Source organism: Centroberyx affinis, unplaced genomic scaffold (genome assembly GCF_046629955.1).
Source record: "Centroberyx affinis isolate AG114_WGS23_722 - 3 ecotype Tasmania unplaced genomic scaffold, CSIRO-AGI_Caff_v1 ptg000668l_1, whole genome shotgun sequence".
Taxonomy (NCBI): domain Eukaryota; kingdom Metazoa; phylum Chordata; class Actinopteri; order Beryciformes; family Berycidae; genus Centroberyx; species Centroberyx affinis.
The window spans coordinates 1-54894 of record NW_027279292.1 but is presented as its reverse complement, the minus strand read 5'-3'; the positions used below and the strand labels follow the sequence as shown (position 1 = coordinate 54894).

Here is a 54894-nt window from a genome sequence, read left to right as displayed (position 1 = left end):
TTTCTTTTGTTCATTTACAGTGTAATCCCTTATTGTTTCTGTTTCTCAAAAATTTTATTGTAATGTAATATTTAAATAATACAAGTGATACCTGCTGTGGCATGAAAATTTAGGATTATGGAAAACCAGTTGGGAAAGCTATCATGCATAGTCTTCCTCTGAGCAAAGTATTATTTTAAAGCAACTTCTTCAGATTTGTGGACTGCAAATGTGTGGATGGTAAAGAAAGCTCTCAGGTGATAATTAGAGAAGGGAATCAGGAGCTGTGAATATCACCTTCAGGTCTGGAGTTTCTGAAAATTATCGCCTTCATCCTGCACTACAAACTACCTGAATACAAACTACAACATTAAATGTAATATTAAAATACAGTTGAACATGCATCTTGCTGAGGTGATTTTTAGGTTATTAATAATTAGACTTAACACTGTGCATCTAGCACTTAATTCACTTCACTGACAAATTGTTAACAGCTCTAAGACACCAACTGCAAACACATAGCCTTTCATCATCCCCGTTATTGCGTCTGTCATAGTGAAGCTGTTGATTTCCTTACTTGGCTCTCCAGCACCCCCACCCAGAGGCCATGTGAGGGCAAGCGCTCTTCCCTCCTCTGTAGCCCGTCCTGCAGCCCTGATGGCTAATGATCCCCCCTGCCTCCTGAACTGGGAGAGCTGAAGGTGAGTATCCCCCTCCAGCCCTCTCCCTCTGCCTCACCAAGACAGGCACTTGAAATAGATAAGGCACTGGATTGTTTTTTTTTTTGTTTTTTTTTTTGTATTTTCAAAAATGAATTAAACACCAAGCAATAAAATATAGACCATGTGGGGTCAAACCTGCTGCAACTCTCCAGGCTCCGGCTGATGTGATGAGGTGGAGGACAAGGGAAGAGTCTGACAGAGAGAGAGAAAGGGAGTGAGAGTATCAATAATGCAGAGTATATACAGCTAACTGTAAAAATGGAAAATACACTACGTGAGAGTAGGGTGAATTCTGGCCTAAGTTGCTTAAATATGGTATTGATTTGAGTTTCTTGACTGCTGAAACCAGCTTTAGTGTTTCAATACTCTCTGCTCTACTGTGTGTGCTACATCTATGCAGAAACACTAACACTAATTTATGTACTATTTAATGTATTCTTTTTCTTTCCACGTTTTAACATAAGCAGAAATCTGATTATATGAAAAATATTGTGAAATAATAATGCCCGCTGACATCTGCCATTGGTTTTAATGTTTTCATGCTTTGAGAAAAATGTGGAAGAAGCACAGTTCAAAATAGTTCTTCCTTTTGTTTTTATTTTTGTTTCTGTTTATTATGTTATAATATTATGTTATTATGTTTTTTGGGGGGGCCTGGGATGTGAGTTAAACACCTTGCCTCGTAATTCCAGTTTGTCATTTATTTTCCTCTCTTTTGCTTATTGGTGATGAACTAGGAAATGCTCCATAATGGAGTCCCATGGGAGATAAAGGGCCTCATTCTCCAACTATCCCCCCGCTCTCTCTCTCGCGCTCATCATCTCCTCTCTTCCTCCCGTCCTTTTCTTAATTTCATCCCTCTATCTTTACATTCTGGGCTTCCCCTTCACTCTTTCTCTGTCTTTCCTCACCCCTTACTATCATCCTCCCCTCATGTCTTTCGCTCTCTCGCGCTCTCCCTCTCCCACCACCCCTCCCTTGCATCTCTTGTATTGTAAACAGCTCACAAAAGCATGACAAGGTCTCTGCTCATGTTCCCCCTGCCTCCCTCTCTGTTCTCCCAGCTATTTGTTATTGTCTCTTCGCTATCGTGTGTTTGTCTCTATCACGCTTTCTTTATTCTGTTTTTTCCTCTGCGTCAGAAAAGCAAAAGTTAATTAAATATGGAACGAGATGGAGCAGCATCTCTTTAAACCATCATGTCATTAAAATGGCATCCCTGGGAGATCAGCTTAAAAGGAGTCGGAGAACAATGTCTTCTCAGTCAGATATTTATGGGCCTGGTTATGTAAACATGCTCCCTTTATTCTCTATGTATATTTCATGTAATTATCACTTTTTGTAGCGCTTCCCCCCTGAGACTTGTAGAGGCAAGAAGTTACTAGGGGAATGTCATTAGAAGAGACTATTGTTACGGCGCTGCTATGATACGGCACCGAGAAAAAGGCTACATTCCCGGTCTGGTGAAACCTTTTATCTATATTTGACTTTATCATATAAAAATCATCAATGTCTTGTTACAGTGTGTCTACAGCTGAGCCTCTGCCTAAAACTCATGGCCAATTCTCTGTACTTGACCATCTTTATTAAAGCTAAGGAACATATTCTGACAAGAGCATTGTGTTTTCTCATCTTTCCAGTCTGCATCAGATCTAGATGCCAGGAAATTCACAGACTCACAAAAAACACTAGATGCCTCTTGCTCAGCCTGCCCATGTATCCATCTTTTCAGGAAGCTGATGATCTGGAGTGAACTGGATTTCTTCAACAACAGAGGCCAGAGACTAGTGCTTGAAGCCCTGGGTGCCAGCTGACGGAAGCCGCTAATTAAGAGGGCTGGAGAGCCAGTGGGGTGCCTTATGAAACAGGGGCACCTGGGTTTCACTAGAGGAGGCCGGGTCTCCATCACAACTCATCTGTGTTGCAGAGGGAAGACAGTGGACTGCTCTAGCGCTATGCCACGTAGCACTCATTCACTCAAGCATAACGTCAAACACGGTTCACACAAAAGCCACCTCCCCCCCTCTCCCTCTCTCCCTCTCTCTCTCAGCTTGTTTTCCATTATGCAGGGAGATGTTATTGCATGGCATGATGAAATTGTATATGTCAAGGTGCATTTCATTCAAGCCAAATACACTTATACGCAGATGCAAAAAGATACGTTTGTGTACACTGCATACACACACGCGATGTGCACAATGCACACACAGATGCACGTGCACGCACAGCATGTGGGCTCCCACATGCATAACTTAATGCCCCTCTCCTTTCCATTGTTCGTTGAGTCTTCTTTGCTGTAGGGTCAAAATGTCTCGGAGTAATCTAACTAGCTCTGACTGCAGGGACAATATAAGGTCTGCCATGAGTTCTGTCCTTACTGCTCTACCCACCAGAGACAGATACAGCTCTCGACCACCGCTGAACCTGCCATAATGCTATCCAACCTGACCCCACAGATGCAGTAAACTTAAGTGAACCACAGTTTCGAAAGTCGACGGCAATAACCACTGCAGAATTGCTTTTAATCAACGTCTGAAATGAGGGTGACTTGAAGCGTCGCCCCATGCTGATTAAATGTAATTGTTTAATTGCCAAGTGCTGGGAACCCATCCTAAGAGGATTCCAATGGAATTATTTAATCTCCAGTCAGGAAGTACACTGCAGGAAAAAAGCACAGGGAAAACGGAAGAACGGAAAGGCAAAAATCAAGCAGAAATAGTCTTGTTTTTCTTTTTGAATATGTCCCTCATGAAATATTAACTGTGGTTTACATTTAGCCGGCTGAGAAAGTGAACAGCCCAGGCAGGGGAAAATGCACGCTAAGTGATGCTACAACTTAAAAAGAGGTCACACTTTTGACCTGTAGCTGCAGACCAGAGTGGTTTGGTCTTTCACTTTAGCATACCAGTTTTTCTCTCAGATGCCATGGGTGTGTATTGGTTTTCCCTTATAAAGTGTCCTGGTATTTGAACATGTCTAGGTTTGCTGTGTTATTCCTCATGCCAAAGACTACACTGGCTACATTTCACTAGTGTTGCCAAGCCTCTTATTGTGTGGACCGGAGGTGTTATCCGTTGGAATTTGAAAACAGAAGATTTTAGCATTAGGTCATTGTGGCTGAGTGCTGAAGGGAAACCTCTAAGAGTTTAACTATTGAAAGATTCTCATGGGGAAGTTATATAGGCCCTCTCCCCCCTCTGATCACTGGTTGAGCCTCTGCTAATGGGGGTCTATAAACTTAAGGGGCACAGGTGCACTCCATTTGAGGTCACAGCTTTCAGACACATTGCTTGTGGTCACAGACATCCAAACCCCCCATAAACACATTCACATACACAGACAGAATAGTTTTAGACATGCACACAGACACACACACATACACTTGTGTACATCAAATTATTAAGGTCTCACTGGTATTTCATCTATATTTTTCATAGTGCTGCTACCCCTCCTAGGCCAATTTAAGCTGGCGTGATTCCCAATACATTCAACAGCCAGTTGGCTTGGCTCACATGCCACGACATTTCAATCTATCAACAAAATCAATAGCAGTGCTCCTCCTAATATAACTGCACACGGAGCAGGCGTTCCTTACAGTGAGATGGCCCTTGCTGTTGCATTTAGATACACACGGAGTAAACACAGGCATGCCATTCTGCTGATAGATGCAGTTCTGCCCTCCCAAGGGAAATGTGCCTGCATCCCTCTGGTCAGAAGTGTGCTTCTGTCCCCCCACCAAGCCACGGGGGGAGAGGGGGTGGGAAGGGAGCAGAGGCCTGTTCCCTGCAGCTGTGCCCTTATTCCCAGCACCTGACCAGGGGCCCAGATGTGCACACGGGCAGCGGCAACAATTTGAGCAATGTAAGTCCCCTGTGGGACCCCAGGCACCTGCAAATGTAACCTCACTATCTAACATGATGGCGTAATTACAGGTCTAATAAGTCTGCATCTGGAAAGAACTCATTTAATCTATCAAAACAAACCTACCTAGGCAGTGGAACAATATCAAAATGGAATTGCACTCTCAGTATTTCCTCTGCACATCATACAAAAGGCATGAGTACCACTTGATCCAGAAGTGTTTTCCAAATCAGTGACCCAATTAGACATCAGGTAAACAATAACTACAGGGCAAATTGCTGCCATTTGCAGTGGAGAGCTGAATTAAATTTTGTGATATTATTTTTATTATTTACTGTGCATACAGGTCCTTAGCCAGTTAGGGAAATCCATTCATTTTTCTGAAAATGATTATGCTAAATTCTATTCACTTATAAAGAACACAATTATCGTATTTTTCTTTTAATACCTCTCTTCTGAGCCAAGAAAACAACTTGTAGGCCACTAGACAAATTTTTTCAGTTTCACAGACAGTTACAGAATATAACACACTTAAGGACAATAACAATGGCTAAAACATAGTACATAACTGTTTAAGTTTTTATGACAATTAAAAGTGACAAACTGTAACAGTGAAAAGACGCACTGTGAGTAAATCTACAGAAAGCACCATCCAATAGCAAGGCCTGCTGATGATTATGAGGCTATATTTATTCTATTATTACTCAAATCAGTCAGGGTCTTGGTGCAATATATATCTTGAATATGATCGATAATCCTAATACAAACAGCACAGGCAATATTTACTGCAAACCAAGGCCAATTTCGAGGAGTGACTTCACCCAATACTGCATTACAGCTTAATGCTCAAGCACTGTGAACACACAGAAAGCTATAAAGGTGAATGGTGACATCTAGTGGCAAGTAAACACACATACACCTGATTGATCACAAGTTTAAAAAAGAGAATTTGGCATTGTTTCTGAACAGGTTACTACTCTCTTACATAAAACCAATGACTTTCTCTAAAACGTGAATTAAAATAAAAAACAATACCACAGAAAGTAAGTATAGTTGCAAATTGATAGATAATTAATAGTTTAACATGAGTTGTAAAGGTAAAAATGAATGCTTCTTTATGTTTGCATTGTTTTTCAACATTACAGTAAACAAAACAGTTATTTCTTTCAAGTTACAATGGGACGATGAAATTGTCAAAAACTTACTTCATGTGTGAAGAAATTCAGTGCTTCAGTAGTCTATCTGTATACCACAACAATGTACCCAAAATAAAAAAAAAAAGCTCAGTTTTGTTTCTTTGATAACACACATTTCAGGACTTTACATTTATGCTTGTGACTACTAGGTGTTCATGAAACAGTAAAACTTTCTGACAGCAGAGGGTGATAGTGATCTGTTTTACTGTAGCTGTAGACCAGGATGTCAGTCTCCATCTTTTACTGTAACTGAACAAAGCCAAATTTTAAATGTCCCATATGTCTTACCAACATAATAGCTGCTTCACATAAAGTACTACACAACATGAGGAGTTAATGGATGTGTAGCCTGCATGGCACTTATTCAAGCCAAAGATGAATTCTGGTTAAGTTTACTTTTCTACAGTAGGCCTATATGTATCATAGCTAACTGATTGACAGCGTGCTACATGGGCCGAAGTGTGTGGCATTTAGTCAAGCAAAATTATGTATCTGGACCATGTTTCTACATACGGCCTGCCTGACAGGCCTAATTATTACAGTGTCTGCATGGTATTTATCCATAGTCCTGAAGAGATTGTTCTCTGACCTTTTTTTCCTCCCACCAGACACCTGGCACAGCTCTGGTGAACCTGTCCAGTTCATACAGTATGTGACCTACATAATATCTGTGAAGCTCCTATTGTTAAAAAAAAAACAACTCTACAATATTGATGATGTTATTTGGATTTTTTTTATCCCAATTATTTTTTTATATTATCATTTCTGGTTATGATGAATGTTTAGCACACACTTCAGATGTGGACACTTTAACTTGATTGAAATTAAATTACACAGTACCAACCTGATACATCCAAACAATCAAATGCACAATTTAAATATACTAATTATGGTCAATATGACAAACTGTAATGCACAGTCTAGCTCCAGCTGATGACTGTGGAACGTACGGATAAGATTATGAACAATTCCGTCCATAGTCTTTGCAAATTGTCTATCCCCGCCCACGGGCACCAGCTTGTCACTGGCCGGCATGAAGGTCAGCTGCGGGCGGAGTAGTATGCCGCTTGGGGCACAGAATCCTGCTAAAGGCCCTGCGGAAGCTACTGTGGCAAAGCGGGTACAGGAAGGGGTTAATAGCCGAGTTGAGCCACAGGAGCCAGAAGGTGACCTCGTACCAGTGGTGCTGGATGCACCGCCCTCTGCAGGCAGCGCGAATGATCATCAGTAGGGTGTATGGCGCCCAGCAGATGGCAAACACACACACTATGATGGCCAGGGACTTTGCAATTTTCTTATCCCTGGACAGACGGCTAGGCTGGGCAGCCCTGTTGGTTGAGGGATCTAGTTTGCCCAGACAGGGAGAGGAGGTCTGGGAGTGGATGGAGCCTCTTACAGCCAGTTTCATCCCCAACCCCCAGTTGTGGGAAAGGGGGATGCCTTCCCCCTGGGCAGAGGCTGGCTCGCTGAGTTGGAGGTGGGGTTGGGCCTCCCTGCTGTGGAGCCTCCTCCTGCGGATGCTGAGGTAAATGCTGAGGTTGAAGAAAGCCACGGAGATGAAAGGAGAGAAGAATTCCAGCATGGAGGCACTCAGCAGGAAATACCAAGTGTAATAGAACTCGGCAAAGCACTCATCCTTTGGCACACGACTGCTGCCCACCGCCAGCTCCCAGAATATGATGGCTGGGCCGTAAAGGACAAAGGCTAGCACCCAGACGGCAATCATCTTCATGATGGCTTGATGAGTCATACTCTGTCTGGCACGGTAACTTACCTGCAGAAAATAAAGATGTAAATCATGGTGTCTGTGGGGGAGTCTACCATTGTTATGTTATATAAATGTTTAGACAACTAAAAAACAATTATTCAGCAAACGTGGCCTATCTTTAGCCATGAAAGGTAGGCACTGTTCTTTGATTAACATTCTGTCTAATCTCAGTACATTCATCAGAGCAGGGCGGTGCAGTGAGAATGGAGGAGGATCTGTGTTCAAGCCCCCATTTTGACAAAAAGCATCCACCCTGCTGAATTGTCCTTGAGCAAGATACTGAAACCCTACCAGCTCGAAGGCACTGCTATAGCTGACCCTATGCTCTGAACTTTCTGTGGATGGGAGCAAGCAAAAGAGAATTTCCAAAAATACTATCAAATTATTAGCATTATAAACCATTTAAAAATATACAATATTCTTCTATTTACAGATATGTAATCATATGTTTGCAAAATCTCAAAAGTCTTTCATGGAGAGACAGAATTTATGAACCCACCGCGTCTCTGAAACCCTAACAGTGTGCTATTGAATGGGAAGTCAATGAGGTACCACTCATGACCACTTCTTCCCACTGATGACATCCCATGTTCCTGTCCACAACACTGTCCAGCAGGCAGCTTAGTTCAAAACCTACTCAGCGGTTCTGGATACAGTATATGTCTCTGTTATGAATGACAGAGGCTTAATGAGGTATCATGCAATAGAAAGGGATCAGTTGTCCTTATGAATCCAATCTGAATTTATATATTTCTTTATTAATACATACAGTGCAGTACATTCTATATAAAGTCACGGGTTGGTTAGGTTTCTCCTGATAAATGTGAGTTGATCATGTATGTCATTAGGAGACCTGGGTTGAGTCTTAGCGCATCCTTAAAATCAAACCTAATGCAATTATCTGAACCCTTCTCTTCTAATACTGTGTAGTTAGCATTTGTTAATGTGCTGTTGTCCCATTTTACTGCCAAATATATGCACCTAATCTGACTCAATCTTTTATTTTCAACTTTTGAGCTGCATCCTCAGACTGTTGCCCATGCTTTTTCTTTCAATGTTCAGAGAGAAATGCTTTTAGGAAAATGCTACTTGGCTGCCGGTGGCCTGTTTCTGCTATGATTGATCTCTCCAGGTTGGAGGGACCACGGCACGGAGGAGGATCTCTATGATCAAAGCTAGCTAATTAAAGAAGAGGCTCTCTCTCTCTCTCTCTGGTGTTATTTGTATTCATTGCTCTGATGTTAAGTGTTTGCTTGTGAAAGAAAACAGAACACTCTCTTTGTCTACTATGCCGAGACTCATCCCACCTTGGAGTTAACACACACATGTATAGGACACAGTGACCTGGCTTTTGCACAGACAAACACCAACAGATGGTTGAATGAGGCTAGCAGCTGCAGAGGTTGGAAATCTATGCTAACTTCTAGATGAGCACTAACACAGGCAGAAATGATAAAACTGATACTGTAGATTCTGTACAATTGTTAAGCAGTATCCCGATATTGCATGGTTTATTTATGGTTATCATAATTCAGGCCTATTGTTGGAATTATGTGATTCTGTTGAACTGGTAATTAAGAGTGAAACTGCATCATGGCTGCATTATTAAGATAAGGACAACAAAATACGCTGTTTAGTCATTAGGTTTTCTAGCCTATTAATTGTATTCCTGTTGGACCAGAACTTAGCTTGTTGCACTGTCTCGTAGCACCTTTGTCCTGTTGGACCAGAACTTAGCTCTATAGCACTTACTCTCGTTGTTCTCTCCTATCTAGAAACTTGCTTGTGTTGTATGCAAATCTCATGTGTAAGTCGCTTTGGATAAAAGCGTCTGCCAAATGTGAAATTGTAAATTGTAATTGTCCTTTTGCATTATATCTGGCTTTGGCATTTAAAATTAGGAAGGATATTAAAGCAGGTGGGAAACCAGCACTAGGCCCAGTCTGTCCTGAAGCTGAAATGTGACTTTTCTGTCTTCATCATGGGGGAAGGCTATAATTAGGGGTGGCACTGGGCCTGAATGGGTCAGGAATGATTAACCTCTGCAGATGGGCACATTTGGGACAATGAGATGGCACTGCCCCTACCAATGACCTGGGAGACTCACCCCTGAAAAACAAAGCAACAGACCACAAGCATTAACCAAGTGGTATAGCTACAAGGAAAAAGCCTCTTAAACTTTTGCCTTTGAAATCTAGCATTCAAATAAGCCAAAAATGTATTTTAGTCTACGTGGAGGGACTGAGAAGGGAAAATGATCCAGAGAAAGTTGAGGACGAACTCAAAAATGACTCAAGTCTACTTTCATTTGACCATGCTTTGATTTTCTTGGCATGTCACAGTCCTAATTCATTTTGATGGTGCATTCCAGATGAGAAGAAAAGGATGTCACACTCACCGCTCTGGTGACAGAGAGGAAGCGGTCGTAGCTGATGAGGACGATGTTGAAGACAGACGCAGAGCAGAGCAGGTAGTCCATGACCAGCCACAGCTTACACAGCCCCCGGCCCAGTGTCCACCTGCCTGTAAGGATGTAGGGGATGTAGACTGGGATGCAGAACGCCCCTAGGGAACCGGTTATTGGAAAGGGTTGAAGTGCCAATACATTTAAACTTGAGCACGTGCATTCAGGAAATCCATTTCTACACATCCAAATTCTACACTGAATTTTAAAAGAAAGAAGGAAGGAAGGATGAAGGAAGGAAGGAAGGAAGGAAGGAAGGAAGCACAGTGGCAGACAGTCATGAGTAAGAAGGGGGGGGACAGAAAGATAATAGGTAGATGAGATAGATAGATAGATAGATAGATAGATGACAGTACGTTATGAAAATATCATGACGGATGACAGAAATCTTAGACTTACCAACAAGAAAATCTGATATCGCCAAATTCAAGAAGTAGTAATTGCATTGTCTCCTCAAACTCTTGTCCACTTTGAAGGCCAACATGACCAATGCGTTGCCCAAAACTATCACAACAACCAAAGTCACCATCATCACCACCAAAATGACAAATATAGGTCCTGAAAATACGAAGTTGCTCTGGACTCTGGTTGAGTCGCTGTCAAAATAGTGCCCACTTGAGTTAGAATCAGTTTGATCTTCCGACATTGTCCTGATATGAGGTGGACGATGCCGTCGTTAAATCCTCAGTAGACCGATGCTGAAAAGGCAACAGGTGCCAAGCGAATGGACACCGCATCCAACAGCCCCATATATCATTTGAAAAGGTTCACTGTCCTATCCAGGCATTGAAAATGACCAACAATATCCAAGGATATCCAAGAGAGAGCGCACGACGCTGCTCGCCAAACGCAGCCAGGACATTTGATGAATTACGCTTTTACCAGCAGTGTTGGGAGGCAGGCTACTGCGTTACAGTATTGTGATTACTTCTCCCAAAGAGTTGTGCAACGAATTACTATTACAATTTCAGCTATGATATTACAGTTACCAATCGAAGAATAACTTTACTTATAACCCACTATAAGCTTGAAGATTATCCAAAAACTATTTCCCCATCTTCCCCTATATCGTCTCATGCTCGTCTGTCACGCTGAACTAGCTCAGATGATATGGAGTGATATTACTGACTCAATTTGAAAGCTTAAAGCAAAGTTTAAAGAGGTGGAAACCTAATTTTGAAAGCTTGAATCTAGCTTTTAACGACTGAAAAATGCCAGAAAAGTTTACTTTCTCTAGGTGGAAGTATTCACACTTCTTTGGAACATTTGCCAAATACTACCTGGTTTCCCTGTATTCATTTGCAGGAACTGGGTTATTATCTTTTAAAATAATAGGCTATAGGACACAAACCTGTTGCAACAGAAAAGTAATTTAGGTAGCATAATTAATTATTACTCTCAGGGAGTCATACGTAATGGCATTACTTATGAAATACTTTTTGAGTGTAAATAGTTAAAAGTAATGCATTACTTTTTTTTTAGTAAGGAGCCCACCACTGTTCACCAGGCAGGCATCATCTTGTTCAGTCTAAGCACACTACTGTGGTTCGCTTGGTGTAAAATTTGTCCATTAGCATAGCATACAGACTTCAATTTTGAAGGTGTTCTATTAAACCAAGGTGTTACTAGATGGCTGATTTTTTTTAAGCACAGCAATCATAGAAGCAGTATCAGTTTTTTAAACAACAAAAGGTAACATTTTAGTGAGTCCTCCAACAGTAAACTCATCATCCACTTCTATACTCTAACACGTACAGCAGCTATCACAGTGTATGCGGTGAACAGTTCAACCAAAGAATGGTAGAAATATATGTATGGTTTGTATGGTAGAAATATATTTTTTCCTATCCCATAAATCATCTGACAACCCCCCAAAAATATCTCATGACCCCCTAGGAGGTCCCGACTCCCAGGTTGAGAACCACTGATCTAAGCTGTCTCCAATCGGAATATCTTTATTCTGTATACTTGTTGGTCTAGTAGCAAGTTCTGTTGATTTGGAAAGAAATATGAGTTTTTGTGATTTAAGGAACATGAAGAAACCTGGATGAAAATGGATTTGTTTTTCTCATTTCGAGGTATCTCTGAGGAAGTGCCCTGCTGAAACCCATTCATCCAAACCTCAGATTTGATTCACAGTCACACACTTACTCAACACACCTTTAAGAAAGCACAGGCATACGTGCATGTGCGCGTGCGCGTGCGCACACACCAGATTTTGGTGCTGCCTGCAAACAGGCCTGCTGTGGGTGTGTAGAGGACATGATTCAGGACAGGAACAAGGCATGCTGAACACATGGCAAAGTCAAAGTGTGATAACTACTCTGACTCATAGCCTACTATACCAATGATACACTACTAATACAGTAACATAACTTATTTTCTAGCTAAACAAACAACAAAATAACAATACATATGATAGTTTACATTGATTTTAACTTTGGTGTCCTATTAATGCTTCCTTCTGACATATTGTCATTGTCGGTTGAAAACCTTGTAACATCATTTAACTTAAATCGAAGGATTACATGCTTGTCTATGGATCGAGAAAGTTCTATGAACCTTGGGCTTATGAAACCCTTTTCAAAAGCCAGTGGATAAACAGCATGGTCGTCAAGCTAAAAACAAGGCTGTTTTTCTTAGCTCCTGAAAAGGTGACATTGTAGACATACAAGGTTTTCACCCAACAACAGTGATATGCCAAACATTGTATTTGTTAGGTATTAGGTTTGAACCATGTTTGCATAAAACAAATCTCAAAAGAACAGCAAGGCAGCCATGGGGCATTTTTGATAACACTCTCTGCCTCTTCTTCCCACCCTGCTCGCTGAACAGCCAATACCCTCAATCTGACTGACATGAAATGGTTTGCAACTCAGTGGCAGCATGATGGACAAAATAGGGGTGAGTGGGGGGCTTTGGCGTAGTGGAAGTGCTTCTCCATGTTTCTGAAATTCTCTCATCAACAGGCCTGATTAACGATTTTACCACTCTCAATAAAATATTAAGTGATCTCACCTATGGCAGCTCAAAGTCCAGTGTGTGGGAATTTTTTTTTCATGTGTAGAGGTCCTCATGAGTTGTTTATGCCCTCCCAGTGGTATACTGTAGTAAGAAGCAGCCTGCCTCATTTGCATTCTGATACTACCCTGTCAGTCCCACAGCTGTGGTCCAGGAGAAATGAGAAACACACTACAGCACAGTAGAAAGGACTGAAGGAGCTCAGTTTGAATTACTGTTATTTTCACACAGATGGAAATACCACCATCTCTCAGAGTTAGTCACGTCACAACTGCAAGACAGAAAGCAGTGCCAAGACACACTGAACTTCCTCAAGGACTTCTCATGTAGGTTGACTCCCGCACAAGTTTCCTTAGCATTCTCTGTCACAATAACCTAAATATTATGTATATCTCTCCAAAATTAGCTTTCTAGAAATTTGGCCAGCGCTATTTTTACAGCTCCTGAATGAAGGACGCAATTTTCACTTCCCATATGGCAATTTTAAGAAAGGAGAAATGAGTTTTGTGTTCGTGGAAGCTGGGATTGCTTTCACTTCAACTAACAAAAATGGAGGCCAAAAGGAAAATAATCATGTACTTGGCACTGCATGTTGTATCATAAGTTTTGGGATTGCGGTTTTGACTCAGATACTTACTGGACTGAAAGTAAATTGACCATAACCCTCATAATTAGCTGGTCTCCCTCCCAAGAAAGACTGATAAATAATGAATAGCTGTCACGTATCTAGGCTGAACCCAAATGCAGAACACACAGACAGGAGGCAGAGAGTAAATTCAGGGACAAGTGGCCTGGGAGCAGAAGGATGGAGCCAGGGGACCTCGGGTGGATGACCCTGGGGCAGGACGGAGACCGAACAGGAAACTTCAGGCGGACGACCAGGAGGCAGAGCAGAGGCTGAGCAGGAAACCTCAGGCGGCGGGCTGGAGGCTGGACAGAGGCCGAGCAGGAAACCTCAGGCGGACGGCCTGCCTGTCCTCCAGCAGCTCTGGAGGACAGGCAGGAGGACGACCAGAGTGGCGGAGCAGCTCTGGAGGACAGCAATGTAGGCTGGGCCACTCAGGAGGTCGGCGACGGAGGCGGGACCGCTCAGGAGCCCGGCGACGGAGCTGGAGGTCAGGGAATGCAGCCGACACCAGAAGACTAGGCTGCGGGTCGGGGCAAGCTACAAGATCAGCTTCCAGCGTCAGGAGTACAGGACCGGAGTCCGGCAGCGGGAGTGCGGGACCAGAGGCCGGAGACAGGAATGCTGGACCGGAAGCCGGGGACAGGAAAGCAGGACCGGAAGCCGGAGACTGGAGTTCAGGATCGGAGGCCGGAGACAGGAAAGCAGGATCGGAGGCCGGAAACTGGAGTCCTGGATCGGAGACCGGAGACTGGAGTGCAGGACCGGAGCGCAGGACAAGAAACTGGCGGCTGGAGTGCAGGAACGGCACTCGTGTTACCCGAGTTGACCGGATACAGGAATGCCGGACCGGAGTCCTGCAACGGCTGTCTGAGACGGCCGACGGGGAATGGCAGGGCGTCGGCAGATGTGGCCGACGACTGGGGATCTGGCTGCAGAGCAGACTGCAGCAGAACAGGAACTGAAGTTTGCAACTCAGGAACAGAAGGCTTTTGCAGCACAGGAACAGAAGGCAGCCGCGGCGCAGGAACAGGAGACTGCCGCAGCTCGGCGACAGGGAGCTTCCGTGGCGCAGGAAGCTGAGATTGCTGCGGCCCAGCACGAACAGGAGAGTGCTGCGGCTCAGCACGAACAGGAGATTGCCGTGGTGCAGGAACAGGAGACCACCGCGGCTCGGCTACGGGGAGCTTCCGCAGCGCAGGAACGGGTGACTGCCGCAGCTCGGCGGCAGGGAGCTTCCGTGGCGCAGGAAGCTGAGATTGCTGCGGCCCAGCACGAACAAGAGAGCGCTGCGGCTCAGCCCGAACAGGAGACCACCGTGGCGCAGAACAGGAGACTGCCGCGGCCCGACAGAAACTGGGAGCTTCCGCGGCGCAGGAACCAGAAACCGCCGCAGCTCGGGAACAGGAACTGACTGGACCCCAGTAGTGGCGCTGGACTGCAGAGAGACCCAGTGGCGTCGGGAGCCACGGGGACCTTGCCGCCTCTTGGTGCCTCCATGGGTCCCCGTGAAAATGGCGAGTCGAGTCCCTACATAGGGTGACTGCTGGACATCAGGGTAGCTCGGCTGCTGCTGGGGCTTGGGCTGGTAGCTCGGCTGGTAGCTCGGCTGCTGCGGCCTAGGCTTGGGCTGGTAGCTAGGCTGCTGGCTGCTTGCCGGGCAGAGTATGCAAACAGGGTCATGGTTTCAAACCCAGTTGCAGAGGGAGGGGATTGTCTGCTGGGTTCATGTCAGGCCGGATCATACTGTCACGTATCTAGGCTGAACCCAAATGCAGAACACACAGACAGGAGGCAGAGAGTAAATGCAAGGACAGTTTATTAACGTGGCTGGAAGTGGTAAACCTGGAGCAGGTGAGGTGTGAAGCTGGGCCAAGGCAGGACAGGGAAAGTGCAGAGGAGAGTCAGGCTGAGCAGGTTCCAGACAGCGGGGATCCAAAGCGGGAGACAGACCTGGCAGGAAGACTGGAGGCGAAGACTGGAGTCTGGCTGAGGTCTAGGCATGGCAAGGTGTATGATCCGGTGGCGAGTGGATGGCAGACTGGGGTTTTTAAAGTGTGGACTGAAGGGAAGCAGGTGAGCAGACGGTGACGAGTGATGGGATTCAGGTGTGCAGGATAAGCTGAGCTGGGAGCCAGGAGAACAGGGAAGGGAGACCATGCCCACACACACACAAAGCATGGACAGGGAAAAAGACAGTCAGGAGAGCACTAGGAACACAGGAAAGGGGAAACACAAGGAAAACACAAGGGCTAGGCAGGGATCATGACAATAGCTTTCTCACCTGTAAACGGTCTTGAGCGATGCTGAATCTGAATTGCTCTTTTCTGTAATATTGTCCCTCTGAGGCCTAACTGTAAGTTCAGTATTCATGCACAGTAGTTTCTGACTGGACAAGACAGAGGATAGTAGATATCACATTAGTTGATAATGTCAATTATTCAAATATGCAACAAAAGCAAATAGAAACAATAGTTGCCTGTAAAGATTTACCCAACTGCTGTACTATTGCTCTGAGACAAATTGCTTGGAAAATCTTCCCTTCAGCTTTCAGAAGGTGCAGATAACAAATTGTAGCTGAATAGGAAAACAAATTTATATTCATAGCCATAAACCTCAACCCCCAATGTTGCTCTTATAGTTAGTGTTTTATATTTCGATTTAGGCACAGCCTTGAAAATAATCCACTCCCATGACCTATGGTAAAAATGTGTCATAAATAATGTAAACATCATGCAGGTATCTCAACTTGACATTAATATTAGGTTGTCTTACCATAGAATAACTGTGGTAAGGTGATCTTGATAGCGAGCTGAAAGGTACAATGAGAATATTTCAGTTTATTTTCAGTTTTTTTTTCCAACAGCCAAAGGTGCAAAGAATTTCATATAATAACGCTTCATGCTTTATCCATGCGTGTTACCTATGTAAAATATGTTAACCTACTGCATACACATGAAACGGAATGCAAAAGAAGTGGATTATCTAAGGAAGAAATAATTTTGGCAGGTGCATTGTGAGTGGATTTGGAACTATAAATGCAATGGCTCATTTGAATATGGAGGGCACTCTTGAAACAAACAGGGTACACTGAGGCTCTAGAGGTGGCAATTATACTGTACCCTGCTGTGGCTCTCCATTAGTCTGGTGCTCAAGTGTTTGTGTTTGAATGCTGGGTCAGAGTACTGATTCTGTCATAACAGTCTGTCCGACCATCATCAGAGCTAAAATTAACTGATAAACAGAGTCAAACAAGTAACATGCATTATGTTAGAGTGGGAGATTGTATTGAGAATACGTTATAATCTTAATGAAAAAAGAACATACAGTAATGGTTGTAAACACTGGAGTAGCTCAATCTTAATAAGACTAGCAAGACTGAGCAGCTATACTAAGGATGCCATTAGTTTTTGTGATTTTAAGTTAGACCAAGTTCAAATACTCAGTAATCAGTTAGGCACTATAAAAGCTAACATGTGCACATCCTGATTAGGCATTCTCCCAATAAACCCTAGAGGATGTTTAGTGGGAGTCCTGCCAAGAATTTATTCATAATATGTTGCAAATTTACAAATTGATAGTGCAAATGTGTTGCCATGGCAATTGAAAGTGGTTGATAGACGTCACTGACTCGGATCACTTGAAAAGGTATTGTTCAGCATGTAATTCTCATGGTAACGTTTATATTGTAGCCCTGTCAATAATCAAATGTGACTGACTCAAAGGAGTAGAATGGATTATTTCCTGAAAATCTAGCCAAGCTGACGAAATTGATCTGGTTCTATATTCTTTGTGATGTGTTCTATTTTGACGTAAATCTCATTCCCAACCTTCTCAAAATTCACTGCCGCCCACCTGTTGGGAACACTAGGCAGGGCAGGGTAAAAGGGCAAAACCTTAACTCTTATTGGGTTTTTTTCTAATCCCCACCCCAGTGGTAATTTTGCAACTCTCCTAAATGAAAAAGTAACAGTAGCGATATTATCTTCTGACTCAATTAACAACAGTATGAACAGAAATGTAATTCTTTTGGATTGATTAGTAATGAACCCTAATCTCAGTGTGGGGCTTGGCTCCGTCTAGTGTTGACTAATGCAAACAAAAGCGAACCGTCTTTGATGCCTCAGTCTCAAAAATACAATAAGCAGTTACACAGATGTCTTGGTGGCTTCAAACAATCAGAAGACACTCAATAAAACTGTGACCTGAAGATGATTCCTTAGTGCAAAAACTTAAATAGTATAATGAATACTACAAGTATTGAAGACAAACAGTGTGATGACCTGAATGACAGCCTGATGTATAAATGCTATTTGCCTTAAACACTTGTAGTTCCTTATTGTTATCAATGTTAACATATGGAGAGCCACCGCAGAGCACAGTATGATCACCACCTCCATGCACCCTCTTTGCACACCGTGTTGTAAATAAAATGTCCTCCATATTCAAATTGAATTTGTATTTCATAATCCAATAAAAATGTAACTATCAAAGTACTGCTTCCCTTTGTAGATAGCACACTTCCTTTGCTCTTGCACTTGAGTAACATATTTTTACATAGAAAAAACACTACAAGTGTTGATGCAGTGCAGAATTAATATGCTGGGCATGGACTATAATCTCCATTTAAACATAACAAAAATATACCCCATAACACCTATCCTATCACAGTTTACATAATAAATAATCTGAGCTCATGGTTGGATGGCATCACAGCCCCACAGCCTGTTTGGCAGAGGAAGGGTATTGGCATTTACCTTATGCTGCAGATCCACAAAAGCTAATTTAAATGCTACGGGCGTGCCTCTTCATGACAGCCGTTTGACTTGTTAAATTTTTCATTGAAAAGCTGCACTGAATTATGGCCCGCTGGTTAATCCATGTACCACTGTACCCCACCCTCAAATCAAAATGGATTTAATAACTCTGATATTAAATATTCATTTTGATTTTATTTGCAATATTAATATATTTTAATAATTCTGAAAGCATAAGAAAACTCTGAATGTTATAATACGATGCACTCCAGAACCCTTTGTAAATACTAGGCTGAAAGGAAAAAATAAACAACCGTCAACAGCAAGTTATGGCCTACATACTGTATGTATTTTGGAAATTTGATTCTGTCTTACAGAAAAGTCGTTCAGATCCAATATGTGATAACATATAGTCACGATTATTGGAATCTTTTGTTGCAAAGATAGAGAAGGTCTTCCTAAATTTGTTACCTGGAGATTTTAATTTAGATTGCATACATCTGCTTCCAGCATGACCCATATAGATTGAGATTCATGGTAATTTTCTAGTGAGATACTTTGGCTAGACTTTACTGCGGCCCCTTGCATTTGAATGGATTTCACCTCTAGTGTATAAATCACTTTTGGCTATTTTTGTTCTGGTGGACTGCATAGTTACAGTAACTATTGAAATGTTAAGGCACAGTATTGAGACTTGGAGGGAGTGAAATCCACATCATTTTTTACCATGCCTCCAGTGTGCCTAAAATGCTTATGGAATATGTTAAAGTGAGGTTGTTACCTACAGTTTCCTCCCTAAAGGTCAATAGAAAAATAACCAGAGGAAATCCTTTCCAAAACAGTATCATATTTATCTTGCAGCATCAAGGCAGTATTAAAGCGATGGTTTCAGGCTGATGTTCTTCCTACGAATCTCAATGCTTTACTGTCTCAGCACTTAACAATGTTATTCACAATACACCAGACAATTTAATAGAAAAAAAATAGAAAATGATGATTCCAGAAAGATCCATTGGGTTCATTCAAATGAAAGACAGTGCAGTTGAGGCAGTAAAGAGCATTTTAAAGAAACAAACCACGAGTCTGCTGAGGTAGATGACTTATATTTTAGATTATTAAATTTAATACGTTTTGTAACAAATGGCTGTGATCATTTTGGCAATTATTTTCACAATAAAAGTTATCATCTATAAAAAGCAAATGCCCTAGATGTCAGAAAATACACATTTTTAGAGCAAAGACAACAACTCATTACTTGTGTTATTTATTTCCTACTGCTTTCTTTTTTGTTTTGTTTTGTTTTTTTCAACTTCATCAAGTGTGCCAATAATTGCGGAGGACAGTGTAAATTACTTCAGTCATAAAATCTAAATTAAATACTGAGTACATACAGTACAAGGACAGGACGCAACATAACTGTCAACACAATGTCCTATAATGCTAAATGTATAAAATATAATGGCAGCACAATTCAATATACTGCTAATGCCACAACAGACTGTTTTTTTTACACAGTGCTGTCTGATAATTATCCTGAAGCTTCATGTCCAGAATTCAGTTTTAGCCAGGCTGAGGCATTCAGCAATCATGATGAATTTTCAAGAACTAAGATACTAGGAAGAAGCACTACAGTCTGTGAATCCTATACAGAACAGGCTTTTTACAGTGTGTTTTGCACAACACATGAGCATGCTGCATGTTGGGTTCAACGTGAGAAAAACAGATATGGAGAGACAGACAGACGCTATTGATCTGTGTGGGTCTGCAACACAGTATATGTATGCAGGTCTACTATGTGAAGCATCCGTGGAGCTCATACATCACATCACAGCACAAAATACAGAAAGTAGAATCTTAAGTGGGATTTGTTGTTGGGCAGGAAAAAAACAGGCGTTATCTTCAAAATAGTTTTATACAACTAAGCAAGCATCTTGTGGTATTAAGAGCAGAACAACTTTACAGACCTGGTTCCTCCAATCACCTAGCCCAACAGTAAAAGAAGCCTCTCCTATTCAGACTGCTCTATGAGAAGGGAATACATGTGGCACTTCTTCCCCTACCTTTCCCTCTTTCGCTGTCTCTCTCTGCCTGTCCCTAAAATGTCCCTGTTGGGGATTCTATCTCCTGGTTCCTTTTGAAGCAGTGGCCTCTCTTTGCCTCCATTATCTTGTAATTTGTGGGGGATTACGCTCTGGAGCACACACAGTCCACCCTGTCGCTTAAGAACTGTGACAGCTTACAATAATTGCCATGCTAATTAGCAGGAACTAGTGCAGTGTGCTTCTTTCCCTCGCCAGACCTGATTTGATGAATATGCTTTGATTAATGTCTGCAGCGGTGTTTCTATAACTTCCAAACCGTTGTAATTAACTATGACACTGATAATGATGACTGACTGATACATGTTAACAAATAAAATGCACTGCGCAGGCTACATATTCTGAATGACAAAGGAAACACCAACATCAAATCCTGCTACAGAGAAGGTTTCTTGAGGTTCTGGAGTGGCGTAGGGAGCATTTACTGGAATGAAATCAATACAATCATCCCCAGAGAGCGAAGCAAATTATGATCAGTATGAACATAATGACTTTGGAAGAACATCTTCATCTCATGATGCATTTCTCTCTTGATGGAAGCCGTTTTTCCCAGAGTGGCGATGCTTCTATCAACAACGCAAGAGTTGTTTGAAGAGGATGGCAATAATATCAACAGTATACCAATAACCAGATATGAACACTGATTTAGAGTTAATGGGAAACTCTGAAGTGGCATCTGGATAGCATATAGATCCATATGAGCACTGGCCTTGCCATCTAAAGAGGTGAGAGGACAGTGACAATATTAGCAAAAAAAAAAAAAAAATCATTAAAATCAAGGCCAAATATGTCTGTTTTCATTGAAGACTGCTCACTGCAAAAGAGTTTTACGTTTCTTAGCTTGAAATAGCTCTATATCAACCTTCCCTTTGATGAATGTTCCTGGACCAATACAGCCCATCTCTCTTTTCTCACAGGCTACTAAGTGACTTGGAAGTCGTGGGTTTCTCTGTCACTGCTCCTCCATTACAGGATGACCTCTCATCATCCTCTTTGGGAGAACTACACATATCTCAGGGGACCTAATTGCTTGTAGTACGCCGGCCCTTCAAAGCCACACGCAGGATGATGCTACGTGCCAGACAGAGAGATGACCTTCATTCTCCCAAAAAAAGGCTGCAACCACGCTATTCTGCACAGAATAATCGAGACCAAAACATGTCTAGGATGACTGACCTTTAAAACAGGAATGAGGTACAATTAAGGGTAGGGAGTTAAAATGTTCTGTTGTGAAAGGTGTGTTTGTGTGTGTTTTTGTGTGTGTTGGTGGTGGTACAACCCAGAAAAATACTAATTTCCAACCAAACAATGTCACTGTCAGTCCTGGCAGAAGCTTAGAAAATTCAAACAGTTGCTGCTCTAGCCTGTGCAGAGACAGCACTCAGCCGCTTGCAGCGAACACTTCTACACTATCTAGTGTACAAGAGAGGAATTGGGCTACAGTGAGTTAGGTCAGGGGTTCACAAACCTCTACTGGTGGAATAGACCAGTAGGGAAATCCAACTGGATAGTTGGCTCCACTACTACTTTTTTTTTTGTTTTGTTTTTCTACTGTAGAGAAACTGGACTGGACCAGGGAAATTAGAATCTAGTAGAATCCATTAGCTAGTAACCCATGATTACAGTGGAAACCAGAAAAATAGATAGGTGGACCCCTATTTCTCCTAAATTCTCCTAAGGAACCCCATCTGAGAGGATTTTTGTAGTTATCCATGGTTTAGCATAAATGTCTAAATAAATGTCTAAAACTATAAGTGGGGTGAAAACACTGATCGAAATGTTCATCCTCTATATATTCTGTATAATTACTAGGCCTATTCCTCATTTTACTGGGACTCCCTCCTCAGGGACTTCTGAGCGACCTAGCGATTTAAAATAATTAAATGCAGTATATGGTGAAGAAAGTATTGCCATATCTTGCAACAATTTCACAGTCGACAATTTATTAATCCAACTTATCCAAGTGATAATATGTCTCAGTGGCACATGAACAGGATCGGTCCAACCCAAGGAGGTCAACTGTGTTATTGAAGGGAGCAGCGGACTGGTCACATGATTATCCAGCGGCTGTCAGCTGATTGAAATGATCAAATTTCACGTGTGGAGTCTGACTGTTGTGCCATAACAACTCAACCAACACAACTTGTGAGTTTAAGTATTAGTTCAAAATGCCTACTGTAGTCCTATTAATTTGTGTTGGGGAGATTATTAGCCCATTCTAGTAAAATGCATTCGCCTTTGAGTGTGTCATTGGATAATTCACTTTGGTCTAAATGGTAATGTAACCTAATGTGTAATTTTGCTCCATGTGGCCTCGCGACTGCAGCGTTTCATTGTTCTCTGCTTTCCAAAGGCCCCCACTGCACTAAAGCAAAGCAAAGCAAAAAAAAAAGGTTTAAAATATAGTACAATTGACTTGCACGTACAAGGTAAAACACGAGATACATGATTTTGAATCTGCTGAAGAATTGTTTGCTTCTGTAATGTTAATATGATATTTAAATTTGGGGGTAAAACGGACGACTACTTTTAAGGATTATTTTCCATCCGCAAATTTTACTTGTCGAGCTGTGTAGTTTTTAAGACTTTTTAACGTCCATTTGACCTTTCATTAAAGGAGTTAAATGGCCGCACAGTAAGATAAGTGGTGATGGATCCAGGCAAACTTGAGGAGCAGCTGCTACTCCATGCAAAAGAAGGCAACTCTTCCCGTATTCAGAGGCTGCTGCAACATAGGATTTACCAAAGCAACTCTCTCAACATCAACTGCAGATGTAAGTGAAATTAACGAAATAACCAGTGCTATTACCTGGCTAGCATGACGTCCGCTAAAACGGGAGTGTTTTAGTTTCCCTGCTGTCACTGTAGCTAGGAGCAAAGCCAGTACAGGATGGACGCCCCTCCATCTGGCCTGTTATTTTGGACACAAGGATGTTGTGGAGGAATTACTCAAGGTGAGATGACAGAATTATACATCTGCATTTACTCTGTATTTAAGTGGTACATATGTTATGTGTTCTGTATGTTGTTTGCAGCCACTGAAATTCATGTTTTGTGAATGTATTTACAGGCTGGTGCAGATGTGAATTTGCAGAACAACATGGGTGACACGCCTCTGCATAAAGCGGCCTTCACTGGAAGAAAGGTGAAAAAATCCTGTTGTAAAATTTGCTTCCCCGTCAGCTTCTGTATTGTAATAAGAGGTGCTGTCTGCATTGTCAATTCTGATAAGCCTACTTCTCAACCAAACAGATCACGTTCTGAATCACAGTCACAGGCTTGTGAGAGATGCCAAAATGCATAAGTGATGGACAGCTTTTCTCCTTTCAGTAAACAATCACTTATTGACATTGGACTCTATAGGAGGTAGTTCTGTTGCTGCTGCGGTACGATGCCTGCGCCAACATAATCAATGGAACGGCCCAAATCCCCAAAGATGTCACGGAGGATGACGAAATCATTACCATGCTGGAGGGTATGAAATGATGTGGGGGGGCTAAAAAAAGAAATGACTGATGGCCTCTCATTACTGTAGGTGAGCTGCCCTGGTTCTCAAAACAGTGCTTGGTTTGTGCAGCTGCAGAGAGAAGAGAGGAGCGGCGGCAGGAGGAGAAGCTCCTGGAAGCAGCCAGAGAGGGAGACTTCTCCATCCTGTCTAAGCTGGTTAGCATCTGACCCTCTGTTGAACCTTGGGGCAAAATATAGACAGAGCCTTTCATTAAGATGGGAATATTCTCCATTGTGCACATACTGTACAGCATAACCTCAGCTCCCACTTTCCCCTATTTCCCTGCTTGCTGAACTCATTACTCAAGATGTCACCTATTAGTTCATTCATCTGAGGACACGCTCTCAATCAAAATGGTGTCATGTTAAGGAAGACAGTTTGGATGTTTGCAGATGTTTTTCCTGTAGATGTGAAACATCAGTAAATGTCAAGCTCTTCTGCCTCGCCAAGTTGTCGTCTATGGCTCGTTCAACTCTGATTTTAAAATGTTCAGCTCAGCAAAAACGAGGCTCCAGATATCCACTGCAGGGATTTGGTGGGGAATACGCCCTTACACTGTGCGGCCTACAGGGGGCAGAAGCAGTGCGTGCTGAAGCTGCTCAAGTCTGGAGCCAGTCCCAGTATCAAAAACATGAACGGTACACCCAGTGAACTTGTTTTCCAACTTTTATCACGTCATCCACCTTTTGATTATTATGTCTAATGCATTGTTGTCTACATTAGTGCAGATAATGTGTAGGATAATTGTTTGTTTTCAAAGCAGTTATATGAACTTGCACGTGGTACATACTGTGTTATGTCATTTTATTTTTCTGGTTAGCTGCTAGAGGTGCCTGATGATTTATTGTGTGGCTGGTTCTATTGCAGACCAGACAGCGTTTGACCTCGCCCGTAGTGATGAGCTGAGACAGATTCTGGCAGCCTATTGTGACAAGGTGAGGGGGGAGAGAGGAAAAAGTGCAGTTTAATACTGTTTATTCTTCCATTCCCTTTGGGTACATGTTTTTTTTCCCTTGATAGAACAACTTGGTTACAGGAATCGGTAGCATGATCTAGATTGAAGGACAATGAGTTTCATATGTGAGTTTGTTTTCACCCCTACAGGTGGAAGAAGTTGAGTGCACTTTGTTTTTCATTTTATCCTGAACTTTTTAAATTAAACTACACAGTTTTATCATCAAATGTTCAAATGGACTGATTTTCTGATTTTATTTGGTGCTTACTGTGCTGGGGGGGGGGATTCAGTATTTTCATACCTGAAACTGCACATTTCATTGTAATTTTTTGAGGGGGAAAAATGCTAAGTCAAGCATTGTGAAATCATGGAGGGACTGTGTGTAAAATGTTGGACAAGTCTGACAACTATTGTCTTCTTCCCCAAAGGATGTGAGCAATGGGGTGCGGAAGTTTGAAGGCCCTCTTTGGAAGGTACATGTGATATATATATATATTAATGTAATAGACTGGTTACAATATATTCAACTGACAGGTTTTTTACAAAGAAGTGTTGTTGGCTCCATCTTTCTCTGACAGAGCTCACGCTTTCTTGGATGGCGGTCCCACTGGGTAGTAATTGAGGATGGAAATCTATCCTGGTACCCCAGACAGTGAGATGTCTTTACTTAACTTACTTAAAGCAAAAAAGTGTAAATGCTTAGTATGAGGATACACACCTACATTACATACACACTGTATATACAGTGGTAGTCACTGTAGAAGTTCTCCTTCATGTATCCCCCTGCATTATTGCTGTACATAGCTCTTTCTTTAATTAGTAACTTGGTCTCTCAACCAACTAACTACCAGACCATTCCTTGTAACCTTCAACAGCTGAAATAAAAGCAAATCTCAGTTTCTCCAAATAATTTGTCTTGGAGATAGAGCCACAGTGCAGCTGTAGTTCAACAAGCATGAGATAAAAAGTGGAACTTAGACAATGGCTACATCCGCAGGTAGATTACTGCAGTGTCTTGTTTTGTACAGTATGTGCCTGGGGTCTGGTGTTATGTCAAAATGTCTGTCTGTATGCCTGCTTTTCCATCTGTTTTTCCAGAGCTGATGCGCTGGCTGGTGTCAGAAAGCAGGGCTGTAAGACTCTAACACAAGCCTACTGTTTGGTAGGTTGCAGACGTTGGCCTCGGTGAAGGCAATTGACCTTTTTACTACCATCCAAGGAGGTTCGGTCTCCAAATGTTGGGAGTTGTGATCACATTCTATAACATGATGGTTTTTGACATGTAGTGCAGTAGCCATAATGGCTGTCTATAAGTGATTTTGTCCGTGTACTTCCAGGTCAAACCATGGGATAATTGCTTCTTCACGCTCAGGTGCTTTGATGACACTGTTCATTATTTTAAGGTCTCCTCAAAGACGGATTCAGTGGCAACAAGAAAAGTGAGATGAGATTCACCTTATACCCGCTCCCCCTGTATAATTTGACTGATTTGTGTGGGTGTATCTGGGTGGGTGGACACAGATGTTCATGTGAGTGGTATCTGTTCATTTAGAGATGGCTGGATGCTTTGGAGGAGCATTCAGCCTATAGCACCCGCCACTGTACCCAGGAGCAGATTACGGATCATGAAGAGGGTGATGGGAGTATGGCAGTGGGGAACCTGACACAAGCCCTCCAGGTAAAACTGAGCTCCAGAGAAAAGTATAGTACAATGCAGCAATGGAGAAGCAATGGAATCACATTCAGTTCTCAAATTTCAGTTGTGTGTGATTTTTTTTCTATTTTATTTTAAGTAATTTCTGTGGTTTAATGGTCTGTTGAGCTGCTTTCCACTATACAAATGTCTGCCTTCACTCTACTCTTCCAGGCAGCTGATGCCTGTCAGCAGAAATTGGAGAGTGAAGTGTCTATTTTTCTATCTATGGTGAAGAATGAGGAGAATTATGGTGAGTCTTGGACTTTGTAATCCATTCACTCTCTTTTCACTTGTTTTCATTCATGATGAAAGTCATCATCCCTGTCCTAGGTAATTCACAATGTCCTAGAATTTTTGTTTTACCTTCTTTGGGTTGTTTTTTTTTTACTACTGCAAATCTTGTTAGTTGGAATTTTGTGGTAGTGTATATCTGCACTGACAACTGATTTTTGTCTTTTTCTTAGCATTGGCTGCCCCTCTTCTACTGAAAGCTAAGGAGACCAGTGAGCTCTCCAGTGAAACCTGTGCTGGCCTCCATCTCTGCCTTGGACTGCTGTCAAAACAAGAGGAGGTAGAGTAACATCTTCACACCTGTATCAGCATGCATTATAATCATCATCATACTGTTGTTCTTTTTTTTGGCTTTTTTTTTTTGCCTTTTATTAGATAAATGTAAGCAAAGAGAGACAGGAAAGATTGGGAGAGAGAGGGATCACATGCGACAAAGGTCCTCGGCCGCATTCAAATCCAAGACCTTGCGATTACATGTTAGGTGCCTTAGACCACTAATCCACCAGGGCGCCCAATCTTCATACTATTCTGCACACATAATTGCTTGCAGTTGCAGCCAAGGAGACTTTTTTAAGCTTTTGTCTGATATACGGTCATAACATAGAACCTTTCCACCCCTGCACTTAATAATCCTTTTAGAAGAAAGATTTATTTTCAGGTTAGTTGCAGCACACTGACATGCATGAGTGAGCATGTACTGTATAAATCTTCATCCCATTGATTCATACATGCTCACCCACGTGCTGTTTTCCTATTGGCTGATTATTTTATATTGAATGGTTATAAAATCCTCTAGTCCCTCCCCCTTACGATAGCTCCTTCTTACCGTACAACGGCTGTGGGGAAGCAGATGGGATGGAGCTTGCGTGTGTGTGTGGTGCAGAGGTGTGTGTGTGTGTGTGTGTGTGTATCCCTGTCCACCTGTCCTAGTGGCTGTGCTGTGCCCTTGGGGGAGGAGTAGAACAGTGTGGTCATCACTGGCATGTCTGTAGGAAGGACACAGGCAAGATCCGCTTTTATGCTTAGGTCTGCACTCAGCTTGCAGATCAGCGCAGACACACACACACACACACACACACACACACTCTTCTGCTCTAGGGAACGGCTGTGCATTGAGCAAGGCAACTCAAGCGCGTGCATATTCACAGGCTCAGCTGGAGATGCATGCGTTCAGTCTCACACATTAAAAATACACGCTCACAGGCATACTTCCACGAGCCAGCAGAGCATCCAAGCACAGGAGAAAGGAGAGAAGGTGACAGCACCCTCATCCAGCATCTGCACAGGTACAAATCAAACAGCTGTTCTTGTCTTCTATTCTCTGCTCTCTTCTCATCGCTTTTCATTGTCATTTGAACAACTGGCTGTGTTTGCAATGGGCTGGTCCCTGAAGGCGTTGCTTAAGGTTTTTGTACTTGAGAGTAGAGTGGATTTGCTCCAGTATTGTTATTTTGGTGTTGTCTGTTTAGAGTTGGTCTAAAGCATTAGCATGACGTGTTCATCAATATGCTGAGGTCATTCCTATAGTTTTAACAATCTTGATTTTAAGTGTGAAACTGAGCATGCATGAAGTGGTACTGATCCCTTCGATTCTTAATGTATAATTTTATATAGCTTTTAATGTAATGGATTTTGTCAAAGTAAGAGCATGGAGGTACTGAATACTGTACATAGATTATACTACATGTTTTGAGATGGTGATAATTGAAGTTTAGAAAACTTCTCATAATCTGTAGACATGGAATGTGTGTTTAACTTTTCTACAGCACAGCAGTTGTTCCTTTGCGTGGAACCTGAAATTAAGAATTGAAACAACATATATTGGTCACTCATACATATTTTTGTCTCATTACAAATTTATTTTAAAGTAAAAGTCTGTCAGTTGCTGAAATTCTGCCTAGTGATTGCGTGTTATGAAGCCAGAACCATCAGATTGAAAACTATAATTTGATTAAGGCAGGGATTAGGATGGTCTTCATCTGGAGATGCAACTAAAATCGTCAATGTAAAAACAATTTATGGCCTTGCTTACTACACAAAATACACTGAATTCAGAGTACATCTGATACAGTTTAACCCTGTTTTGGAAGTAAGCTTGACTTAATTGTGCCCAACAATGCCCAAATGCTGGGGGAATTCTTAGCCTGTGTACACAGTGATGCGTGCATTGCTTCAAACCACAATATCCAAGTATAGATTGGCAACAGCTGTTGTTCTGTCATGAGGAATAACCTAGCACTGACATCACCTAAGATGCACAGAAGATGTCATAAAAATGCACATGAAATTGGTTGCCGGCACACCAGGTCATATGATAAGAAGGAAATGTCTTAACAAGCATGATACATTCACCAGTTTGATCTGGAGCCACTACACTTTACTAACTGGATTATATTCTCTACAGTGCTGAGATTTGCTCCATAGACAGTATTAGCCCTAATCCTACCTTCCTATTGTCCTGGCAGATAGTAGCACAGATGCTTCTGCTTTGTTTCTGCTGCTTCAACATTTGTTTTCTACATTGCAAAACACAGTCGCGTGCTGTTGTAATTGTACTATGACGTTGGGGCAGATGTGTAATATGGAAGCATGACTCATAGCAGGGGAGGTTTTGCATCAGTTCTAGTCCTGGCCTTCAGCAGAGTAGATGTGGTGTGACCCACTTCATTAGCAGCTGAGCTGAAGTATGCTAGCGAGGATGCCACATCTATACTGTGCATGAGAGGAGAGTGTGATTGCTTGTTGATTGCATTGCCTTTGAAGTGGAGATGTCTGTCCTCCTATCTTTCCCTCTTCACAAAAACAGGATGGGGGTTTGAGATTACCATGGAGATTGAGCTGCAAATAGGCCATGTTGGGCAGAAACCTCCTTTGGGGGGGGGGGTGACAGTTGCGTAAATACTCTTTCAGTACACATGACACAGATTTGTATAAGCCTAACCTTTCTTGGTGTTTCTCAGCAGGCAGGCTCCCACACCTGTCAAGAGAAGAAATGGAGGCTTAGATCATGCAACCACTTAGTGGTGACATACAGATAAGCAGATCTGTCAGTTTGTATTGCTCTGAAGGCAGGAGAGTGGCTGCATAGCATGTTGGGGTTTTTTTTTCATTCATGTGTTTGTCTGCAGGACTATTAGACCGCAGATCGCCCTCCAAACCCTCGGGGATTAGAGAGCACACAGAAGGCCATATGACCCTTCCTCCAGCCTTCCCCACACAGGTCACTGAGTCACTGACTGAATGAACTGGGCAAAGGCTAAGTGCTCTCTTTGCTCCCTATGCTGACCCCCTTCTCTTATGGGGTCAACTCTGTGCAAGAGACCTGAGGAAGGGCCCATTCTACCTGATCTTTTGGGATTCTGACCTTTTAGCCAAGGGTGTGTTCTTACTATGTGTCAAGAAGGACATGGCATCCAAGATCTCTGGGTGTTTGGTTACTGCTTCCTTTTCCTGCACCAGTTGTCCCTTGAAAAGAAAGTATTTTATTGATGCTTAATGCTTTGTTTAATGCTTTGTTCATAGCCATTGTGCATTGATGTACAGTATGGTGTATAGTCAGCATTATAGCACAGTATAGAGCTAGAATAAGATTCATTTCCCCTTCAGCAGGGGAAGCAAATTGTACAACAAAGTAAAAGCTCAGCCCTTTGGGGTCTTGGCCAAGGAGAAGCATCTCTCCCAGGCTTCAGCAACAACTACAGCGCACACAGCCTCAGCAGGGCTTAAAATAGCGCTGTGTTTGTGCTCAGGCGAGAGGATGCAGTGAGAGCGAAAGAGCCGGCTGGGATAGTTACACAACAAAGTGTTCCGTTCCTGGATGGGCTCTCAAGCCAAGTGCCTAGGATAGGGAGTGTTGGCGCAGGCCCCTGCACTGTGAGCTCATTTACTTGACGCAGTACGTAAATAAGAGGCTCAGTTCGAGTGGACATGCATTTCAAGTTTATTAAATGGTTGAATATTGGCCAGTGTCTTAAAGTGTTTTTGCTGCTCTCCATGGGAAGCGCATTGCACAGGTTATATTTAGCCAAATTGGCAGCTAGTCACAGCACAAACAATTTTTGAGCACTAGGTTAATGCTGAAGCATAAACTGTGCTGTTGAGATGTTCTTTTCTTAGCATTAACTTGAATGTACAGTTGTGTTTCTGACAAGATTATTGAAGTGATTTTTGTAAAAAAAAAAAAAAATACTGTAAGGAGAAGCTGGATGATACAGTTGGTGGAGATAAAAGAATGTTGTATATTTGTTTTAGTCTCTTGATTATGAATTGAACATTCAACAAAACATTGAACAGAATTTGAACATCCAGTCATATCTCTACAAAAGATGAACCCTGAAATAACAGAATATATGACAAGTCTGGTGGTGGGGGTTGAACTTGGAGCGTGAAAGTCACAAGTTTGTCCTTGACTGCAGGTGCCAGACAGCTGTGGAGCCTTGTGTGAAAGAAGCTGCTTATGAGCTACTCTTAAGGCACAAAGAAATCTCTTATATATGGATATAGAGTGTGTGTATATAGTTTATTTTATAGTTTATATATAGTTTATTTTATAAACATACAAGGATAAAAGTCTATATACAATTATCAAGGACAACAATGCAAAGGAAGGTGTTGTAGAGGTGTTTTATGGATCCATGGAGCAGAGATGGGATCTGCATATTGATTCACATGAGTCATCCTCACCTTTCTGACCCTACCTACAATGAAGAGTTGGCCGAGTCCAGTCTGGGGCACAAAGGAAAGCATGTGTCTGTATTTGAATGATGCACATGTTGTTTCCCTCATCAAGGTTAGAGATTACATTTTGCATTAATAAACCAGGCTGGAACCCAAGACTTTGTTATGGGAAGCACTGTCTTCGGCTGGAAGACTTTTAAAATCCTAACCGATTTTGAAAACGCATTGCATCACACACATAAGGATAGATTTCACAGATTGTTTTGTCTCAATTTGCTCACACTAGACAATTGGGAAAGGATGGGGTATCACAAACATTACGATACAACTGAGATGATCCTGCCCACTCCTGAAACGTCAGGACATCGGCCCTCTAATCTCATGGGAAATTGCGCGATCCAACGTGAATCACAATATATTAATATGCACGTTAATGCAACGTGAATTATGTACTGCAAAATAAACAAAACAAAGAAACTGAATTGATGCTTTTGGTAAAGCTGTGGCTGAAGAGACTAAGTCAGTGTGGGACCTGAGCCTAGGCTTCATCAGAAAAAAGGTGATGTAGTTAGGCTTATAACTTAGAGTCATTGTAGGACAGGAGTTCCCAACTTATTATCCCTGCATTATTGTCAATTATCATATTTTTTTTATTTTTTATTTATTTTTTATTATAAACTTTTTAATACAACTCTTCTGCCTCACCTCACTGTTCACTCGGCTGTCAATTGCTATTGGCAGTCTCCACACACCACAAGACCCGTCGAGTCATAATCTCAAACATGTTTGATATGATCGGTTTGATCAGGGTGATTTAAAATTCAATAAACCCATCACTTACCATCGGTCCTGACCAAGCCTCAGATTGGGGATTCTCCGCCCGATTGTTGGGATGTCCAAACAGTTGGCCAGATTTTCCTTTTTAGTGTATTTCCAGCTTTACTGGATTCTTCTGTTTTTAATATTTTGTATTTCCATATTTTTTTTATGCCTGTGCAGGATTATCTGCACCATTCACTAGGTCAAATTGCTGTACCTGACAACTATATTTTATACTTATTCGGCTTATTGATTTCAGTTACCTTTTGTAGTAGTTTCAAAGAATGTCATGATTTTTGGCTGGACCGCAACAGCGGGGCCAGCCCTATAAACGCGAATGTCTGTCACTCACTGACTGACTCAAGTTACACCATTGGTCGGCCGTGGCACGTGACACACCCATACATGGTCCAGCCATATACTAGGTTTTGACCTAGTCTTGTTATGGAGTGTGGTTGGACATGTGGTCCTCTGGAAGTGATTTGTTACACTATCAGTGTTTCAGTGTGCAGACATCTACTGTATGGATCTGATTTGACTGACCATGCTCTCACCGTATGCATTATCTTCTGACATTTCTTCACAAAGCTACATAATAGCTTTGTCAAATGAGTGGTTTCACAAAACATCACTTAGGCCGTCACATGTATTTGTGAATTATGTTGCTATTTGAATGAAAGAGAGGAACACATTCGTGACTCTTGCAATAAAATCACATATTTCAGTGTATGACAGGAATGCAAAATTAAGGCATTACAGTAAGGGCATCAGTAAACCTTTGTCAGAGATTTACCCTTTTTGTTGTTGTTGAGCACGTAACGTCTCCATGGTGACCTGATCACTAAAGCATTGTCTCCATGATGTCATTGATTATGGCCACAAAACTGAAAGGGAAATCGGACAGTGAATTATGACCAACCTTGTGCACGCTGAGAGACTACTGTGCCTTTTTGAAAGAAACTGTGTCTGTGTATGTCTGTATACATGCACCCACACACACAAAGAGAGACTGATAGTCAGTACTTCGGGCAGGAAATAATCTTTACTTTAATTGAAGACATTGGCCTCGCTTTGCTATCTCAGATTTACAGCGTGATTTACAGGCTCCTGTTTCTGTCAGACTGAGCTGCCTTCCTCAAGGTGACTCAAGGCATTTTTTCACTCTGTGGAGACTCTGCTCCATTGCTTGTCTTCAATGTGGTTTTGTTGCTCCCTGAATCCCATTTGCTCTCCATTTATTAATATTTAGACAATTAAAATTTACATTTAACGATGAGATAAATGTATCAATGTTGTTCTTGGAGAGTTTTTATATATCAAGAAAAATGATTCCACTGTCTTGCATTCAGTGTCTTTTGTGGTAGCAATTGTGGTCTGTTGCCTGTCTTCTGGGTTTGGTAAGGGACCCACAACAGCAGTGTCAGACAATGGGGAACATTGATCCGGTCTGTCCCACAGCAGCCTGGCTCAGGTTGCCCTGAAGGGACACTCAATCCTGGGCTACGCAGCTCTTGGAGACTGGGGTATTTGGTTCCGACTGGAGGAAACCAGATCTGTGGGCATGGTTAGAACAATGACCTGCCATCAGAACCGGCTACCACAACAGGCACTCACACACACTGTGATAGCTACAAAGGCAGATCAATACCTCCATATAAATCTATCCATCAGTCAACCACTTATTAGTTTGCAACACTGTCTGTACTGCCCACATTAATCAGATAATCTGCTGAATGACTGTGGTGGGAGCATATTCCCCCTCATATACTGTACTTTGTCTCAAGAGGGGTGTGTGTGTCTGTGTGTGTCTCTGTCCAGGTGTGGAGCCTGAAGTTGGAACAGGAGGTTGAAAAGAACAAGGCTCTAACGGAGGCCCTGCAGACGTTGGCAACTGAGCACCACGAGCTCAAGCAGGTCCTGTGTAAAGGCAGGAGGTCCCCTACCCTCAGCACCCTCACTGAAGATGACTTCTATGACGCTGTGTCAGGTCAGCCCCTAGGCAGACAATTGGATGGCAGAGTCAAGTTTTCAGGAAGCAAACATCTCACTGGGGTGACATGAGACCAGTGCATCAGTTCAAATGCTTTGCTTTCTATTGTACTAGTTTGATGGTGTCTGTATTGTTGTAAAGGAAACTGATTTTTATATAGTATAGACCTTGGCCAGGCCTTAAAATCAGTCAAATCAGTAGGTGTGATATGCACACCTGTTTTTCTTTTTGGGTTTTTTTCTCAAGCATTAGCTTCTGTGTATCCTCTTGCTTGTCATTTTCTACTTTTACTTAACTAGCACTTCAGTGAACAATGCATTTAACTCCCTCAGTATCACTTGAACTGTGTTCACTCATCCCCCTTGCACAGCTTTCCCTGTTGATTGTGACAACACCTTTTTATATATTTGCATCAGAGCAAAAACCTCCAGCAACACATCTTGTTCTGGCATCATGCTGCTGCTTTGAGAATTTTTTGCTCCCACTATATATACTATAGCCACATTACTTGAAGACGCTTATTATTTGCTGTGTGGGTCTTGTGTGTACCTGATGACACCCAAAGCTCAGTCTGTTGGTCTGTCTAGTCTGGAGTACCCAGACACCATAGTCTGACATGGCTGATTACCCCCTATCATCAGCTGCTACATTGCTGAGATAGACTTTTGATGTAGTGCAGCCACAATGTTGCACCGTCAAATTGTCCCCTTCAATTATACCCAAGGTTAATGAGCTAGTGATGCAGTAGCCTGAAAAATCACTTGTGTTTTGCTTATGATACTAAAGAGCAATTCAAGTCAGTAGAGCCAATACAGTGGAATTTGACAGTAGTTACCATGTATTTGCATTAGCAATGTCTTCGTGCTAAAATGGATTCCACTCTTAATTTGCTTCTCTGTATACCCAAAAGTCTGGCCGCAGCGGTTGGTATGTCCAGTAGATTTGTGCATTATGGAGCGGTCTGTGGTTCTCAGGGATCATTGCATTATTCATAGACAGAGTTATCTACTGGTCAGAGACACACTGCCAATGTGACTCTAACTTGCTCTCAGCATATATATGAGGAAGTGTGTAAAACCCACTCACAAGTTTTTGTCTCATGTCGTCACTCATGTGTATGAACGTCATGTGTTGGGTCTGCTTGTGCCACCATCCTATACATGCATACAAGTGTCATGCCTTCAATTCTTTTTTTATGATCAACACTTTATTTGGTTTTTAAACAGACATAACAGCCTTAAACAATGGGCAATTGTAGAAACAGAGATAAGATCTTAAATCATACATTAAAAAAAATATATACATATATATATATACAAAAAAACAAAACATCAAAATAGGGGGGGGGGGGGGATTATAATGGCAGCATAGGGGTTCAGGGCCATAGCAATGTGAAGCATATTCGATGCGTTAGGAAAAACAAATAAATTGCAAATAAAAGGGCTGTTACCTGATTGTGAGAGGTTTCAAGGGCCTTTAATATCACTAAGGTATCTGTACCATTTCAGACTAAATCTATCTACCTGATTATTAATCCTGAAAGACAATTTCTCATAAACTGCTACAATTCCAAGCTGAGAGAACCATACATGTGCTGGAGGTAAATCAACAGATTTCCACTCTTTATCAATGACCTTCCTACCCAACATAATTGCTGTGTGAATCCAGTCCGCTAGAGGCGTAGGGAGGCTGCTTAGCGGTGATGGATCCCCTAGAACATATAGACTAGGTGTGTAAGGAATATCTTGGCCTATGATCTGCCTTATATTTTCATGAATAGCACACCATAAGGTCTGTACTTTGGGACATTCCCATAAGAAATGAATAAGTGTGCCGTGATCATCCCCATATCTCCAGCAAGTCAGGCTATCTCTAAGTTTAACTCTATGCAGTCTTGACAGTGTCCAATATACTCTATTAATTATTTTAAATTGTACTAATCTAGTTCTGAGTTCGAGTGACATTTTTTTTGAGTTGCGTAAAATTATTTTCCATTCCGTATCAGTAAAAGTCTGATTTAGGTCGACCTCCCAGATCTTTTTTAGGTTTGAGGCCTGTCCCTGGTGTGTTATTGGCATTGAATAGTATTTTGATGCTTCATGTCCTACTCCAGAAGTGGTTAATATTGCTTTAAGGAGGTCGTCATGCCTTCAATTCTAATTTCTGTGAACACATTATTTAATATAACTGTGCTGAAATTAAGCACTCATAACTCGAGAGTCGAATGTCTGGTCTTCCATCGTACAGTGTACACATACCACATACCACATAGACTGCCCTCCCCCTGTATGTCGCAATACCTGTATTGTCCCTGACATATTGTGCTGACTGGGGGAGGAGTAGTATCCAGCCCAGAGCAAACAATGTTGGAGGAAATGAAGCCTCCGTGTGGCCTCTCATTGGAACACAATCCTCAGGTGGGGCTTGGTTGGCAGCAGGGAGGGGGTAGGTTGGAGAGGGATATGAGGAGGAGTGCTTATTCGCCGACAGTATGCTATTGAAGCGTCAGAGCTGCAGGTTTCTGAGCTGGCCACTGTACTGTACGTGCGGGTGAGTGTTTGTGTCTGGCATGACCTGGCATCTGCCCCCTGTCATCCCACAGAGTCGGAGTCGGAGCTCTCTGTGAGCGGCTTCCTGTCTGTGGCCAGCCACTCCTGTGAAGAGGACGAGGGGAGAGACACCCCCCTTTTCAGCAGCCTCCGCCATCCCAGCACCCTCAGGGGGCCTACCGGAATGTCTGGGGAGGGTAACCATGGCAACCAACCAGCCCAATGCAATGGAGTCAAGCAGCACAGGTGGGACATGTTCCAGTTATGAAGTCATGCTTGTTTACCAGTTTAAATTTTTTCCCTTTTTTGCATCATTCATTTAAAGACAGGATTTTGATTGAGTGCTCTGCACACAGCCTATTCGTTATTGTTTACTATGCACAGGGCCTTTCTTTAAGATATTTATCACAAATGACAGTGGGATTCTGCAGTACGTGACTTTTAACTGTCATAGCTAATGTATTGCTGACTTACTTGCATAAATATCACGCAAATGACAGTCCACTTAGTAGACATGTCTGATGACAGGTTACAGACCTCTGTCAGCAAGAGCATGGGTGTATAAATGGCACAATGGATGTAATGGGATACCACCTCTCCACTCCTGTGTGTTTTTGTATTCGGGTGTTTTTGTTTGAGCATCCAATCCCCAGAGCATAGTCTCTCTTGTTTTTTGTGCCTGATATAACTCTCCAAGCTACCAGTGGGCTTGTGTTTGGTGCTTTGTCGTTGAAGATTGGACAATCTCTTTCATTTCCGTGGATGCTGATTCTGGCTTGCCCTCTCTTCCTTAATCCAACAAGTGATCCATGAATAATTTAGCATGTGCTGGCTTAGAGAGTGAGTTGGAGGAAAGGGGACTGGCTGACTAGCTCTGTGTGTGTAGGGGTGTGTGTGTGTGTGTTGAGATTGTGTGTGTATTAAAGATTTATGAGGTGTCTGTTTATATGGTATTACTCCTGTCATTCAGTGGGACTTCTGTCCCTGGTTGCCTGTAGATAGGCCTAACTGTAGTTGTTTGATGGAACAAGGAGACTGACATTGCTATTCATTCATTCACTATTCATACTATGTTAACAATTTTCTCACTCTTGCTGGACTACCTTTTCCATTAGGTCTTGCCATGGGTTCTGTTATGAAATGGTTCAAGATAAATAGTTAGAGAGAATATTACACAGAATTGAACTTTATCTTTGAATCATGCCCCCAAGAACATAGTAGAGAATCAATTTTTTTGATTTGATGATTTTCTAACTGAATGGGCCCCAACCATACACAATGATGGCTGAAATAAGTGAATGATGGTGCCAGAGTGAATGCTTCAGAGTATTCATTTGCATGTAGCATGTTTTGGTGTGTTAGGAGCTGACACAAGTACAGTCTGTCATGCATCAGTGCATCACTGGTCTGCTCATCCCACAGTTGGAGGGCTCAGATTTAGCCCCTTCTCTCTCTCTCTCTCTCTCTCTCTCTCTCTCTCTCTCTCTCTCTCTCTCTCTCTCTCTCTCTCTCTCTCTCTCTCTCTCTCTCTCTCTCTCTCTCTCTCTCTCTCTCTCTCTCTCTCTCTCTCTCTCTCTCTCTCTCTCTCTCTCTCTCTCTCTCTCTCTCTCTCTCTCTCTCTCTCTCTCTCTCACAAATAAAATCAATAAAAGCAAATCTCTCAAAACTATCATAATTATATAGCAGTTTTTTGGGCTGAATTTAATATACAGAGTGTAATGTAGGGAGTGCATCTTGTAACCAGCCTTGAATACTACCACACGCATACAGTCCTCCATCCATTCATGGGTATTGCATGAGGCTTGACCAGAGTAGCTGATAGCTCATTAGCTCACAGGTGTCAGGTAACTTTGTTTCCAAATGGTGGCTCAAGCCGTGGTATCTCCTCTGTAGCTTTTTAGATAGTACTCCCACAACATTCATCAAGCAGAATGCTATTTTTCTATGTGTAGCTTCCCCTAATATTCACAGGTAATGGGTTTGGTACTCTATGCTATATCCATGAAGCAAAGGAAAATTGAGAGGCGAAAACCATGTCACATGCTTCAGTGCAATCAGATTGTTTGCCTGCTAGAAACTGCACACTTCACACACAATGAAAAATCTATGTTTTCCCCTAATGTTTTATCTTTTAACTAACAGCAGTTACACTCATATTTTTTTGCATTTTTGAATGCACATGATAGGGAATGTATTTGTTATTGAATGCACATAATAGTGAATTTATTTGTTATTGAATGCACGTGATAGTGAATTTATTTGTTAATGTGTTCCTCTCTGATAGAGTTGACAATGTTTGTCTCTCTCTAATGCCTAACTACCATCCCACAGAACATCTCTACCGGCTCCCATGTTCTCCAGGAATGACGTCAGCATCTGGAGTATCCTGAAGAAATGCATTGGCATGGTGAGAACAGCCAGTCCACCTAAATACAACATCCCTTCTTTGTTAACTTTTGTCATCCTTGTATTCGCTGTGTTTGGAGGAAATAAATGCTGATTTGAGATTTTGTTCTCAAGCAGGTTTTGTTGAATAATGAGTAAACTTGGGTAAAAAGTTTCATAATTGTGATAAATTCGTTTTAGACTTCCTCATGAACCTGTGGTGGCGTTAAGCATTCAGTCATTAGTGTTGGTCTCCTGGGATTCTAAGGGATCCCAATTCTCACTCCAGCCCCTGCCTGGGTTTAATTACATTTTATAATCTCTATTCATCTTCTAATCCCCAATTAAATGGGGCTAATGGTTCACATATGCCAGATTCAATGGGCAGACAGATGCATTACAGGCAAGAGTTTTGTGTCTACTATAACTTGCACTGTTTCACACATTGAATAGACATAGTCGATACGCATGATCACAGAACTGCAAGTTATAGTTTTGTTATGGATCTAGAGCTGGACATCCTGGATCTAGTGCTGATCCAGGATGTCAGCCATCGTAAAACTAAAGCATTTTTGTATGCACTGGCTTTAGTAATATGTATACATCTGAGTGCTTATGCAGTGCTGGTTGTCCTTACGGTTTCTTTTGTCTTCTCTATCTGTTCTCTCAGGAGTTGTCAAAGATTGCCATGCCTGTGATCTTTAATGAGCCCCTGAGCTTCCTGCAGCGGCTGACAGAATACATGGAGCACACCTACCTCATCCACCAGGCCAATGCCTCTACAGACTCTGTGGAAAGGATGAAGGTAGCACTGTCCCCATATTTATCTTTTTAAAATACTAGCTGAAATCCATATAATTGTTATTCAAGAGTACCATAATTTGTTTAATTTTGGGCTATCATTATTTGACAGTACATGCTCTTTTCAAATAGTGGTTGTCTCTTTAGAATGTCAGTGGCATGGTATTAAGGGACATAGTAGTTATATTTCTCATTACCACTATCAACTAAATATTGAATTAATGATCTATAATTTGCTCATAAGTCAATGTTCTGTAGTGTGTCGCAGCATTTGCCGTGTCGGCTGTAGCATCACAGTGGGAGAGGACTGGAAAGCCTTTCAACCCACTACTGGGAGAGACCTATGAGCTGATCAGGTGAGACACTCAGTTGGGGCTTGTTAAAACTGTGTATGGGTATACTGATGAAACACATTTGTGTATTTACACAAAATATTCTGCATTTGGCTTAGGTTTATTTTTGAGTGGATTGTTTGCAATACTAACCTTGTCTCTCTTCATCAGAGACGACTTGGGTTTCAGGTGGGTGTCGGAGCAAGTGAGCCATCACCCTCCAGTCAGTGCCTTCCACGCTGAGGGCCTCAAGGAGGATTTCCTCTTCCATGGCTCCATCTACCCCAAACTCAAGTTTTGGGGAAAGAGTGTGGAAGCAGAGCCCAAAGGGGTTATCACTCTGGAGCTACCCAAGTGAGTGCAGATCCTGAGGCAGCTTTGTGGTTTGGTTCTGTTATAATATCGTCTCTGTTTACTTTTGTCTTTACATGTTCCTTCTTTGTCTTTGCAGATATAATGAAGCGTACACCTGGACAAACCCCACCTGTTGTGTCCACAATATCATTGTTGGCCAGCTTTGGATTGAGCAGTACGGCAACGTGGAAGTGATCAATCACAAGTAACAAACTCCATCTGTGTTTGTACTGTTTTTTTTTTGTGTGTGGTACACTTGTCTGTGTGCATTTACATGCACAGGGGCTTGCATGGGTGTATGAATATCTCTGTGTCTATCTGCACTCTGCAGTAGTGTGTTGTTCTACTTTCACATTCAGCTTATTGATCATGGGAACAGAACTGGGACAGTTGCCATTAGAATGGATGAGAAAGTGAGCAGGGGGGTTAATGTTTGAAAGCCTTGTCTCACAGCTGGGGAATAGTGAAAGAGAATTGGTAAACACAGAGTCTGTCATTCTGTGACAGGACCGGGGAGAGATGCAGCCTGACGTTCAAGCCCTGTGGCCTCTTTGGCAAGGAGCTTCATAAAGTGGAGGGGTACATCCTAGATAAAAGGTATCTTTATCATTTGATTACCAATGGTTTCATTACTCATCTGTGATACTCTGTATTGTCTGAAGGTAATAAGTGGATTTGTCATAAAGTACTTGCTACCTTGCTGGTGAGTGTAAAGAGCTAAATGTTACGTAATGTGACTACACAGTAAATAAAGGCCAAGTTTACGCATCCCTAGAATAAGAGCAATAATCCTCAGTGATGGTATATAGATATCAGACGACTAATGCCAAGTTTTAATAATGTGTTATATTGTCATGCTGTGTTTGCAGCAAAAAGAAGCTTTGTGCGATCTATGGCAAATGGACCGAATGCTTATACACAATAGACCCCACTACCTTTGATGCCCACAAAAAAGCTGACAAGAAGAACTCAGATGAAAAGAAAGGCAACAAACAGGTATTATGTCATTGCTGTAAAATGTCCTGTGTCGTGTCTCCATCCCTTTGAACTTGCACTTATGTACGCGTGTGTGCGTGCGTCTGTATCTCTGTGGTTCCAGAGCACTGTGGATGAGGAGCCAGAAGAGATGCCTCCACCTGACGCTGAGACGGTCCAGGTCATCCCAGGCAGTGAGCTCATCTGGAGGATAGCGCCTCGACCAGACAACTCAGCCAAGGTAGGAGGACAAAGAAGGATGCAAGATGGAAGGAGGAGAGATGAGTTTCAAACAAACGCAGGGATAACGGAGGGAAATGAGATGATTTGACATTGCAAGTATTGCTGATTGTACTTCTGTTTTGCTTCTCGCTCATCCTTGCCATATCCATCGATGAACAGTTTTCATTTTATGCTTATCTCATTCTCTCTGTGGCAGTTTTATGCCTTCTCCACATTCGCCATGCAGCTGAATGAGCTGGACAAGGGCATGGAGGGAGTCGTTCCCTCCACAGACTGTCGCCTCAGGCCTGATATTCGCGCCATGGAGAATGGAGATATAGGTAGAGTGAATGACACTGATCCTTTGAGTCACATTATGCCACACTAGCTGAGTTCCCTATGTGCTGGTATTATATTATGTCTATGCCTCACAGATTTGGCAAGTGCAGAAAAGAAGAGACTGGAGGAAAAACAAAGAATGGCTCGGAAAAATCGCACCAAATCAAGCGACGACTGGAAAACAAGGTTAGTCATTGAGTAGTATTGTACTGCCTTGTAGCTGTGTTGCAGCCATTGCTGATTGTAGTTCTGCTTTGCTAATTGCCTGCCCATTTGTCTTGTGTTATCCACTATGCCATCCCCTTTGTTGTCGTTGAGAAGGAACCCTGCACTTGGCCCAAGGTTTGGTTGCTTCCCAATACCCTGGTGTGCTTTGCTTTGTTACTGTTGTATTGCTCTGGTCTATGTGCTGCACTACACCACCCTCCTCAGGACAAAATACACTACTGCAATTGTATGCAATATAATTTCATCAAGTGTTTGCCAGTACACTGACACTAAGAATATGGACAATCCAGATTAATGCAGGTATTGGTATTTGATGTCTGAAATTTTTTGTGTGTTCCAGTTGTACACAGTGACATCTCTTCATGAACTACAATTATCCTCTTATGTATTTTATGTCATTGTGATTTTGTTTTTATTATCACCAAACATTCTGTTCATATTAAATGAAGCTTCTGATTGTTACAACTCGGCAGGTGGTTTCATCAGGGATCCAACCCCCACAACAAAGCTCAGGACTGGCTCTACTTGAAAGGCTACTGGGACAGGAACTACGTTCAGCTGCCTGACATCTACTAATACACAGAAACACACACACAGCTACCCTATATATAAATATCTACTTGAACATCTTTCAAACTTTCTCTGCTGTATTTGTTTGTACTAAAGCTTCAGATGCTATCAGCTCATCTGAAGCTTGAAAGAAATGCAACAATATAATGGTTTTCAACATAGAGGTACAGGCAGAGAATGGGCCTTAATATGGAAAAATGTACCTGCTTTAAACTGCATCTCCAAGTAGCTGAATGGCACTGAAGGCATCAATTCTGCAACTTTTATAGAGCTAATTGTGTCAACGCTTAAAGCACAAAAACAAAGCCCTCTTTTGCTTGTTCACAGTGGTTCTTGACCACTATAAAGTACAGTATAGGTGTGTTTGGAAAAAGTAGGCTGTATTTTACAATTATCATATTAGGTAGATGGAGTGTTTAAACTTGAATGTGAATCTAGTTCATCCTGTGCTGTTACTGAATGTGGGAAGCAACAGCATCACCTATCTGGATAACAAAAAACTGTGTACTACTTCCTGGTTCTACAGCTCATGTGATGGCAGAAACACCTGTCATTGTCATCACATCTCAAATGTGGCTGGTGTTTTAAAACCCATGACCGTGGACAGGCACTTATGTTTTGTACATTGTACATTTATTCAACTGAGGTACTATACAATTTAGCACTCTAAACCCTACGCTGTGTATAGAGAAGAATAACTGCATTGCACATAAAACCCTGACTCAATAGCTGCAGTAGCACTTTGTTCCTCAAATAGCTCGACTGAAGCAGTCACACCACTCTCCAAATAAATATTTTTGTTTTTGTGGTAAAAGTTTTGCCATATTGAATAATTTGATATATTCTAAGGAGTATATACATGGATCTGATTGAAATCTAGATGTCACAATAAATGCATGTGCATCACTTTAACTATGCAAGCATTAGCTGTATTTTTGAGAAAAAGAAACTTCTATTCAGTGTAGTCAAACATTGAAAACATTCCTTTCTCACCCTTTGAGTAGCTGCTGTGGATTATTTTTAAATTACTGGAATGATTATGTAAGATACAGTACACTGGATCAGACCTGCAGTAGTGCCCGCTGTAAATCCAGTTTTATCTGTTTTCATTCTTGGTGCACGTAATTTCAGATTGACAAATTCTATTGTTGCTAAATAAAAGCTTAATGTTAATTCAACACGCTTTGTCTTGACTCGTTTTTGGATTGTGGTATTATTGCAGGATGAATGAAATAAAAATAACACCTTGTTGCAAACCAGTCTCTTGCCCATCCCATGAGTGTTACTGTAGGTCACTGGTAAAGTACAGTATAGGTGTTGAGAGGTGATTCCAAAGTTGACCTGGCTCTGGCACACAGACTCCTGGTCACCATTCATAAATTGAAGGTAGTTGTGAGTGCTGGTTACATAGCTGAACTAGCATGCTGTCGAGGGCCGACAGCAAGGGTATATCCCTGAAATTCCCCAATCCTCGAAGGCCCCATTAAGTCAAATGTAACAAAAAGCCATTCAATAATCACACAATGAGACCCCAGGGTTAATCTTCCCAATTGTATTGGTTGTATGTCCTAACTGTTTTTATTTTGCCAAATAATAAAATTTTTCCTTCTGAGCTAATCTAGTTGTTATAAGCCAAAATGTCACTTTCACTAATGATGACCAAACTTCAGATTTTGATTAGGACATTAGGACATAGGTGCCCCCTGTTGGTCAATATTTGAATGGCTTTGCACACATGTTCATTCATTATATGTGAATATGTTGTCCAAGTTTAATGATGATTGGACCATCTATCACAAAGTTACAACAATTTAGCTTATAGGCCCACCTCCAACTTTAAGAGTTAATATCTTCAAAACTACAGTAGATATCAACAATCTGAACAAAATTTTAAGAGGGTAGGAGCATAGATGCTACTGACTGATTTTGGTGGTAAATGGTCAAACGGTGTAGGAGATGTTAAAAATGTGTTTTTCAAATAATTTAAAAGATCTCAAAAATGTTCCAGGCGGACCTTGAGGGTCCTTATGGCAGATTTGTAGAGTACAGCTAGGTGGACATGTGCACCAAGTTTTATGTAAATCAGACAAACGGTGTGGGAGATACAGCCCTTCACACTTTTTATTTTTGACCTTTGATTATAGCGCCACCATCAGGCCGATTATAATCATAAACATATCAAAATCAAATCAGTTCTTCCTCTAGGGGTCATCAGTGTCCATACTAATTTTGAAAAGATTCTTATAAAAACTGTTCAAGTTTTCGCGTTCACACGAAGGATCTGCGGCGGACGTGGCGGCAGACGCAGCGGCGGGTGGGGTGAATCCATAATATCCCCGAAACTCATTTCAGGGCTGGTGTTGGATAACTCTTTGCACCAGGGGTGAGAGCTGCTGACTTGTAAACTCCCACAGGAATCAACAGAATGCGGTTTGAATGTTTATTCTTCTTCACGGATATGGATGAGACATTGACTGCGGTGTGGGGAAGGCTCTGCCATAGCTCCTGGGCTCAGCAGACCCCTTGAGGACCCTATGAAAGAATAGAAGAGAGGGAGGGTGGGACGGGCACGGAAGAATGAGGACAAACAGAGGTGCAGGGCAGGTTAAGGTCAGAAGAGGTGGAGATGAAGTGTGGCCTTGCTCATGTTTCAGGATCCACTGCTCCCGAAGAGATGTCTTCACAGCTCCCATGAAAACAACAAAAGAATATAGAATTTTTAGGAATATTAATTATTTTTGTTACATTTATTAAAACTCATCTAATAAAGACTTTCTGATATTTTCCACCCTCCAATGAGGCTCACAAAATTGGTCTGAGTAGAGATCGTAAAGGAGTTTTTGTATTCAATGTTGTAATTTCATTAACATCAGAATTTGACAACAAAGCAAAAAAAAACAAAAGCCTTGTATTACCAAAGTATGAACTCACAGCTTGTTTGAAGTACACATTGTCATGGAGCTGCTGCTCAAATTTTTTAAGATGTTCCTTACTGACCAGTTCTGATTATTAAAGGGATTACCACCTCCCTACAGATTACGCCTTGGATGGTGACTGTCCTTGTTGCTGAAATCTATTTGCTGAAATCTCAGGTCAGGCATCAATTTGTGTGGTTTTATGAGGTCTTCACAAGAAAATGTGACTCCACGCCATGAATCTATGACCGCTGCGGTCATTTTATGCTAAAACTATAATGTATGGAACAAGTATTTCTAGACAATATATAGCTCCTAGTCGTTTGATGTAATTTAATTAAATTAATTAACCAAATATTAAGGGGGTGTATGTAGTCTTGGAGACTATCCTTTAGAGAATAAGTCTTTGCTAATTGCTAGCATAATTAATGTAATTTGAAACTCGTGGGAATATGGTTTTGTTAAGAGCATTTTTATTAGAGTAGCCTACAACATGGAGAGTTGGTAATTTATTTACCATGCAGAGGCATAATATAGAGTTGATTTTGATAATGATAATGGCATCAACAAAGTATTTTGCAAATAAAATTCTCCCTGTTTCGTAAGATACAGTTGTTAATATTAAGAACCCTTTATTTTAAACATTGGTAAAGTGTGTCCCAGAGACAGAAACCAAGGTGGTTTGGAGCTAGACACCTCACCAACTAGCGTAATCCTAAAGTAAATTTTAAAAGGATGCGCCAAATATCACAGCAGAATTATAAGTATTTACAGAAATATCATAGCCACCAGTGATATCAAAGGAGATAAAACACTCATGGACATGGCAGGAGCAACATTAATATGTTTCAGTATGGAATGGACCAGAGTTGCCCCTCTGGACAGGGCTGGCCTGTGTTTCAATGCTTCTAGAGACTGTTTTTTGTTGCGAGGAGAGAACGCAATCTGATACTGATACTATAAAACCTCCTTGGGTCAGACCAGAATTAGCAGGGTGAAATTTACTTGCACCCTGTGGCGAAGAATAGGCGGGACCTGAAGATATGTTATGAAGTTATGGAGCTATATTTCCCCCAAGAGAAACCCAACATTGTGAAACGATTCAATCATAAAAAAGTAATTTGAAAACTCAAAGTCAGTTCTGTAAATCTATAAAAATTATTGTAACACAAGATTTGCAAATTAAATCCCAAATTAAATGTTACGACTACGAATAACTATCCTATTTACACCTTCAATTCTCATTTTGCATATCCATTTACAAGTTTACAGATTATTTTTTACAATCTGACTTTTGGCTGTTTGTATCCTCACTGGTAAAACACGATTCGTACATAGAGAGCTTTCTGGACCCGAAGTTAACCAGTCGATTCCACCTTAACATTTTCAAAATAAAAGTTGTGGTTTAATCAAGGCACTTTAATTACTACACCAGAAGATGGCAGTAGGCTAATATTATTATCATTACTTACATTTTTCAATTAGCTTGTTATTTTGTGTTTCTTGATAGGAGGGATCAGGCCTAAGCTAGACTGATGTGTAGCAATCATTAAATAAGAAATCTATATCTATTCCTGAGTGCGGCCCATGCGTATAGGGCTAGCCTATATCTTACCTTGGAAAATGCGACTGCAATCTATTTTAATGTGATATATCTGGGATGTGGTAAAATTATAATCTTCTGGTCCTATCCGTATAGCAAATGATTACACAATTCATAGCTTATAACTTGGGAGCTCTACAGCAGCTCTACAGTGAAGTGATCATCATTTCGAGACACATCAGTGAGCAGTTAATTAGTAGATTTTGTACCAATTTCAGAAAATGTGTTTTGATTTTGATATGTCATCAGCAGTCTTTACATGCAATCTGGAAAATGCACTTGGCAGTAAAATAAGTTTGTAATAAGTCATAGCCTACTGTTCATCAAGCCTACAGTATTGTAAAGTTCCCTTCTCTCTGAATCTTTAACGTACTCTTATAGGATCTCCATTTCCATTCAGCCACTTAAAAACATTCGGGCCCAGGATGGTGTCCATGTTTTGAGTAGCCTAAAGGATATTCTAAAAGATTTATTGTGAAAACAGTAAAAAGGTAAAAAAACAAAAACAAATTAACGTTGACAAATAATTTTGATTTATTTACCAGGTAGGGAACCATAGGAACTAGCAATGGTGAAAAGAAAAGGACTATTATAAAAAAAAAAAGTGGAAAAATGCCACGTGACTGCTCTGTGAGTAGAAAAAACTTTATCAATTATTTAATGCAAATCAAGTCTTGTTCCACTGTATTCAGTTTCTGTATTTCCAAACGCAGCTTGCGACTTCCGTGGCCGCATGATCTTGTGACGTTTGGAAATGCATGAAGCTGAACACGGGTAATTTTCAGATACAGACAAGAGGTACATACAAACTGATAGGCCTACATATACACATACAAATGTACTATAAAAGCAAGCTCAAAGACAGGTGAAGCAGGTGTTTCACAACCACTAATCACCTGTCTCCTCTCTGAAGCACTGTAGTGGCTGGACATGTCGGCAGAGTGGATGGAGAGAGAGAGACACACACACACACTCACTCACTCACATCTATTCTCACAACAAAGCGGTGGAGAGAGCACCACAGTGTTAATTTACATTGCAAGCAAGTGAATGTATTAATAAAGACACCTAGAGCGGTGATCCAATGTCATTTATGTCTCCTGTGCTGTGTGGAACACCACAGTAGCTTAGTCTTTGTTACACAGTATCATCTCCAAGACCATCTCCACCAGAATGTCTGAGCACCTGTAACTTTGTGCTGCTTTCCTTGGCCAGGTCTCTCTTGAAAAAGAGATTCTTAATCTCAACTAGAAGGGCACTCTGAGAGCGCAGACCTCCACCAAGGTTCATGCTATTATTGCTGTGTGGAACGGATAACAGAGACCAGGCAATCTCCCAGAGTCTCTGCACAGACATCTCCTATATCATCACATGAGAGTTCACCGTCACTATCCAGTCTGTCCAGGATGCCCTCTGGATCGTTCAGTGAAACAAAACTGGCATCATCTCCAACACCATCTCCACCAGAATGTTCAAGTGAATCCAACCTGACCAGGATTTCTTCTGACGCTCTGTCTGCTACTGCCTCTCAAGCTGTCTCAGCTAAATCGTCAGTTCACATTACAGGAGGAGCTCCATCTGAAATTGAAATAGAAGAAGCCGTCTGCATACTGTATTCAGATGATGTCTGTGACACACACTGAGAGTATTGTCACATTTTTTATGGTATGCATTAATTCTGTTTTAACTGTTGTAATTGTGTTTTATGTCTGGTTGCCAATATTTGCCAATTGCCAATATGCAATTCTAGTTTACACCACAGGGAGGAGCTGTAGGTTCTGTTCTTGACAGTGCAGTATGTAGTTTGTGGTTCTTCTTCCATTGAAGTTTATGAGAGAGTTAGGGAAAACTCCTTTTTCAGCAAAAGGAAAAGTACCTATCTACTAAGAAAGAAGTTAGTGTGCAGTTATGTTATGTTAGGATTTTAATAACCATTGTTTTTTGTTATAAACAATTATTTGAAGGAAAGATTCCATTTAGTGTAACCTTTGTTTTTTCTGATCTCTGTGCTGGCTGCTTGGCTGTATAAACAGTTGGTTTACATCTGGTGTTGAATCTTGACAGTTTTTTAATTTGATAGTATAAGTTACATTTAAAAAAAAAAAAAAAAATCAAAGGAGTACATGAGCATTTTTTTTATATTATTGAACGCTGCTACATGTCCAGATCATGGTCCAGATAAAGCACCGGTCACTAATTGTGTTTCTTCCTCACCACCTGCACTAAAGCTACACTCACTAGCTCCCCCTGGCGGCCTGGTATTCCCAAATCCCTGCAAGTCTCTTCAGAGGATTTCTTCACTTATTAGGCCTAGGCACTCTACTCAGAAAACTGGTGGTGTTAATCCTCAGAACCTTTTATCACATTACGTCAGCCCCTTCCATTGCCGCCCCTACCCGACATTGACTTCTTTTACACCGAACGATTAAAGCACGTATTGTAATTCCGATAATATTATTATATTATACATAATATATCATATTATGTATAATATTAACATGATACAATTGTAACAAATATTATATTTTATAATATAATTCAATAATTATAGCACATAATTAAAATATAATTATTAACATTATATTATACATAATATATAATATTGGTATATTAATACAGGGCAGGAATTATACCACGGCCAAACGGCCAGTGCCGTGGATGCCCCGGAGTGTGGATGTAATGCCCCTTCTATAATGAACTATCCACATGGCCAGTTTGGCATGCCCTGTTTTGAACTGGCTGTTGTGCCCTTAAAAGAAAGTTGCGGATTTCCTCATTTAAAACTACATGCAACGCAGAAATAAACAAACTCACATTTCCCAGTGTCTCCGTCATCACGCTGGACATCAACAGTAGCGCGAGATTTCTCCCACTCCCACAAATATGTAACGTTAACGTAAACATTAACAGCTAATTATTAATTAAACTGAGAGGGAGAGAGAGAAGCCATTGCTAACTGCTAAGCTATCTACAATAATAAATATAACAATAACTGTTCTGACATCAATAAAAAAACGTTTTCACAGCATATGAAATATTGAAAGAGTGACAGAAATGCTCGGAAAATTTCTAAACAATGTGCCATATTTATCAATAACGTGTAAATGGTTGAAAGATTATTAAACAATTTTGATCAAATTTATTGAAAACACAAAATATGCATGGCAATTTTAAGGAGTCTTTACAATCAAAGTTGAAAAGTGGCCCAGGTATTTACTAAATATACAAAATATACTGTAAATATATCTAAATATATCTTTGGCCTTTACATAGGAACAGTAGTAGTAAAGAAAGTATTAGAAGTTTATCTATGTTTTCTGGTGCTGTTCTATATGATCTAATTAACAGAAAAGTTACAAACGGAATGTTATTGCAATTTTGACTGTTGTAGAGCCAAGTCGTCTGCATTGAAGCTGATTGCATAGCTCTGCATCAACTTTCTGGAATAAAGGTCAACTGTAGTGAGGAAGTTCTGCAGACTGAATATGCAACAAAAACACTCAGGCTATAAGCCGGGACATGTTGGAGATGACAGCCTTACTGTTTGATGTCTTGAGGGTGGTGAGGAGGAGGTGAGTGTCTGATAGACCTCTATGGAACTACTCCAATGCATTTAGCATCCAGAATGACTTAATAATTAGTGCAACAGTACAATAAGTGAACATTCCTCTAGCATCAACAGGGTAAATCGCCAGATAATTTAGTGCCATGAAAACAAAATAGTGCCACAACATTAAACATGAAAAATATAAACTCACTCCTATCAGCAGTTAAGTCAACAAGCAAGTGCAAGTATAATGTAATAACATGACAACAACAAAGTGCCACACTAGTGTGTGTGTGTTTGGGGATACAAACCCTGGCTCAGGTAAAGGGAAACAAGTAGGGGTTGAGAGAGGCAGAATAGGAACCCTGGTCCAGGTTATGGGTTAAGGTTGGGGCGGGGGGGGGGAGATACGGTGAAGGCCTAGGTAGGGGGGCAGGAGGTCAGAGGGTGAGATGGAACCTGTGTCCAAAAATGGGGAGTGACTCTGCAGTTCTGAGGTGGGAAGGTTATTCCACCACTGGGGAACAGGAGCAAGAGGTCGGACCACTAGGAGCCAGGAGGGAGAAGAGTCGGACCAGGCAGAGCAATGGAAGGGAGGTACAGTCGGTGGGTGAGCGCAGGGCGTGGCTGGAGTGCAGGGTTGAATGTTGACAGGGGAAAGGATTTCCCAGGAAGAAAAGCAGCTCAGTCTTGTCTAGATTGAGCTTGAGATGGTGGGAGGACATCCATCTGAAGACGTCAGCCAGGCATGCTGAGATGCTTTCTTGATATGATATATCACCAGACTTGCGAAGAGGAAAAGATGAATATAAAGACATAATTATTAACAGTGTAATACTATATATACATACAGTATGTGTATTTATATATATATATATATACACACATAAATAATACTGTAATACTACATATACACAGAATCTGCCACATTCTGAATTTATATAGAGGAACCTTACCTCATCTGTGCCAGTCCAGTTTATAAGTGGCTTCTTCTTAAAACCTGTCAGTCTGAGAGCTGGAGTACTTGCACTATGCATGAGAATAAAACAAAAAACAAAAAAATTTAAAGAAAAAATGTGCCATTACTCACTGTCTGTACATCTTGTTGCGCATGTAAGACATATATCCAGTTTATGTGTAAAGTAGAAAATGTGTATATGTAATTGCTTTGAGAAAACATCATGAGTGAATCTGACAGACAGGAAAACACATATTCACATGTTTATGCACCCTCAGCCCATGTTAAATAGATATTTAAACGTGTGTTAAAACTATTGTTGCTTACTCACTGTTCGTAGTCTGCAAAGACCTGTGACTTCGCAGAGAGCTAGGCTGGCTCGAGAAAAGAGGAGGCTGGACGTGGATGCTGACAGACAGGAAAACATATTCACATGTTTAAGCATCCTCATTCCTTGTTAAATAGATATTTAAACTTGTGATGTGACATATCTAGGCAACAACTGAAGGCAGAAAGAGGAAAAGAACAACTTGGCTGCCTGAAATTATTGTTGCTTAATCACCTTTCGGTGTCTGCAAAGAGACCTATCTGTTTTAGACGGCTGGCTCCGAAAAAGAGGATAGACGTGGATACTGACAGACAGGAAAACACATATTCACATGTTTATGCATCCCCAGTCCATGTTAAATAGATATTGAAAACGTGTGCTAAAATCATTGTTGCTTACTCACTGTTTGGTGTCTGCAAAGAGGCATTTCAATCGCCGCTTCCTTAACGTACTTGCGGCGATAGCTATAGCTGACGTTAGCTAGCGGCGATTGCTAGCGGCGATTGCTAATCGCTTAGCAATAATGATTGGCTCGTGAAATGTAATTTGATGGAAATTCGACAGCTGACCAACTATATCCATTCCCTTTGTGCTTTATCTAGTTCATTCCAACGCTAGCAGTTGAATCGTACCCAATTAGCTAACTTAGCTACCTGAACCTCAGCTGAAGTAACGTTAGCTAACGTCCACTTTATAGCCACGTTAGCTACCAATTTTGAACTTAAGTTAACTAAAATCGCATCGAGCTTTATCAAGCTTTATTTGAATTAAAGTTAGCAAACAGCAGATACCATTCAGTCGTCAGGTAACATCAATGTTGAACAACGTTAATTTGATCGTCAGCTTAACAGGCTATGTAATCGAACATTTCAGCTATTGAAAACTGGTTTGTTTGGTTAGCTGTAAAATAAAATGATATTCGACCTGCACTAACTCATTTTGCCGGTAAATATTGTATTGATACAGCTTTTCGGGGGAAAATGACAGAAAATAACAAAAAATAATATACTCACAGCACAATTTGGCGGTGAACATTGAGCTCAGACTGGCGGAGTGTCGCGTGAGGGTTAGCAGAGTCGAATGGCGGGAGTATATCTTGCCAGAACAAAACCATATCTGGCCCGAGTCCTGAATTACACTACTGGGCCAGATATCTCACGCCACAGTCGGGCCGAATGCGGCTGCGATGTCTACCTCCGCATCCGATTCTACCGGGTCCGGCTCATATCTGGCCCAGGTGACATCACCCAAGTCTGATGCTTCGCCGAGTGTGCCAGATCCTAGCCAGAATCAGGCCGAGTCCACCTGGCTAGCTGGGATGTAAGTTAAGACCAGCATTAAAATAAAATGTTTTTATGGTGAAATATATTTATTACCTTTGATTTTTTTCAAATGACAAAGACAGTACAATTCACACAAAGTGTGTGTGTGTGTGTGTGTAGAAAGAGAGAGAGAACATTACTTTTCACTCACTACAGTACTCACTATTCAAATCATCACAATGCACAACCAACAAGCATAGATAACATCAAGGCTATCATTACTGGCTCGCTAGCTGCTGATGTTAGCTACAGATCGCTAGCTGCTAACGTTAGCTACAGATTGAACCTGTAATCCCGCCCATTGATGATTTCATTAGTTTAGCGGTCGATTTAGCAAACGTTAATTTGACTGAATAATTCTGTAACGTTAACATTAATTTACCCAACCATGAAGAGACGGATAATCTAGCTAACTAATTAACATTAGTAACTAACTAAGTATGGTTGTTGTATTCCCTTCTACATGCTACCAGAGGAAGGACCTACCTGGTTTTAACTTGCGGAGTGCCATCCTGTGTGATGCTCCAGCAGCATGGCTCGTCACAGCTGCTTCGCCCACGGCGTGAATTTTTATTTATTTGCTGCAGGTTCTGCATCGGGCCATATGGATGTCCCGTGGATCACAAGCCAGTCTTTGTAAATGTCTTTGGTGAGCCACAAGTCCTGGAATTTACATTTTCCAGGCATAGCTTAATGTTTGCTTAACGTTAGCTTTCTCGCTTGCTTGCTGCTGTTTAACCTGCATCATTCGACTTCAATCACTCATGCACACATGTGACCGTCGCACTTTCTCAAGGCAGGTGGCGCGTGAAACAAGGACGCACAGACGGCGGGAGACACACATGCAGACAGCGGAACATAGCCTATTTACTAACGTTAAGTAAAAAGAATATTAAAAAAACTTCAATTTCTATTGTTGCACAAAATATATAAATTCAAGCACTTTCAAAGACCCATGTCTATTTATGTCTATTTCCAAAACCTTCAAGGCCTTGATTTTTTTTTCTCAAATCACAAACTTTCAACGATTTCAAGGAC

General features: G+C 41.5%; 2 protein-coding genes across 2 annotated transcripts; one reads left to right on the top strand and one right to left on the bottom strand.

Moving 5' to 3' along the window:
* Positions 1 to 6779: 6779 nt before the first annotated feature.
* On the bottom strand, positions 6780 to 10636 carry LOC139643889 (histamine H3 receptor-like). Its single transcript, XM_071519182.1, has 3 exons — positions 10390 to 10636; positions 9925 to 10091; positions 6780 to 7532 (listed from the first exon to the last, which is right to left on the bottom strand). Exons 1-3 carry the CDS (start codon positions 10634 to 10636, stop codon positions 6780 to 6782), a joined length of 1167 nt encoding a protein of 388 aa, XP_071375283.1.
* A 12506-nt stretch (positions 10637 to 23142) lies between these two features.
* Positions 23143 to 43401, top strand: LOC139643884 (oxysterol-binding protein-related protein 1-like). The gene is made up of 27 exons (XM_071519171.1): positions 23143 to 23266; positions 23361 to 23446; positions 23563 to 23637; positions 23856 to 23967; positions 24070 to 24155; positions 24494 to 24638; positions 24868 to 24935; positions 25384 to 25428; positions 25534 to 25607; positions 26054 to 26117; positions 26293 to 26394; positions 26508 to 26633; positions 26823 to 26901; positions 27116 to 27222; positions 34257 to 34425; positions 37031 to 37223; positions 39309 to 39384; positions 40033 to 40167; positions 40422 to 40519; positions 40667 to 40849; positions 40947 to 41054; positions 41357 to 41446; positions 41719 to 41845; positions 41949 to 42065; positions 42264 to 42387; positions 42481 to 42571; positions 43087 to 43401. Exons 1-27 carry the CDS (start codon positions 23143 to 23145, stop codon positions 43187 to 43189), a joined length of 2907 nt encoding a protein of 968 aa, XP_071375272.1. The 3' UTR covers positions 43190 to 43401.
* Positions 43402 to 54894: the final 11493 nt, after the last annotated feature.

Excerpts from the sequence above, each read along its gene's own strand:
- LOC139643889 (XM_071519182.1), bottom strand. The coding sequence starts at position 10,636 with ATGTCGGAAGATCAAACTGATTCTAACTCAAGTGGGCACTATTTTGAC. Across the intron at positions 10,092-10,389 it reads GATATCAGATTTTCTTGTTG|GGGCGTTCTGCATCCCAGTC; the intron begins GTAAGTCTAAGA and ends CCGGTTCCCTAG. Across the intron at positions 7,533-9,924 it reads TCCTCTCTGTCACCAGAGCG|GTAAGTTACCGTGCCAGACA; the intron begins GTGAGTGTGACA and ends TATTTTCTGCAG.
- LOC139643884 (XM_071519171.1), top strand. The coding sequence starts at position 23,143 with ATGGATCCAGGCAAACTTGAGGAGCAGCTGCTACTCCATGCAAAAGAA. Across the intron at positions 24,156-24,493 it reads TCTCCATCCTGTCTAAGCTG|CTCAGCAAAAACGAGGCTCC; the intron begins GTTAGCATCTGA and ends TAAAATGTTCAG. Across the intron at positions 25,608-26,053 it reads CTATCCTGGTACCCCAGACA|AGCTGATGCGCTGGCTGGTG; the intron begins GTGAGATGTCTT and ends CTGTTTTTCCAG.